This window comes from Phacochoerus africanus, chromosome X, assembly GCF_016906955.1.
Source record: "Phacochoerus africanus isolate WHEZ1 chromosome X, ROS_Pafr_v1, whole genome shotgun sequence".
Lineage (NCBI taxonomy): Eukaryota > Metazoa > Chordata > Mammalia > Artiodactyla > Suidae > Phacochoerus > Phacochoerus africanus.
The window spans coordinates 2,187,250-2,259,338 of record NC_062560.1 but is presented as its reverse complement, the minus strand read 5'-3'; the positions used below and the strand labels follow the sequence as shown (position 1 = coordinate 2,259,338).

The following is a 72,089-nucleotide window of genomic DNA, read 5'->3' as shown; positions in this document are numbered from 1 at the left end:
CAGCTCAGCCCCTGATCCAACCCAACAGGAGCACATCACTGACAGCCCCAGAGAAAGGGAGGCAAGAGTCCTGAGTAGATCTTTCCTAAACCTGGAGAGAGAGAGAGGGCCAACAGCCCCAGACAGAAATGATCACCGGCATGCATGAGGAGTTAGATGCATATTAAAATCCCTTGAGGGACCCTGGCAAACTAGTCTGAATTGCCATTGGTGGGAGGTCTACCAAGCGCAAATCCTGGAGATGGGGTGGAGAGGCGGGTGCCCTCCTACCGTGTGCATGGGTGGGTGGCTCCATGGGGACAACCACGATGGACAGCAGGATTGAGGTACCTCCGAACAATCCATCTCGAACCACCCTGTGGCCCAGCCCAGTCTATATCCCCCAAAAATATGTTCTCTGAAAGTCATTCACTGACCCACTCTGTGCCTCGCAGCACACTTCCCAATAGCCAAGACACGGCAACGAACTCAAAGTCCATTGTCAGGGGAATGGGTGAGGAAGAGGTGTTCCCCATACACAATGGAATACTGTTCAGCCCTAAAAGGGACCCCACCCCCACCCCCAAAGCCCCTGGCAGCCAAAGAGATGGAACTCAAGACTCTCACTCAGAGCCAGACAGATCCAGAATAGAAAGACACATCCCTGGCATACCTGTCTGATCAATCAGTTGTCTACCAACGGGCACCCATGTGGCTTTCTCCACCAAGGAAATGCATGCACTGGAAACCAGGCTGGTGGTTGCCCTATTTGAGTGGGAGGGTGTGCGAAGGCCTAGGACTTGAGGGGTAAGAGATGCAAATGCTTTCACCTGCAGGGGTGGAAGCAGTGAGGTCCTGCTGTCTACCCCCAGGGAACAGGATCTGCTCCCTCGTTGGGCAACAATATGGAGGCAACTGAGAAGAATGGCTTTATTCATGTTCAACCGGATGCCATTGCCGTGAAAGAGAAATGGAGCCCTCTGAATCAGCTCTGGAGGAAAGAAAACACGATTCAGAAACAAAGCAACCCTCAGCACGACCGGCTCAGCGTTCAGCAGGGAAGGCGTCTGGGTTCAGCCTCCTGCCTCTGGAGAAAGTGAGAGGCACAGGCCCTCTGCTGATCCTGACAGGATTTCATGGCCATGGGATGTCTGAGCAGAGGGCATGACCTGGGAGGTGAGAACTCAATTCTAAATTCATGTTTTTCCTTATGTTGGTCGTCCTTCACCTCCTTATTCCTCTGCACCCCTCGGTGACACGCAGAGGCTCGCTGGCCAGGAACTGGCTCCCCACCACTGCTGTCCAACCCTGGGCTCATCCTTCAAACCCTCTGACACCAGAGCATCGTGTCAGGAGAGCCTTGAGGATCACCTCCTCCATCAGTCGAGGCCCTCGGCTACCCTGTGGGAAGGGATCTCTGTGAAGATAGACCTCGTTCTCCATGGCCCCCCTGCTTTTCCATATCCAGGTGGAGGGATGAAGTGGTTAGGGTGCCCCCTGCCCCACTGGGGTGTTGTCTGGTCAGGGTTGGATCCCCCACCGCATCCCTTCCCACGGCCCCAGCTGTGATGGAGAGAGGCTCTTCCACTGGGCAGCCAGCAGGGAACTCCCAGAGAGCGTTCTGGATGATACCCATCAACCCTGCTTAACTCATCAGACCTGGTTTGGGTAGGACTCCTTAGCCAGGTGCCATCCCGAAAAGACAGACTCATCTCCAAAGGCAAAAACAACACTTCCCTAGGTCTCTGTTGCAACAAGAGCCCAGGGAACATCTCAGCTGCCCAGTACGATGCCACCAAAGACCTCCTCCAAACCCCTACCCATTCATCACCACCAGCCACTCTCCCACATCCCTAAAGCCCCGAAGGTGGGGGGCTTGAAAACGCCCAGCACACACCACCCAGATGCTGTGTGTGTCCCACGTCTTGCCTCTGGGGAACCCAAGGCCTTTGCAAACCCAGGGGATCCCTGGAGCCTTCAAAACACGTGGCCACCCAAACAGAAAGCCCCTCCCCATGCCATGCCCAAGCAGTACCTGTGTCCTCTGCCTGCCATGATGCATCTTGGAGCCGAGAGGCCCAGGGGCCCAGCACACAACCCTGACCCACTGGGTGCTTGCTGTGGGGGCCACCCAACACATCCTCAGGCCCCACCCTGTGCCTGCACCTGCAGCCTTGGAGCTACACCTGGGGCCACCAGGTCCTCTGGCGCCCTCCTGTGGACATCTGCTCTAACAGCACCTCCCAGGATTTCCTCTTGGTTCAGCCTAAGCAGCCACCTGGGGCACCACGCACCTTGGCCCATATGCTGCTGGGATTGCCTTCCTCCCCGGGCTTGAAATACCAAGATGTGCCATGCCAGGTGGGCGGTGATTCTCGCAGAGACTTTCAGAGCCCTGAGGCCACCCGACCCCAGGCCACTGTGTTCCAGCCCCCAGGTCGTGTGACCCGCCAGGTCCGGATGGCCTTCCTCCCGTTTGAGATATGCCTGCCCTTAGGTATTTATCCCTGTCGGTGTGCATATATGCACCTATGAACTTTTCCATAATCGCGCAACCGTTATGCCTTTGTTTGTAAACGAAGCCTTGCGTCTTTTCGTTCTGGCTTGATTCTCTTGGTCTCCTTCCCTCCTCTTTGGTACTTCAGGGACCCCACCTGACGTGTGCCTGAGATTTCTGCCCACTCATGGTTTTCAATGCACATAGGAGTCCAAACCCACCACAGTGATAAAGACAGATCTTTTACCAAGGGGGCCAGGAAGGATCTCCCTGGGACTTTCTCTCCATCGGAAACTGACATTATCAGTGGCCTGTACCTAGCCAGAATACAGTCTGTGACTTGAACCCTCATGCCGGGACTCGAACCCAGCCTTAACCCAGATTGGGACTTGAGCCCTAGTTCCAGGATTCAAACCTGGCCTAGTCCAAACTGGGACTCCAACCCATGTTTTAATAAACACTCGCCTGATTCCTGGACTCACCGAGCTTCTGGCTCTTCATGTCTCCGTGCAGAGGGAATTCAGGCAGAGACAGAGCGATGGGCAAGAAATAGATTCATGAGGATAGGATGCTTGTGAGAGATGCAAGCAGGCAGGGAAGGAGGCTCTGCCCCGAGGACCTGGTGGGCTACAGTTTTATCCTCCAGGGGGTGTGGGGGTTGGAAAAGCCCGCCTCTTCCTCTCCAGGAGTAGTGCATCCTCCTCAGTCTCTGGTAAGGTGTGTATTCAGATCAGCTGAAGGCCGGTCCTCAAACTCCTGCCCTTGGTCTGAATCGGAATGCAGGGCTCATCCCATCCCCCACCCAAGGACCTGAGGCAGTTCTTGCACTTCCACTAGTCAAGCAAGGCCACTGGGTTCAAATGACTTTTCTTGAGCAATTTATTAACCTACAGTGGTCTCCCGGAGTCCCCTGGGTTTCCCTCTCTCTCTCTGGTCCTTCACTGGGACTTCTAGAACTACCTGTGCTGACTCCATCCCTATCAAATCTGGCAGCCTTAATTCACCCGACCTGGCTTGAGATCAGTTCTTCATACCAGGTGTACCTAGAGAACAAACGAGGCTCACGGGGAGTGAAAGGATGGCATTGCAGGAGACCTCTTGAGAGAAAAAGGGTGGGGTGAGCACAGCTGCTCACCCCAATGTCACCCTTTTACCACGTTCCATGCACAAGCCACAGGCACTTGAGCCAGATCCCAAAGCCCAGGTGAAGCTGTGATGTCAAAATTACCAGCTCCACAACTGACACAACCCCACAGCACAACAAAACCAACAACCCAGCTGAAAAATGGCCAAAATACCCTCATGGATAGTTCCCTACACCAGATATACAGAGAGCAACAAGCATGGTAAAAAATGATGCCCATCCCTCATTAGGAGAGAGACGCAAATCCAAACGGGTCTGAGGTGCCCCCTCACACCTGTCCGAATGGCCATGATGAGTGAGCCTCGAAATAACAAATCCTGGAGAGGGTGGGGAAAAGAGGGAGGCATCCTACAGTGTGGGTGTGTGTGTATAACTTTGTACAAACCCGATGGACCACAGGATCGAGGGAAATCCGAAAATTAAATATAGAATGACCATGTGACCCTGCAATCCCACTCTTTGGCACATATCCATTAAAAAAAGTTCTTTTAAATTAAAGCCCCCACAATGTTCACTGCAGCACAATTCACAAAAGCAAAGACATGGGAACAAACTGAATGTCCATCAACAGATGAATGGACTAGGAAGAGGTTGGACATATACACAATGGAATACTATTCAGCCCTAAACAAGAACCCCCCAATGAGCCAAAGAGAAGGAACTCAAGACTGCCATACGGAGGGAAACAAGTCTGAAAGCGAAAGACACCTCCCTTGGCAAACCCCTCCCATCTAGAGTCTAACAATGGGCACCCGTGTGGCTTTCTCCACCAAGAAAATGCAGGGACTGGCCACCAGGCTGCTGGTTGCCTGATTGGAGGGGGAGGGTATGGGAAGGCCTGGGACTTGTGGGGTAAGAGATGCAAACACTTGCACCTGCGGGGGTGGGGGGGCAATGAGGTCCTGCTGTCCTACTTCAGGGAACAGGATCTAGTCTTTTTTTTTTTTTTTTGGAACACGATGGAGGCTAATGTGAGGGAAAAAAGTAAGTTTTGCATGTGTGACCGTTCACTTTGCAGTTAAACAGAAATTGAGCATAATAAATCAGCTAGAATGGAAATAAAATGTGATTTTAAAAATTACCAGTTCAGCATTCACCAGAAAAGGTGTTTGGGCCAGACTCCTACCTCTCGTGAAAAAAAAACAGGCAAGCTGAGTTCTCTGAAACTGTCAAGATTTCTTAGCAATGTGACAGAAGTAATTACCTGTGGTGTAGGAACTTATTTCTATATTAACATCATTTATTTTTTTTTTTTACTTACCTGTTCATTATTCTGGACCCACTTGTGGCACACAGATGCTGTCTGCCCAGGAATTAAATCCACGCCGCTACCGTACAACCCCAGGCTCTCACTTAAAATCCTCTGCCAGCAGAGGTATCGTGTCTGGAGATCCGTTATTTTTGCCTTATCCATCAATTCCCTTAGCTACTCTGTAGGAATATATATGTATTTATTGACTTTTTGTGTGTGTGTGTCTTTTCATCTTTTCTAGGGCCACACCCGCAGCATACGGAGGTCCCCAGGCTAGGGGTCTAATCGGAGGTATAGCCACCAGCCTGCACCAGACCCATAGCAACACGGGATCTGAGCCGAGTCTGCAACCTACACTACAGCTCATGGCAATGCCGGGTCCTTCACCCACTGAGCGAGGCCAGGGATTGAACCCCCAACCTCATGGTTTCCAGTCGGATTTGTTAACCACTGAGCCACAACGGGAACTCCTATCGACTTTTTTTTATCAACTGAGCTCATTCTTTTCAATACCTCTTTTAATTGATAAATTTATTTGGGTGCCACCTGGGACCGTGGGATGTTGCCTGGTCAGGGTTGGACCTCCCAGTGCAGCTCTTGGCACAAGCACAGCAGTGACAGGGTGAGACTCTTAAGCCCGACAGCCATGAGGGAACTCCCTGAGAACTTTCTGGATGACACCAATCAACCCTACTTAATTCATCAGACCTGGCTTGGGTCAGGCCTCCACAGCCGGGTGCCGTCCTGAAAAGAGAGGCTCATCTTGAAAGGCAAGAAGGAAATTTCTCTAGGTCTCTTGAGCAAAAATAGCACAGCAATGAGCACAGCTGCCCAGCAGAATGCCACCGAAGTCCCCCCGCCCCATCCATTCATCTGCACCAGCCTCTCTCCCATGTACCTAAAGCCGGGACAGTCAGGGGCTTGCAAGTGTCCAGCCCACGATGCAGCACAGATGCTGTGTGGGTCCCGGCTCCTGCCTGTGGGCCCCGTTCATCTTTCATATATGTGGTAGTGGCAGCGCCCAGCACACGATGACACTAATACCACCCACCCCCCCGGAGACCCCATCCCATCAGACACAGTCAGAGGCTCAACCCCACTTCCTTGGTATGAATCAGATAGTTAAACACACTCACAGGAAACCACACGCACCCAGTTTGGGATTCGCTCATTCGGAACATGGACCACTTCTCGGGCACATCCTTGGACCTTGTGCTGAGTGGCTTTTCTGCAGAGTGGACGTCTTCCTCGGACTGGACACAGGCTATGGGGTTGGGGTGGTGGCTGAGTCCCTTCCTTTGTGCTTGTGTTCCCAGCATTCTGTAGGGAAGTCAACAGGTACATGTGGGCAGGTGGGTGTGTTTTAAGGGACACTGGCAGTCTGAAATCTGTAGAACAGGCCGGAGGCACAGGTAAGGGTTGAGATTGCAGCCTGGCATCAGAATTCTGCAGGACCGCAGGCTGGAAACTCAGGCAGAAATCGCCTTTTCTTTGGGAGAGCCCAGGCTTGGATGGCCTTCACCTGATGAGACGAGGCCCACCCACACAGAGAGCATAGGCTGCTTTATGAACTTACTGGTTGTAGACATTCATCTCATTGACCAGATACATTCACCTGTTGTTGTTTTTTTAATTTTTTAAAATTATAGTTGACTTACAATGTTCTGTCAATTTCTGCTGTACGGCAAAGTGACCCTGGTATTTTGTAGTTATCAAACACCCACACTAAGATTTGACTAAATGACTGGGCATTGTAGCCTGGCCCTAGTCTTCAAAAAAAAAAAAATTTAAGCAGCACACCCTGCACTGACATGGTGGGCTGAGGCAGAGCAGCAGAGGAAAGCTCTGTCATGGTCAACAATCACTACTTTGCTGACCAGAGTACCTTGGGGATGTACCATGGGGTTTGGGGGGGGGGTGTTTTTTATCTTTTGGCATATGGAAGTCCCCAAGCTCAGGGTCAGATTGGAGCTGTACCTGCCAGCCTACACCAGAGCCACAGCAACACCAGATCTGAGCTACATGTGCAACTACACCACAGCTTATAGCAATACCACATCCTTAACCCACTGAGCAAGGCCAGGGATCAAACTCCCTTCCTTATAGATACTAGTCAGATTCATTACCACTGAGCCACAATGGGAACCCCCATACCACGGTTTCTGTTGTTTGCATGAACTTGACAGGTGTCTGGATGCTTGGTCAATACTATTCTGGAAGTGTCTGTAACAGGGTTGGGGATGAGATTAGCATTTGGATCAATGCGCTGAATTGAGCATAAGGACTTCCCCGGGGTGGGTGGGCCTGGTCTAATCAGATGAAGGTTTGACTAGTACAAAGAGCTGACTCCCCCCCCCCCCCCCCGCCAACCCAGGTAAGAGAGAATTCCTCCTGCTCACTGCCTCTGAGTGGGGACCTCATCTTTCTCCTGCCTTTGCAGTCCACTGAAACATGGCTCTTCCTGGCTCTCCAGCCTGCCCCCCTTTGCATGGCAATTGATGCCTAAAGGCTGGGTCTCCAGCTTGACAGCTCAACCTGCGTGTCTTGGGGCTTCTCAGCCTCCATAATTGCATGAGCTCATTCCTGGCAATCAACCAGTCTCTCCCCTCCACCCCCCCTCTCTCTATATATAAAGCCAATGAAATGTGTGTATGTTACATGTGTGTGACCGATACGATGTGTATATATGTATATATATATATAATCAATGGAATGCGATATATAGAGAAGACCAATAAAATATCTCTATCCCTATATATCTATATCTCTAAAACCACAGGAGGGTGTATCTATCTATAGATATATGGAAATAGACATCAATGTTGATATAGAGATAAAGCCAGTAGAAAGATTTCTATCTACCTGTCATCTATCTATCCATGTCTTTCTATCATCTCTGTCATTATCTATCAGCTCTATTTATCTATTTATCATCTATCTATCCAAAATCACTAGGATGCATATATATTTATAAGCATGTAACCAGCAGTATGGAAGGCACACCTATATATATATATCATCTCAGTAGATGCAGAAAAAGCATTTGACAAAGTCCAACATCCATTCATGAGCAAAACTCTCGCCAAAGTGGGTATAGAGAGAACATGCCTGAACATCATCAAAGCCACTGATGACAAACCCACAGCAAACATAATACTCAGTGGGGAAAAGCTGAAAGCCTTCGCACTCAAATCTGGAACAAGACAGGGATGCCCACTCTCACCACTGCATTTCAACATGGTTCTGGAAGTCCCAGCCACAGCAATCAGACAAACAAAAGAAATCAAAGGCATCCATATAGGAAGAGAGGAGATAGAGCTGTCACTGAATGCAGACAACACGACACTATACACAGAAAACCCTAAGGACTCAACCCAAAAGCTACTTGAACTGGCTAACAAATTCAGCAAAGTAGCAGCATATGAGATTAACATTCAGAAATCAGTCGCATTTCTGTATAACAAAAAGGAAATGCTAGAAAAGGAATACAAAAATACAGTACCTTTAAGATTGCCCCTCAAAAATCAAATACCTGGGAATACACCTGACCAAGGAAGTAAAGGACTTATATGCTGAGAACTATACAACATTCATCAAATAAATTAAAGATGATGTAAGAAAATGGAAAGATAGTTCATGTTCCTGGACTGGAAAAATTAATATTGTAAAAATGGCCATACTACCCAAAGCAATCCACAGATTCAAGGCAATCTCTATCAAATGACACAGGACATTCTTCACAGAACTAGAACAAGCCATCCAAAAATGGATATGGAACCACCAAAGACCCAGAATTGCCAAAGCAATCCTGAGAAACAAAAACCAAGTAGGGGGCATAACTCTCTGAGACCTCAAGCAATATTACAAAGCCACAGTCATCAAGACAGTCTGGCACTGGTACCAAAACAGACAGACTGACCAACGGAACAGAAGAGAGAACTGTCGGGAGCCATAAGGCTGCTCCAGTAAAGAAAGCAAAGCCACAGTCGGCACCTGCATGAGGCTTGTCTGGTTAGCAGAGCTACAGACAAGCTGAAGAAAGAGGAAGGATTGCGGATGCGTGAGGCTTGTCTGGTTAGCAGAGCTACAGACAAGCTGAAGAAAGAAGAAGGATTGCAGAGCAATCCCTTGAAAGACATTGGCTCCAGGAAAATAAAAATGATATCCCCTAAAAAATATGTTAATCTATTTCTCTGTGTTTATCCTTCTTTTTCTATCTCCTATTCACAGCTTTCTTACTGCTAAAGATTTGCCCTGGGTACGTAAAACACTTGAACCAAAACAGAGTGAAGTTATTTGAACAATGTAATGGAAAAAGCCTTTGTTTTGGAGTAACAATTTATGGCACCTATTTTGTAAGAGTATACAGGGGAAACTTATGATTTCAGTCCCTTTGCTTAAAAAGAAGTTTGGGGCTGGGAAAAATGTTGTTTGGCCTATAAATTGCTATTTTCTATAATAGATATATTTTTTATCAAATAACAGTGTCACCTGTAACTTTTATCCCTTATGGGAGCATTTGCTAATTTTGGGGTATAATACTCCGTTCTATTGAAATTGGTGGTTTGGAACTTACGTAAATCAGCACAATAGGTTAAATGCTTAGCTTGCTAGCGCCAAATAAATCGTAGTTTTAAGAATGTCATGAGCCCAAGGCTTTCATGCGTTTTGTTAACTACATACACCTTTAGTTAAAGAATGTTAGGTATCATAGTTTATTACTTATTAAAGCTTTGTTCTTAATATAGAATAGAATAGCTACTGTTGTTGACCTTTTAAGAAAAATACGGTGTGAAACTTTAAGTTTGTAATCTTGAAGGAAAATCTAAAGTTGAAAGGAACATGTTTTAACTAACCTTTTTTTTTGTATCTCAGGTGGAGGGAACAAAAAGGGCTTTAAATCAAATGTTAATGTCAAATCTTACACGAAACATGATTGTGATAGGGTATAAAAACTGATGCTTTTCATTTAATAAATTGGGTCATCTGCAGCATGCAGCTGAGGAGTTGGCTCCAATTCGTTCCGCGCCGTTTGTAGCCCATCCTCTCCTTCGACACTCCCTGGCTGCTGGGGCTGGACCTTGGCAGAGAACCCAGAAATAAACCCTGACACCTATGGTCAATTAATCTTGGACACAGGAGGCAAGAGCATAAAATGGGAAAAAGAAAGTCTACTCAGCAAGCATTGCTGGGAAACCTGGGCAGCTGCGTGCAAAGCAATGGAACTAGAACACACCCTCACACCATGCACACAAATAAACTCCAGAGGGCTGAAAGCCTTAAATAAAAGACAAGACACCATCCAACTCCTGGAAGAGAACATAGGCAAAACACTCTCTGACAGCAACCTCATGAATATTTTCTCAGGTCAGTCTCCCAAGGCAACAGAAATAAGTGAAATAATAAACCCATGGGACCTCATCAAACGGACAAGCTTTTGCACAACAAAGGAAACCCAAAAGAAACCAAAAAGACCACTTACAGAATGGGAGAAAGTAGTTTCAAGTGATGCAACGGTCAAGGGCTTAGTCTCTAGCATATACAAGCACCTTATACAACTCAACAGCAAAAAAAGCCAACCACCCAATGGAAAAATGGGCAAGAGACCTGAATAGACATTTCTCCAAGGAAGATGTACAGATGGCCAACAAGCACATGAAAAAATGCTCCACATCCCTGATGAGTAGAGAAACGCAAATCAAAACTACCATGAGCTACCACCTCACACCACTCAGAATGGCCATCATTCATAAGTCCACAAAGAACAAGTGCTGGAGGGGGTGTGGAGAAAAGGGAACCCTCCTGCACTCTTGGTGGGAATGGAAGCTGGTACAGCCACTGTGGAGAACAGTATGGAGGTACCTTAGAAGTCTATACACAGAACTACCATATATATGACCCAGCAGTCCCACTCTTGGGCATTTATCTGGACAAAATTTTCCTAAAAAAATACACATGCACCCACATGTTCATTGCAGTTCTATTCACAGTAGCCAAGACATGGAAACAACCCAAATGCCCATCGACAGGCGATTGGATGAGGAAGATGTGGTATAGATACACAATGGAATACTACTCAGCCATAAACAAGAATGACATAATGCCATTTGCAGCAACATGGATGGAACTAGAGACTCTCATCCTGAGTGAAATAAGTCAGAAAGAGAAAGACAAATACCATATGATATCACTTACAACTGGAAATTAATATACAGCACAAATGAAGCTCTCCACAGAAAAGAAAATCATGGACATGGACAATAGACTTTTGGTTGTCTGGGGGGAGAGGGAGGGAGTGGGAGCGATCGGGAGCTTGGCGTTATTGGATGCAAACTATTGCTCTTGGAATGGATTTACAGTGAGATCCTGCTGTGTAGCAGAGAACTATGTCTAGATACTTAACATTACAACACAACGAGAGGAAAAATGTGTATACATGTATGTATAACTTGGTCCCCATGCTGTACAGAGAAAAAAAAATTTTTTAAGTAAAAGTATATGTTTGTACACACAAAACTTATGTAATGTATACAAAAGGTACCTCATTAAAAAATAAATATTGAAAAATGCAAAAAAAAAAAACATAAAAATCCAACCAAACCAACAAAAAGAACGAAATGTTCCCAGGTCTCTGGAGCGACAACAGCTCAGCTGCCCAGCACAATGCCACCAAAGTTCTCCCCCCAACCCCCCATCCCTTCATCAGCACCAACCTCTCTCCCACATCCCTAAAGCCCCAACAGACGGGGGCTTGAAAAGGCCCAGCCCACAGTGCAACACAGAGGCTGTGTGGGTCCCAGCTCCTACCTCTGGGGGAACCCAAGGCCTTCACAACCCAGGGGAAAACTCAAGCCTTCGAAACACACAGCCACCCAACCAGGCAGCCCAACACCATTTGATGCCAAAGGGACACCTGGGTCCCCTGTCTGCCATGACACATCTTGGAGCCGAGAGGACCAGGGGCCCAGCACACAACCCTGACCCTCTGGGAGTTTGCTGTGGGGTTGCCCAACACACCCTCATGCCCCACCCTGGGCCTGCACCTGCAGCCTTGGAGCTGCACCTGGGGACACCAGGTCCTCTGGTGCCCTCCTGTGGACATCTGCTCTAACAGCACCTCCCAGGCTTTCCTCCTGGCTCAGGCTCAGCAGCCACCTGGGGCTCCAGGGGCCTTGGCCCGTATGCTGGTGGGATTGCCTTGAAATACCCAGAAGTGATATTCCAGGCGTGCTATTGCTTTCACAGAGGCTTTCAGAGCCCTGATGCCAACCAACTCCAGGACACTCTGTTCCAGCCCCCAGCTTGCATGACCCATCAGGTCAGAACAGCCTTCCTCCCATTTGAGATGTGCCTACCCTTAGGTATTTAGCCCTGTGCATTTGCGTATATGCACCTATGGACCTTTCCATAAGTGTCCAACCATCTTGCCCTTGTTTGTGTGATGTAAGATGAAGCCTTGCTTCTTTTCCTTCTGTCTTGTTTCTGGTCCTCTCTTTCCCTCATCTTTCATACTTTAAGGACCCCACCTGAATAATGCCTGACATTTCTGGCCATTGCTATTTCTCAAGCCACAGAGAATACCAAACCTACCCCAGTGAAAAGGACAGATCTTTAACCCAGGGAGCCTGGAAGGGTCTCCCGGAGAGCTTTCTTTAGATCCATGAGTCCTCCTTAATTCACCCGACCCGGCTTTCCATCAAGACTTCTGCCCTGTGTGTCACGAGAAAGGAATGCGGCTCCCATGGACTGAGAGAGACAGAGATGCGGAAGCCCCTCCTCAGAGAGAAAGCACAGGGCTGAGCACCGCTGCTCCCCAACAGAGCAGCATTTGACCACCTCCCAGGCGCAACCCACAGGTACTCGATTCTGACCCCAGAGCCCAGGTCAGCCTGCAGATTCCACATGACCAGCTCAGCCCCTGATCCAACCCAACAGGAGCACATCACTGACAGCCCCAGAGAAAGGGAGGCAAGAGTCCTGAGTAGATCTTTCCTGAACCTGGAGAGAGAGAGAGGGCCATCAGCCCCAGACAGAAATGATCACCGGCATGCATGAGGAGTTAGATGCATATTAAAATCCCTTGAGGGACCCTGGCAAACTAGTCTGAATTGCCATTGGTGGGAGGTCTACCAAGCGCAAATCCTGGAGATGGGGTGGAGAGGCGGGTGCCCTCCTATCGTGTGCATGGGTGGGTGGCTCCATGGGGACAACCACGATGGACAGCAGGATTGAGGTACCTCCGAACAATCCATCTCGAACCACCCTGTGGCCCAGCCCAGTCTATATCCCCAAAAATATGTTCTCTGAAAGTCATTCACTGACCCACTCTGTGCCTCGCAGCACACTTCCCAATAGCCAAGACACGGCAACGAACTCAAAGTCCATTGTCAGGGGAATGGGTGAGGAAGAGGTGTTCCCCATACACAATGGAATACTGTTCAGCCCTAAAAGGGACCCCACCCCCACCCCCAAAGCCCCTGGCAGCCAAAGAGATGGAACTCAAGACTCTCACTCAGAGCCAGACAGGTCCAGAATAGAAAGACACATCCCTGGCATACCTGTCCGATCAATCAGTTGTCTACCAACGGGCACCCATGTGGCTTTCTCCACCAAGGAAATGCATGCACTGGAAACCAGGCTGGGGGTTGCCCTATGTGAGTGGGAGGGTGTGCGAAGGCCTAGGACTTGAGGGGTAAGAGATGCAAATGCTTTCACCTGCAGGGGTGGAAGCAGTGAGGTCCTGCTGTCTGCCCCCAGGGAACAGGATCTGCTCCCTCGTTGGGCAACAACAAGAAGGCAACTGAGAAGAATGGCTTTATTCATGTTCAACCGGATGCCATTGCCGTGAAAGAGAAATGGAGCCCTCTGAATCAGCTCTGGAGGAAAGAAAACACGATTCAGAAACAAAGCAACCCTCAGCACGACCGGCTCAGCATTCAGCAGGGAAGGCGTCTGGGTTCAGCCTCCTGCCTCTGGAGAAAGTGAGAGGCACAGGCCCTCTGCTGATCCTGACAGGATTTCATGGCCATGGGATGTCTGAGCAGAGGGCATGACCTGGGAGGTGAGAACTCAATTCTAAATTCATGTTTTTCCTTATGTTGGTCGTCCTTCACCTCCTTATTCCTCTGCACCCCTCGGTGACACGCAGAGGCTCGCTGGCCAGGAACTGGCTCCCCACCACTGCTGTCCAACCCTGGGCTCATCCTTCAAACCCTCTGACACCAGAGCATCGTGTCAGGAGAGCCTTGAGGATCACCTCCTCCATCAGTCGAGGCCCTCGGCTACCCTGTGGGAAGGGATCTCTGTGAAGATAGACCTCGTTCTCCATGGCCCCCCTGCTTTTCCATATCCAGGTGGAGGGATGAAGTGGTTAGGGTGCCCCCTGCCCCCCTGGGGTGTTGTCTGGTCAGGGTTGGATCCCCCACCGCATCCCTTCCCACGGCCCCAGCTGTGATGGAGAGAGGCTCTTCCACTGGGCAGCCAGCAGGGAACTCCCAGAGAGCGTTCTGGATGATACCCATCAACCCTGCTTAACTCATCAGACCTGGTTTGGGTAGGACTCCTTAGCCAGGTGCCATCCCGAAAAGACAGACTCATCTCCAAAGGCAAAAACAACACTTCCCTAGGTCTCTGTTGCAACAAGAGCCCAGGGAACATCTCAGCTGCCCAGTACGATGCCACCAAAGACCTCCTCCAAACCCCTACCCATTCATCACCACCAGCCACTCTCCCACATCCCTAAAGCCCCGAAGGTGGGGGGCTTGAAAACGCCCAGCACACACCACCCAGATGCTGTGTGTGTCCCACGTCTTGCCTCTGGGGAACCCAAGGCCTTTGCAAACCCAGGGGATCCCTGGAGCCTTCAAAACACGTGGCCACCCAAACAGAAAGCCCCTCCCCATGCCATGCCCAAGCAGTACCTGTGTCCTCTGCCTGCCATGATGCATCTTGGAGCCGAGAGGCCCAGGGGCCCAGAAAACAACCCTGACCCACTGGGTGCTTGCTGTGGGGGCCACCCAACACATCCTCAGGCCCCACCCTGTGCCTGCCCCTGCAGCCTTGGAGCTACACCTGGGGCCACCAGGTCCTCTGGCGCCCTCCTGTGGACATCTGCTCTAACAGCACCTCCCAGGCTTTCCTCCTGGCTCAGCCTAAGCAGCCACCTGGGGCACCACGCACCTTGGCCCATATGCTGCTGGGATTGCCTTCCTCCCCGGGCTTGAAATACCAAGATGTGCCATGCCAGGTGGGCGGTGATTCTCGCAGAGACTTTCAGAGCCCTGAGGCCACCCGACCCCAGGCCACTGTGTTCCAGCCCCCAGGTCGTGTGACCCGCCAGGTCCGGATGGCCTTCCTCCCGTTTGAGATATGCCTGCCCTTAGGTATTTATCCCTGTCGGTGTGCATATATGCACCTATGAACTTTTCCATAATCGCGCAACCGTTATGCCTTTGTTTGTAAACGAAGCCTTGCGTCTTTTCGTTCTGCCTTGATTCTCTTGGTCTCCTTCCCTCCTCTTTGGTACTTCAGGGACCCCACCTGACGTGTGCCTGAGATTTCTGCCCACTCATGGTTTTCAATGCACATAGGAGTCCAAACCCACCACAGTGACAAACACAGATCTTTTACCAAGGGGGCCAGGAAGGATCTCCCTGGAACTTTCTCTCCATCGGAAACTGACATTATCAGTGGCCTGTACCTAGCCAGAATACAGTCTGTGACTTGAACCCTCATGCCGGGACTCGAACCCAGCCTTAACCCAGATTGGGACTTGAGCCCTAGTGCTGGGATGCAAACCTGGCCTAGTCCAAACTGGGACTCCAACCCATGTTTTAATAAACACTCACCCGATTTCTGGACTCACCGAGCTTCTGGCTCTTCATGTCTCCGTGCAGAGGGAATTCAGGCAGAGACAGAGCGATGGGCAAGAAATAGATTCATGAGGATAGGATGCTTGTGAGAGATGCAAGCAGGCAGGGAAGGAGGCTCTGCCCCGAGGACCTGGTGGGCTACAGTTTTATCCTCCAAGGGGGTGTGGGGGTTGGAAAAGCCCGCCTCTTCCTCTCCAGGAGTAGTGCATCCTCCTCAGTCTCTGGTAAGGTGTGTATTCAGATCAGCTGAAGGCCGGTCCTCAAACTCCTGCCCTTGGTCTGAATCGGAATGCAGGGCTCATCCCATCCCCCACCCAAGGACCTGAGGCAGTTCTTGCACTTCCACTAGTCAAGCAAGGCCACCGGGTTCAGATGAATTTTTTGAAAAATTTATTACCCTACGGTGGTCTCCCAGAGTCCCCTGGGTTTCCCTCTCTCTCTCTGGTCCTTCACTGGGACTTCTAGAACTACCTGTGCCGACTCCATCCCTATCAAATCTGGCAGCCTTAATTCACCCGACCTGGCTTGAGATCAGTTCTTCATACCAGGTGTACCTAGAGAACAAACGAGGCTCACGGGGAGTGAAAGGATGGCATTGCAGGAGACCTCTTGAGAGAAAAAGGGTGGGGTGAGCACAGCTGCTCACCCCAATGTCACCCTTTTACCACGTTCCATGCACAAGCCACAGGCACTTGAGCCAGATCCCAAAGCCCAGGTGAAGCTGTGATGTCAAAATTACCAGCTCCACAACTGACACAACCCCACAGCACAACAAAACCAACAACCCAGCTGAAAAGTGGCCAAAATACCCGCATAGCTATTTCCCTACACCAGATATACAGAGAGCAACAAGCATGGTAAAAAATGATGCCCATCCCTCATTAGGAGAGAAACGCAAATCCAAACGGGTCTGAGGTGCCCCCTCACACCTGTCCGAATGGCCATGATGAGTGAGTCTCGAAATAACAAATGCTGGAGAGGGTGGGGAAAAGAGGGAGCCATCCTACAGTGTGGGTGGGTTTGTGGAACTTTGCACAAACCCGATGGACCACAGGATCGAGGGAAATCCGAAAATTAAATATAGAATGACCATATGACCGTGCAATCCCAGTCTCCGGCACATATCCATTTTAAAATTTCTTTTAAATTAAAGCTCCCGTGATATTCATTGCAGCACAATTCACAAAAGCAAAGACATGGGAACAAACTGAATGTCCATCGACAGATGAAGGGACTAGGAAGAGGTTGGACAAATACACAATGGAATACTATTCAGCCCTAAACAAGAACCCCCAAAAGCCAATGGCAGCCAAAGCGATGGAACTCAAACTCTCATACGGAGGGAAACAAGTCCGAAAGCAAAAGACACATCCCTTGGCAAACCCCTCCAACCTGGAGTCTAACAATGGGCACCCGTGTGGCTTTCTCCACCAAGCAAATGCAGGGACTGGCCACCAGGCTGCTGGTTGCCTGATTGTAAGGGGAGGGTGTGGGATGGCCTGGGACTTGTGGGGTAAGAGATGCAAACGCTTGCACGTGCGTGGGAGGGGGGAGAGCAATGAAGTCCTGCTGTCTTCCTCAGGAAACAGGATCTCATCTCTTCTTGGGCAATGACATGGAGGAGACTGTTTGAAAAAGAATATTGCTATTCATGTACAACTGGATGATGTGGCTGCAGAAGACAAATGGAGCCCTCTGAATCAGCTCTGGAGGAAAGAAAACACGATTCAGAAACAAAGTAACCCTCAGCATGACCCGCTCAGCATTCAGCAGGGAAGGCGTCTGGGTTCAGCCTCCTGCCTCTGGAGAAAGTGAGAGGCACAGGCCCTCTGCTGATCCTGACAGGATTTCATGGCCATGGGATGTCTGAGCAGAAGGCATGACCCGGGAGGTGAGAACTCAATTCTAAATGCACACTTTTCCTTATGTTGGTTGTCCTTCACCTCCTTATTCCTCTGCACCCCTCGGTGACACGCAGAGGCTCGCTGGCCAGGAACTGGCTCCCCACCACTGCTGTCCAACCCTGGGCTCATCCTTCAAACCCTCTGACACCAGAGATATCGTGTCAGGAGAGCCTTGAGGATCACCTCCTCCATCGGTCAAGGCCCTCGGCTACCCTGTGGGAAGGGATCTCTGTGAAGATAGACCTCGTTCTCCATGGCGCCCCTGCTTTTCCATATCCAGGTGGAGGGATGAAGTGGTTAGGGTGCCCCCTGCCCCACTGGGGTGTTGTCTGGTCAGGGTTGGATCCCCCACCGCATCCCTTCCCACGGCCCCAGCTGTGATGGAGAGAGGCTCTTCCACTGGGCAGCCAGCGGGGAACTCCCAGAGAGTGTTCTGGATGATACCAATCTACCCTGCTTAACTCATCAGACCTGGTTTGGGTCAGGCCTCCTTAGCCGGGTACCATCCTGAAAAGAGAGGCTCATCTCCAAAGGCAGGAATGACACTTTCCTAGGTCTCTGGAGTGACAACAGCCCAGGGGGCACCACAGCCGCCCAGCACAATGCCACCAAAGTCCTCCCCCAAGCCCCCATACCTTCATCACCACCAGCCACTCTCCCACATCCCTAAAGCTCCGCCAGCTGGGGGCTTAAAAAGGCCCAGCCCACGATGCAACACAGATGCTGTGTGGGTCCCACCTCCGACCCCTGTGGGAACCCAAGGCCTTCACAAACCCAGGGAATCCATCAAGCCTTCAAAACACATGGCCACCCAACCAGGCTGCCCCTCCCCATGCCATGCCCAAGGGGTACCTGGGTCCTCTGCCTGCCATGACCCATCTTGGAGCCGAGAGGCCCAGGGGCCCAGCACACAACTCTGACCCACAGGCTGCTTGCTGTGGGGGCTGCCCAACAAGCCCACCCTCAGGCCCCTCCCTGGGCCTGCACCTGCAGCCTTGCAGCTGCACCTGGGGCCACCAGGTCCTCTGCCGCCCTCCTGTGGACATCTGCTCTGACAGCACCTCCCAGGCTGTCCTCCTGGCTCAGGCTCAGCAGCCGCCTGGGGCTCCAGGGACCTTGGCCCATATGCTGGTGAGATTGCATTCCTCCCCATGCTTGAAACACCAAGAAATGCCATGCCAGGTGGGCTGTGATCCTCACACAGGCTTTCAGAGCCCTGAGGCCACCCGACCCCAGGCCACTGCATTCCTGTTGCCAGCTCGTGAGACCCGTGAGGTCAGGACAGCCTTCCTCCTGGTTGAGATACACTGGCCCTTAGGTATTTAGCCCTGTCGGGGTGAAATATGCACCGATGGGCCTTTCCAAACTTGCCCAACCGGTATTCCCTCCTTCATATGTGAAAGTCCAAGCCTTGCTGCTTTTCTTTCTGGCTTGGTTCCCTTGCTCTCTTTCCCTCATCTTGGGTGCTTTAGGGACCCCACCTGAAGCGTGCCTGAGATGTCTGCCCATCGCTGGTTCTCAAGCCACAGAGGATACCAAACCCAGCACAGTGACAAAGGCAGATCTTTGACCCAGGTAGCCCGATTTCTCATTCAGCAGCAGAGATTCCATTAGCTACAGCTATTAAGCATCCATTCAGAAGGCTGAAAGCCGACTTGAAGTCACAATTTACCCCATCTAACCAAGGCGGTTTCTTCCCCCACTTCCTCATTTTCCCAGTCCTTCCCTGTTGTTTTTTTCTTATCAATGCTCCAGTTGGCATTAAGCACATACACAAACAGTACAGAAAAAAAAAATAGGAAAACATTTAAAAATCAGTTGCAGGTGCCTAGGAATCCATGGCTTTCCTCTCATGGCATTCCTTAGGAGGAAGGTCGAATCACCATGGAAAAGGGATTGACACGAAGGATTCCAGGAAGTCCAAGGACTCCTCCCCCCAGCTCTATTTATTTTTTATCCTCAGAGAAGCATTGGACTGAGAAGCATAAGGGTAAGCCAGTAATTTACAAATCCCTCCTCAAAGAAACCACTCTTTAGTTAATCCTAATTATATTTTGAATCAACATTCTCTTTAAGGAACAGAAACGTTCTGATCATCAGTATCTCTCTCTCTCTCTCACACACACACACACACACACACACACACACACTTTCAAGCACCTCTAAATTCCACAGCAGCCCCTATTTCATCACGGTCAACTGTCCATCTTATCCCCTCATCCGTTCATGTTTTCTTTTGCCCCATTTTCAAGTCTGATTTCTGCTTCAGTTGGCCCCCTCTAAATTTACAAACTGGGTCCCTTTCTCTTTAATTCTCTGCTACTCTTTTTCCTGGCTTTATTCCTTAAAATCCACCCCGCCTCTCCCAACTCACACTGTGGGTCTTTGTTCTAAATGTAACCTGATACCCCGTTCATTCTCTTTGCAAGAACTACTGAAGAAAGAAAGCTTCCAAAAACTTCCCGAGTTTCAAGGCTCTGAATGGATAAACACCCACACCATCCTGACCCCTGGGTTTCATCGAAAGCACGGAAATCATTCAAAAGAGGTCAGTGATTTAAAGAGTTGATTCGTGCCCTGCCTCTTGGTGTCCAACCAAAGAATCATCTGTTTTGCAGCAAATTGAGGTCATGCTTTCTTTTCATTTTTTTTTCCCCTCTGTGAGCAGACGGTTTGCATTAAAAATGATACTTGCTAAGGAAATGCCAGTCTTTGGGGTGATTCCCCAGAATGAATGTTTGCCAGATGCCCCTGACATCTTAGCCAGGGTGTGGGACGGATCTCCACAAAGCAGGGCAGCGGAATCATTTTTTTTTCCTCTCCCATGAATGGGTGACAGCACATCTGAGGGTCCCCAAGAGACAGCTAATGATGGGGCTGGAGGACGATAGTCACACATAGTGTGCAAGTCCCAGTAAGGGGACCACAGACAGAAAGGGAAACCTGGGGGACTTTGGGAGACCACTGTAAGTTCACAGCTCAAGAAAGCCAGCAGCAGGAGGCAGGCTTTGACTAGTGGAGGTGCCAGATAAGCCTCAGGTCATTGGGTGCATTCAGATTCAGACCAAGGGCAGGAGTTTGAGGAGGGCCCTTCAGCTGATTTGAATACACACCTTACTAGATACAAAGGAGGAGCTACTACTCCCAGAAAGGAAGGGGTGGGCTTTTCCAATCCCTCCTCCCCTCAGATGATAAAACTGTAGCCCACCAGGTCCTCGGGGCGGAGTCTCCTTCCCTGCCTGCTGGCATCTCTCACCAGCATCCTATCTCAATAAATCTATTTCTTGCCCATCACTTTCTCTCTCTCTGAATTTCTTCTGCACGGAGACACAAGGAACCTGGACTTCAGTGGGTCCAGATACCAGGTGAGAGAGTCTAATTGAAAATGGTGAGTTTAAGTCCCACTCTGGGCTCTGGCTGTGTTCAAGACGTAAGTGTGACCAGTTTCACCATGATCCTCCAGACTGGGACAGCTCCCCAGGGACCTGCTTGCTAGTGAACTGGACACCAGTGAGCCAGGACAGTCAGCCTGGACCTGGCTGACTTTCTCCACCCCAGACAATGGAAGGGATGCAGGAGAATGATTCAGCCCATGATGGGAGGAAAAGCCACTGGGCAACACATAGGTGATGATCCTGTGTAACAAAAGACACCAGAGCTTTACCACTGAGATGCTGAAGACACAACCAGACAACAACCAGACTCTCTATAAAAGCGTAACTCACACCCACAACCTGCAGCCACCAATAACCTCTGTAGCCAAACCCAGTAACCTCTGCAGCAATAGAAACCCAGCAGGGCCCTGTGAGAATATGCAAACTGGGTTATCTTGGGCTCAGGCAAATGCCACTTTGATTTAAAAGGACTGCGTATGCTGACTGTGTCAGCTGGGTCTGTGCCATGTGCGTGCATCTCTGTGCTATGTATGCATGTGAGTGTGTGAGGGTGTGTGTGTTTTCACCAGCGTGTCCAGCACCTTGGTCTTGGTGGGAGGTGTGGACAAAATCTCTCCCACATCTTTTTCCAGAGGATGTCAGCCTCAAAACTTGGATGGAGGATAGAAAGCCAAGCATCTCTGCAAACAGACTTACCTGTTATTTTTACCAGAGTGACAAAAATAATGCATCATGCTCTCATCTTACAAAGCCTCCCTTGGAGGTGGGAAGTGAGTTACAGAGGTCAAGGCGAATGTGGGGTCCAGGGTTAGCCCAGGATCTAACAAGCTATGTTCCCCTGGCTGAGTTAGGGAACATCTGTTATACGGAGGTAGCGTGTGCTGAACGTTCCCCCATAAATGACAGGTGGGTGCCCATGACCCTGGTACCTGGGAACCAGATATTGTATGGAAATGGGGTTTTGGCAGATGTGATCAAGTGAAGCTGAGGTTCCTCCTGAATTAGAGTGGATTCTAATCCAAGGATGCATGTCTTTCTAAAGAGAAGGAACTTCTGGAGTTCCGTCATAGCTCAGCAGTCACAAACCCGACTACTATCCATGAGGAGGTGGGTTCCATCCCTGGCCTCGCTCAGGGGGTTAAGGATCAAGTGTTGCCGTGAGCTGGGGTGTGGGTCACAGATGCGGCTCAGATCTGGTGTTGCTGTGACTGTGGTGTAGGCTGGCAGCTGCAGCTGCAGCTGCAGCTCTGATTCGGCCCCTATCCTGGGAACCTCCATATACTGCAAGTGCAGCCCTAAAAAGACAAAAAATAAAGAGAAGAAAATTCAGGGACAGACACAGAGAGAGGCAGAGATCCATCCATAAGCCAGTTAACGCCCAGGACTACCAGGAACCCTCAGGAACTGGCAGGATGCAGTGAAGTTTCTACTCAGGGCATCAGATAGACCAGAGCATCTCCTTAATTTCTGGTCTGAAGAAACCTGTGCTGTTTTAAGTGATGTGTTGGGGTGATGTGTCATGGCAGCCTCAGGAAACTGGCACATGGATTATTACATGGTGAGTGAGTGATCCCTGGCCCAGGAACTTCCACATGCCACAGTGTGGCCATAAAAAGAAAACAGTGAGCTTGCAAATTAGATTGACATTGAGCACCAAGAATCAAACAAAAAATTAACAGAAAGCATTACAACCAACAGACAACCACTCATCTGAAAGTTTGGGCATATTGGCTTTCAGAGGGCTGTAAAATGTTTCTTTTTTGCCTTCTAGGTTCAAAAGATGATCTGATATTTAAATTAATATAAAAACAATCAACAGCAGTTCCCACTGTGGCCCAGTGGGTTAAGGAGCCTACATTGTCTCCATGAGGACACAGGTTTGATCCCGGGCCTCACTCAGTGGGTTAAGGATCCAGCATTGCCACAAGCTGTGGGCTAGGTCACAGATGTGGCTTGGATCTCTTGCTGTGGCTGTGGTGTAGACTGGCAGCTGCAGCTCTGATTCGACCCCTAGCCTGGGAAATTCCATATATGCCACAGGTGCCACCATAAAAAGAAAAAAAAAAAAGATTAACAGGAGGAAAAGTAATTTAATTACATACATCCTCAAAAGATGTAAAACTCCAATGCAGTCAGGCAACCGAGGTTTATACTCCTACTTGAGGCAAGGAGAAGAAAATGAAGGTCTGAGACTTCAAATAGGAGGAAGACAATTCAGAGGAAGAAGAGCAGACCAGATTTAGTCAAGCAGCATCTGCCATTGTGGGCAGATATGGCTTCCCAATATGAAAAGTTTATCTCTGGTGAGAGTTCTTGATCTAAATTCTTTTAGGCAGTTAAGGAGTTTTTGGTCTAAACTCTTTTAGGCAGTTAAGGAGTTCCTGGTCTAAATTCTTTTAGGCAGTTAAGGAGTTCCTGGTCTAAATTCTTTTAGGCAGTTAAGGAGTTTTTGGTCTAAATTCTTTTAGGCAGTTAAGGGGGATGTGCAAAGCCTTTCCTGAGTCTGCTGGATCTTAGTTGCCTTCAGTTGAAAACCATCCACCCCAGAGTATTGGAACTGTGTACAAGCCCTTACATCATTGTGTTTTGAAAGAAAAGGCTTTGCCTTTCATCTCCCAGGCCTCCCCTCCCCTCCAATAGGCTGACTCCAGAGTTCATGACGAGGAAATGTGGTGACAGCTAAAACCCAGTGGAAACAAGTCTCCATGAAGTTCAGCCCAGCATTGTCCATGCCCTTGCTCTAACAGGCTTTTCACAAATGATCTCGTCCTGGCTGAATTGCTTTCTTTTATTCATGGTTACTTTCCAGTTAAGAGTTCTATTGCACCAAGTGTTTTATTGCATCTAGTGTTTTCTTCTGTAATTGAACAGCCCTAACACCCCTTCCCTATAAGCAATCTTCTTTCCAGAGAGAAGGCAGAACTGAAGACAACCAGAAACCATCACCAGGCCCCCCAATGCCAGACTTGAAGATTCTGAAATAATATAAGTAGGGAGAATAATATAGACACCTTAATCAATAATGCTATTTTTCAAACTAAACCCATAAAACCCCTTGCTGTCCCCTCTCAAGGGAGGACACACAGTTTGGAAGCATTTGCCTGCTGGTGGCCTCCTCTCCCTGGCAGAGCCATACAGCTATTCTTTTTGCTTCACCCAAAACTCTGCCTCCAAGGCTTCATGGGTGTCAGAGGACTGAGGCAGTGTGTTCAGCTGCAGCAGCTCTTTCTGAGATGGTAGAATTGTTCCCCAGTTCATTCCATCCCTGCCAGAACATGCGCCAGCAGGCAACCCTCACTGCCTGCCCTCAACCACTACCTCTGCCTGACCCCACGGCTTAGGCGTTCCCCTCATTGTCACACAGACAAAACGGGAACACCCCACAGCAGGGCTTCAGCCACACGCTATCACGATTCAGTTCTGAGAGCTGTGACAGCACTGGGAGAATGGATTTCTTGTGTTTGGCCAGGGCATCTGCCACCACCCTGATTACAACGTCGTACAGGGGCTCCGTGTCTGGCGTCAGAGGGGTGGACTCAGAGGGGTCCCTGGACAGGTCGAAGACAAGAGGAGGGTTGTGGTAGGTGACCAGTTCCCCTGAACACCTGCAGTAGATGGTCTTGTAGCAGGCCTGTGCCCCTGGCGGCTGGAATACTGGGGTCACATAGTGCACCTTCCACACAGCCTCGCCTGGATGAGAAAACACATGTCAGAGACATCCAGCCCTGGGAAACTGTCCTATGTTCTTTCTACCTTCTCCAACATCTTTCGCGTCTCTCTGCCTACAGGTTAATGCTAAATATCGTTTCATCCTTAGAGCAATCCTGAACTTCAAAATCCCCTAGTTGACTGGACACTTTATTTTTTTCTTTTTAGGGCCACACCTGCAGCATAGGGAAGCTCCCAGGCCAGGGGTCGAATCAGAGCTATAGCTGCTGGCCCTCACCACAGCCACAGCAAGGTGGGACCTGAGCTGCGTCTGCAACTTACACCACAGTTCACAGCAACGCTGGATCCTTAACCCATTGAGCAAGGCCAGGGACTGAATCCACATCCTTACAGACACTATGTTGGGTTGTTAACCTGCTGAGCCACAACGGGAACTTTTACGTTACTTATCTTTTGCTATTTGCTCTCTTCCTCAAAATTCATATTTCTTTTTCATTTTTTTCAAGTTTTGTTGAAATAGAGTTGATGTACAATGTTGTGTTAGTTTCAGGGGTACAACAAAGGGATTCTGTGATGTATGTCTACCCACACCCATTCTCTCTCAGAATTTTTTCTGACATAGACAATCACAGAACACTGGGTAGAGTTTGCTGTGCTGGACAGCAGGTCCCCGTTGGCCAATCACTCCACAAACCTCAGGGTGCAATGGGCCAACCCCACACCCCCAGTCCATCCCTCCCCGCACCTGTCCCCTTAGGTAACAGTAATTTTGTTCCCTCTGTCTGTGAGACTGTTTCTATTTTGTAAATAAGTTCATTTGTATCCTTTTTTAGATTCCACATATAAAATGATAACATGTGGTCTTTCGCTGTCTCACTAACTTCACTTGGTATGAACCTTTCCAGGTCTATCCAAGTGGCTGCAAATGGTATTATTTCCTTCTTTTTTAAGGCTGAGTAGGATTCCATTGCATATATGTACAGCACGCCCTTGCCTTTCCAAAGACAGTGATTCTCAGAAAATGTCCCAAGGAGATATACTGAGTGGCAGCCCTAAAAAGGACTGGTGTGGGGTGAAGTGGGGAGGTGGGGAGTGGGGAGAAGAAAGTGTTGGGAACTGGCTTGAAGGACCTCCCTCCTGGCGTTCTGGGGAGCAGGGGCTGGAGTACTCACTGTTGTTTGGATGCCAGCGGACGGCGTGCAGGAAAGTGCCGCAGTAGTGAAACAAAAACTCATGCTCTGAGCGCTGGACATCACCCTGCAGCAAGGGCAGGAGGTTTCTTCCATCTATAATCCTGCGGGTGGATGCAGAGATGAGACAAGGGAAGCTGACCACCAGGCTATGTGAAGGAGGGTCGGTGTATTCCATGAGTTTTCATGACCTTCCCTGACCTTCCCATGACTGCCCATGACCTTCCATCGCATGGCCCAAGAGGACCGTGCACTGGATATTTAGGAAAATACACATGCTGTCAGAGAGATTGTACTCCCATGGGAAAGAGAAAATACCCAAATTTTTGCAGCAAAGCGACAAGATGATGGAATATGTTAGTGCTCGGTCCATCAAATGTTGAAGCCATGAGCACACAGATCAGAATTTCATTTGTAGTTGTGTCCCTCTCCTGGCAAAGAGGTATTAGAGAACCTCTAAAGAGCTTATGTTTTTGATCTTACATTAGAAAATGCATCATACCTGAGGTTAAAAAGAATCCTAGTAAAACCTACCTAGAGATAAAAAACAGAATCATGAACTCAGATATTCCTAAACGTGGTCATCAAGGAAATGCAACGGTACTTCCTCTCCGATCAATGCTGGACCACACTGACCGCAAAGCTGTAAAACCTATGGGAGTTACCGCTGCGGCAAGTGGGTGAAGGATCTGGCCTTGTCGCTACAGCAGCTCAGCTTGCTGCTGTGCTGCCCATGTGATACCTGGCTCAGGAAATTCCACATGCCTTAGACACAGCCGAAAAAAAAAAATTATAGTTAGGGTCGCCAAGGATGTGGAGCAACTGGAACCCTCACCCACCTATTGCTGGTGGGAATGCAAAATGGTGCAGCCCGTTTGGAAATCAGTCCCAAATGTTGCACTCCTGGGTGTTCACTCAACAGACTTTTAAAAACTGTATGTCCACACGAAGGCTGTATGCAAAGTTTCATCATAAAATCCAAATCAATAAACCACCCCAATGTCCATCACCTCTTGATGAGGCAGATCCATTATTATCCACATTATTTACAGATTAAAAACAAGGATGGCTATTCCATATCATGCAAAATGCACGGGGGAAATGACTCAAAAGTCCACCAGTGGATGAGTCGATCAACAACCACAGGAAAGGAAACATTTAAAAATCATGGCGAGCGTTCCTGTCATGGCTCAGTGGTAATGAACCTGACTAGGATCCGTGAGGATGTGAGTTCAAGCCCTGACCTCACTCAGTGGGTTAAGGATCCGGTGTTGCCATGAGCTGTGGTGTAGGTTGGCAGGGGCAGTTTCAATTAGAGCCCTAGCCTGGGAACCTCCATATGCATTGCGGGGGGGCAACCCTAAAAAGACAAAAAAAAAATCATTGTGAAGGAGGCAGGATCAAGATGATGAAGGCATTAAACACATGGAATATACCTTCTCCCACATACACATCCAAAAAAAAAAAAAAAGGAACCATCTACACGCAGGACGATGTACACAGAACATCTACTGAACATTGGTGGAAAACTTTAAACCTCCAAAAAGGGCAAGAAACCCTCCACACAATTGGGTAGAACAAAAGGGGAAAAAGAGAGAGAGAGAGAGAAAAAATCATTGTGAAATTTGCAGCCCTCAACACTTCCCTTCTACCAAGTATTATTATCATTATTATTATTATTTTTTTTTTTTGGCTGCACCCACAGCATACGAAAGTTCCCAGACCAGGGATCTGTGTCCATTTTCCTCCGGTCGACAACTGTAAAGTGTCCGACGTGGATCACAGCCACATAAGCCTGGACCCATGAACAAGACTCAACAGTCGTAGCCATAAATGAGGGCAAAATCAGCCCGGGGGGTTGGTGAGAAAGTGCACCTGCTGGGTTGAGTTTACTATTTCCTTTATCCCCGAGTGCTCCAGCTTAAAGCAGAAAAATGAGCTCTGTGCACAAATAATCGTCTAGAGAGATATTCCATCACCTGTCTTGCGGCAGAGTTGCTCCGGACACTGCAGCCAGAGTTGGGAAGATGTCCATTAAGCTGGTGGGCTCCTCAATCACTTTTCCAGCCGGCAACCTTCCAGGCCACCGGATCAGTCCAGGAACACGAATCCCGCCTTCCCAGCCTCCCATTCCTTTGCCACCTGTGTTCAGGACAAGACAACCAAGTCCCAGTTAAAACAGTCCCAGGGGCGACAGTGCACAGCTGTTAACGAAGCGATATTTTTATCATATTTTTTTGCTTTTTTTTTTTTTTTTTGAGGGGGCCACACCCGTGGCATATGGAGATCCAATCGGAGCTACAACTACTGGCCTACACCACAGCCACAGCAATGCGGGATCCGAGCCACCTCTCTGACCTACACCACAGCTCATGGCAAACCTGGATTCTGAACCCACAGAGCGAGGTCAGGGATTAAACCTGCAACCTCATGGTTCCTAGTCAGATTCGTTTCCCCTGCACCACGACGGGAGCTCCTTAACTAAGCGATAAAGGAACCTCTGCTGTAATATCTGCTCAGTGCCTGTGCTGGGGGGAGCCTGATCGGGTCAACAGTACACACTCACGGAATGCTTGATCTTGGGCTGCTGGTTGGTTTTTTATTCTTCTTCTTAAATAAGATTATACTCAATATGGCGCATTTGCACTGGCTATTCTTTCTTTTTTAAATTTATTATAGTTGATTTACAATGGTCTGTCAATTTCTGCTGTACAGCAAAGTGACCCAGGCATATATATATGTGTGTATATATATATACACACATATATATATGTGTGTGTGTATATACATATATTTTATACACACACACACACACACACACATACACACACATACTTTTTCTCTTTTTTTGTCCTTTCTAGGGCTGCACCCGCCACATATGGAGTTCCCAGGCTAGGGGTCTAAGTGGAGCTGCAGCTGGAATCCGAGCCACGTCTGCAACCTACACCACAGCTCATGACAACGCCGGATCCTGAACCCATGGAGCGAGGCCAGGGATCAAACCCACAACCTCATGGTTTCTAGTTGGCTTCATTAACCACTGAGCCACGACGGGAACTCCAGACACCTTCTTTTTCTCATGTTATCCTCCATCCTGCTCCATCACAAGGGACTAGGTACAGCTCCCTGTGCTCTACGCACTGGCTAATCTTTCTGCCTAGAATGTTGCTCTATCAGATTGACAGCTGCTTCTTTCCCAGCTCAAACTTACCTTCTCAGCAGAACCCCCTGAAACGCTGTGGTCGCCAAGGGGGAGGGGGAGGCAGTGGGATGGACGGGGAGTTTGGGGTTCATAGATGCAAACTATGACACTGAGAATGGATAAGCCATGCGGTCCTGCTGTGCAGCACAGGGAACTCTATCCAGTCTCTTGGGATAGACCAGGATGGAAGATAGTATGAGAGAGGGAATGGATATATATGTGTCTGACTGGGTTCCTTTGCTGTTCAGCAGAAATTGGCACAACACTGTATATCAACTCTGATACAAATAAAGGAAAAATGTTACAACAGCAAATACACCTCCCACCTGACTTTTTTTTTTTGCTCGATTGTCCCCCACCTTTGTTTGGCTTCCACCCCTTTTTTTCTATAGTATTCACCGCCTTCTCCGCTATCATAGAATTTACGTATACTTTCTTTTTCGCCTCCCTCCACAACAATTTAAAGTCCATACAGGTGGGGAGGTTCTTTTTTTTTAGGGCTGCACCCTCAGTATACGGAGGATCTCAGGCTAGGGGTCGAATTGGAGCTACAGCTGCCCGCCTACACCACAGCCACAGCCACATGAGATCCAATCCATGTCTCTGACCTACACCACAGCTCACGGCAACGTCAGATCCTTAACCCACTGAGTGAGGCCAGGGATCGAACCCCCATCCTCATGGATCCTAGTTGGGTTCATTAACTGCTGAGCCACAACAGGAGCCCTGGGAACTCTGTGGGGACCTTTTTTTGTTCGTGGCTGAACTCAGAACCCTGAAGACTCACTGAAGTGACATCGTATGGGTATGGGCTCATTTATCATCAGATCAGGGCGTTCCTGAGAATGCAAACAGCAGGCAATGGTAACAACACCGAGATGAGTGGACCTAAACCAAATTCCCTGGACTAAATGAGGTGCAATGGACAGCCTACAGTGTTCACCGAGCTTTATCCTTCCATGAAATGACTCAAAGTGGAGTTTAAAACCCTCACCTGTTGAGAAACAGAGATTTTTTTTTTTAACCTTCTCACAGGCAAAAAAGACAATTTCAACAGGAAAACTTTCCATGATGGATTGGTTTTGCTTCCTAAGTCACACCCTTCGGCCAGGTAGAGGCTTTATCTCATCTATGCCAAAAAATCCATGAATGCAGACCCATTCCTTTCATATGGGATCCAAGACTGGGGTGCATGAAGTATAGGTTATAATAACACGTTTGGAGCTCCTGTTGTGGCTCAGAGGTAACACACTCGACTAGTACCCATGAAGGTATTAGTGGGTTCAATCCCTGGTCCTGCTCAGTGGGTTAAGGATCTCGTGTTGCCGTGAGCTTCGGTGGAGGCTGCCGATGGGGCTCGGATCCGGCGTTGCTGTGGCTGTGGTGTAGGCTGGAAGCTGCAGCTCCGATTCAACCCCTAGCGTGAGAACTTCCATGTATTGCAGGTGCCAGCTTAAAAAGAATATAATAAAAAATAATACGTTTAACATCTGCATGTCTGCATGAACAATAGTATGTTTTCCCCTCTAGAAAATGCTTTAAAACCTCTTCCTTTTTTTTTTTGGTCTTTTTGCTATTTCTTTGGGCCGCTCCCACGGCATATGGAGGTTCCCAGGTGAGGGGGGTCTAATCGGAGCTGTAGCCACTGGCCTACGCCAGAACCACAGCAACGCGGGATCCAAGCTGCGTCTGTGACCTACACCACAGCTCATGGCAATGCCGGATCTCCAACCCACTGAGCAAGGGCAGGGACTGAACCCGCAACCTCATGGTTCCTAGTCGGATTCGTTAACTACTGTGCCACGACAGGAACTCCTAAAACCTCTTTCAATACATATAACAGGTCCTGAACATCTTGCAGATAATTTTCTTGGACCTATCAGGGGATTTGTTATAAACCAGGCCACTGCAGTGGGGGGGGGACAGCTGTCCTCAGCGAAAGGCTGCATTTAGGACTCACAATCAGTATATGTGGATTTAATCATGGAACCTGAGACCAGTTTGGCCAGTTTCTCTGCTGAATCACATCCTGGACGAGAGAAACCAAAACATCCTGAATAAGCAAGGAGCTTTTTCATCCTTAATAACCAAGGAGCTTTTTCTTCCCTCCTCGCAACCCTGGCCATCATACGTGCTCTTGTTGGCTCTTTTCTCAACAGTCTTATAAATTAATCAATATGTACACTTTCTATTCCTTTAAAGACATCCCTGGCATTAATAGTCTGTCATCTTACAGGGTTCCTGGGGATGCCAATTTCTTTTCTTTTCTTTGTTTTTTAATTTCTTTTTTCTTTTTAAGGCCACGCCCGCGGCACATGGAAGGTCCCAGGCGAGGGGTTGCATCGTAGCTGCAGCCGCTGGCCTACGTCACAGCCACAGCAACACCAGATCTGAGCTGCATCTACGAGCTACACCACAGCTCACGGCAATGCAGGATCCTGAACCCAGCGAGCGAGGCCAGGGATCCAACCCGCACTCTCACAGACAGCACATTGGGTTCTGAACCGGCTGAGCCACAATGGGAACTCCGGGAAGCCAGTTTCCAGATGTGTCTTCACTGTCCTGCCAGCCTGAAAGCTACCTTCCTGAGAAATGCTACCAGATCTGAGTCTCGTTTCCTTGGTTACTGGCCTTCGACATCCATCAATATTAATATAAATATTAATAACAATAATAATGTGTGAAATGAAACGAGCAGGTCTGGGAGTTCCCACTGTGGCTCAGCCGTAATGAGCCCGACTAGTATCCATAAGGACACGGGTTTGATCCCCAGCCTTGCTCAGTGGGTTAAGGATCCAGCGTTGCCGTGAGCTGTGGTGTAGGTTGCAGATGCAGCTCAGGTGCCACCTTGCTGTGGCTGTGGCGTAGACTGGCAGCTGCAGCTCCGAGTCAACCTCTAGCCTGGGAATTCCATGTGCTGCAGGTGCAACCCTAAAAAAATTGAGAAAGGAAGGAAGGAAGGAGCTTGTTGGGTGTTCCCTGCCGTCATCTCTTCACTTGGTGGGTTTTCATCAGGAGGACCCCAGGAGAGCTTCGTCCCCAGCAGAGGCAGTGGCTTCCTCTTCTCACCTTTGTATATCCCGTTCCAGCCTCCCAGCTGGGCGTGGCCCAGCCTGGACTCCAGGTGTCCTCCGTGGTCGGACGTGAAGTAGACAAGGGTGCTGTTTGTCAGACCCAAGTCATCGATGGCGCCGAGAAGCTTGCCTGCAGCGAGAAGAAAAGGGGACACGTCAACCCAAGGGTGTCGTCAGACTTGGGTTTTATGACCGGTCCCAAAGGGGGTTCATTGCAAAAATGGTTCCCATCTAAGATGTGCCACTTTCTTTTCTTTTTTACTAGTTTATACATATACATATATGTGTGTTTATATATATAGTTTTTATACACAGTTTTTATGTATATTAAAACCATTATATATATATTAATGTATATATAGTCCATGATACAATACGATGGATTTCCCAGTAAATTTACAAATGTGTACGTTTAGGTTGGTGGTGCTGGAAAACATATAATTATTTCCATGGTTAGTATCTATTTAATAATTTTTAAAAAGTCTTGGCGTTCCTGTTGTGGCTCAGCCGGTTAAGAACCCGACTAGCATCTATGAGGATGCAGGTTCCATCCCCTGGCCTTGCTCAGTGGGTTCAGAATTCAGTGTTGCCATGAGCCATGGTGTCAGCCGGCAGCTGCGGCTCCAATTCAACTCCTGGTCTGGGAACGTCCATATGTGACAGGTGCAGCCATAAATAATAATAACAATAATAATAAATATTTTAAAATTCTCCAAACCTTAAGAATAAAATCAGCTGAAAACACTGGGCTGGCATCGTGCCTATGGGTAAAATATTGAAACTGTTTCATTAACACCGGCTACAAAAGAAGACTTTATTATTATTATAATTTTGACCTATTTTTTTCTGGATCACCTGACCAGTGCAATCAACATAAAACTTAAAGGCATCTGTTCCTGGAATAAGAGCCGAATTTGACATTAGCGGAGATGGACATAACTGGCTATGTTGAGATCCCAGAAAATCTTAAAAAACTGTTATTATGTATGCATATAGCATATCATTTGCAGAGTAAAATAATGTAGAAAATCTATAATTATGGAACATAATATATTAAAATATGTGAGTCATTATGTACTTATATTTTAGTCATATATAGTAATGTTATAATATATGATACACGACATAACATGATTATAATTACATTTTAATAATAGTATACATAACATGACTGACATTTATTTTATTAGATGCCAGGGTTTTCAACATAATTGTATTCTTGACAGATATCAAGGTACTTTGAGATGTTTCCATTCTTAGCATTTAGAGAGATTAAAACAAGAATTAGACACTGGTAACACCTTTCTAGAGATACAAATTTACATTATAAATACAGTATAGATATATTTCTAGTGTCAACTGAAATATATATGTGAATTTATGTATATTAAATTTATATCAAAAGTACAGCATGTATATTTCCAGCATCAACTGAAATATGTGTTGTCTATGTAAATTTATGTATTAAATATATATAACTTTCAATGTACATTGCTAATACAGTATATATATATTTCTAGCATCAGCTGAAACACGTGTCAATTCGTGTGTATCAAATATATATTATGAATGTATATTACCCACATCTAAAGTTATATATTATATTATATATGGAATATATACATGTATATGCTAAGAAGGTATTTCTAACTTTTCCATGGCCACCTGCTAATTATTTTTTTTTTGTTTCTACTGACACACCTGCAGCATATGGAAGTTCCCGGGGTTGGAGTCAAATAGGAGCTGCAGCTGCCAGCCCACACCACAGCCACAGCAATGCCAGATCTGAGTCGCATCTGTGACCTATACCATAGCTCATGGCCACACCAGATCCTTAATACACTGAACGAGGCCAGGGACCGAACCCACATCCTCATAGCTACTAGTCAAGTTCTTAACCTGCTGAGCCATACCAGGAACTCCCTAATTTTTTTTTTTTTCTTTTTGTCATTTGTCTTTTTAGGGCCACATCCGTGGCATATGGAGATTCCCAGGCTAGGGGTCTAATCGGAGCCGTAGCCACCAGCCTACACCACAGCCACAGCAACATAGGATCCAAGCCACATCTGTGACCTACACCACAGCTCACAGCAACACCGGATCCTTAACCCACTGAGCGAGGCCAGGGATCAAACCCACAACCTCATGGTTCCTAGTCGGATTCGTTTCCGCTGTGCCACAATGGGAACTCTCGTCCCTAATTATTTTTTGAAGCTCCCTGAATACTAAGATACTCAAAGTAACTGGGGAGGTGTAAATACATAATTGCCTACATTGAAAAGCTTAGAGACTTCAGTTGACACTAGAAATACATGTTACATATTATATTTTTATATAATATGAGACATATATATTGTAGTATTTATACAATATGCTAGATATATATTGTATTACTTATATAGGACACTGAACACATATTATGTTATTAATATAATATGTTAAAATATATAGTATATTATTTACACAATATACTAGAAATATATATTGTATGCTAAAGTATATATTATTTATATAATGTGCTAGAAATATATATTGTATTATTTATATAATGTTAGACATATATGTTATTTATACAATATGCTAAAATGTATATTTATATAGTATGCTAGAATATGTTATACATTGTATTATTTGTATATTATTTATATAATATGCTAGAGAATACTGTATGATTTATAAAATATGCTAAATATCATCTTATTTATATAACATGCTAAAATATATATTATTTATATAATGTTCTAGAAATGTATATTGTATTATTTATATAATATGCTAGATATATATTGCATTATTTATATAATATGCTAAAATATATATATTATTATTTAATAATATGCTAGACATATATATCATATTATTTGTAGAATATATTATTTACATACTATGCTGGAGAATACTGTATGATTTATATAATATGTTAGACATATAGAGCATATTATATTCCCTATATAATAAAACGTTAGATGTTATGATAAATATGCCAATTTCTCTGCTGCATGTTTATCCATTTGCATTTCTCTCTGTATATCCGTTCGTGTGTTATGCTACACACAACTTTCTAAGACAGCTTTGCACTCTCCCAGGCTTGTCTGCCCTGCCGGTGGTAATTCTGTTGCCCCTGGCACACCCCGCCCACCCACTGCCGCCCAATCCCAAGGCGGGTAACTGTGTGCCAACAGGTCCAACCCTTTCTCCTCCTCCCTTCGGACAGTTAGCCTCTGCTTACCATTCTTGAGAAACACGCTCTTGAGACAAGAGGTGCTGAAAGGGACACGCGACGCATAAGGCACCCAAGGTTATCCCCTGGGTGGGGCCGCGTGTGGCATTTGCCTCTGAAGCCTCTGCCTGGGCTTGAGGAAGCGAGGAAGCCAGGCGCTGAAGTTCCTGGAGTTTGCCTGGTCCCCGTGCGATGGCAGCACCCGAGAGCCTGGTGATCTAGAGGATCTCTCCGGAAGAGCCCACCTCTTTGCGTCACCTCTGTCTATAAGCTCTCTGTTCCACACGGGCACCACCGAGCCAGGCAGCCAGGGGTCCAGGCTCACCTGCAACCTGGAGTCAGTCACCAAGACCGGCTGCTTCTGTTCCCTCACCTGTCCAGGGGGATAATGACATGACAATGCCAGAGGCGGTTTCCATCTCTTAGAGCCTTCATGGGGACCACGCTAGCACACCCCCTCCATGGTTCATGCCCCTGCCTCCAGGCCGAGCATCATCGTGTTGATGCAATCCACAGATTCCACCATCTCCGGGATCGACGGCTGTGTGAAAGTCATTTTAAAGACCGGCTGCCTCAAGGGACGTCCCAGCCTTGAACCGCTGCCAATAAGCCTTTCTGACAAGGAGAATGGCATTTCCTGACTGTAGGGGTATCTGGACAGCTTCCAGGGTAGCTGTGGGGTGAGGGGGGTTAAATGAACGTCTCGGTTTTTCTGAAGTGACCCATCAAAACAGGTGATGGATTATTCCCGCAAAGGCTCCATTCCGCCTACACAAGACAGAACACACACAAAGCCCGTGGGTGTCGTCCCCTGGGTCTCACGCGTTGGATGTGAACACAGCGTCATGCCTTCCTGGTGGGCACTGCAGACCCCAGCTCCCGCTGGCGGGACCCCACCCAAGTCCACAAGCCAAACACACCCGTGGGTGTGAAGGCGGGTACTTTCTAGGTGCTTAGAGGGGCAGGAGGAGAAGGTAACTGCATCCGACCCACGTGATGTGTGCTGAAGACGCAGTGTAGGAACAACGTTATCCGCTCGTCCCTTTCTCAGCGATTTCTTTCATCGAGATACGTATTCAGAACTACTGGCCTCTCCCTTTCGACCCACCTCCGACCACCACAAGAAAGAGTCGTAAAAGCTCCAAAATGAGCAAAGAGTAATCCTGTTCCTGACTTTACCTGCTGTCAAAAAAATCTGAATCAGGGTTACGCAGGGGCAATGGAAAGCAGAAAAGATGAAGTGAAAACAAAAAAGCCTGTGAGTGTCCATGGCAGGCAACTCCCTGTACCATTTTTTTTTTTTTTTTGGTGAAAATATGCCTTTCAAACATCATGGCTTGCTCACCTGCTTTCGACACACCAGTCCATGTGTACTGCTGTCCCAGTGCCACCAAGAAAACCCCACTGAAATCCAACCACCCCCAAAGTAGCTTATTTGGGGGTACCTCCTTGCTGTAGCATTCATTTTATGAACTTGCATATTTTGGAAACTTTCCATTAACTAAAAAATTCAAAGCAAGTGGGAGGTAATTTGTTTTTCTTGGGGGGGGGGTCTTGTTTGTTGGTTGTAGTTCTCACATCCTGGGTTGGAATTAGTCACTTCATTCCCTGTCAAAAAGGGTAAGTGGGACCAAGCTCGGAGATAGAGGAAGATGAGCAAGAGGGCTTTGGAGAGCAGGGTGTTGTGGTCCCGTCCTGATGGAGGGGTGGAAACTGGGAAGGGGACACACACACACACAGACACACTTCCCATCAACACACACACGCTACACACACCACACCACACACACGCCTACATAGATATACATGTGTGCACACATCTGATTAAAATATATATAATAATAATAATTTATAATTTGCAAAGATTTCATATGTATAAGACGGCGCAAAACTGACAGCACTTGAAGGGCTTCCCTTGGTCGGGCCTGACTTCCAAAGCACCTGTCTGTTTCCCGCGATGTGTTTCATACCAACATCCTCCAGCTGGAAAAGCCGAGTCTGCTTTGCTCAGCGTTGCCTGGGTTCCGAGAATAGCCACCGCCCTGTCTCTCACTGTATCAGCCCATGAGGGTTTGGGGTCCAGGCTCCATGCTCCCCATCAACCCCCACCTCAGCTCTGGGCACCCTGTCAGGTGGGCTAAAAGAATGTATGAGACAGGACCCCATGTTGGCACCGACTTTGTCCCGGACCTTCCACTCTTATGTCATGGGTACAAAGGGCAACTCCACCTGGTGGCAGTGACCCTTCTCACACGTGAAAGGTGCATCCCAAATGTCCTTTTGACAGGCTGTTTCTGGGCAACCTGAGCTATCAAGGCACCGCGTGGGTCCTGCCACTCACCCAGCATGGCATCCATCTCCTCCACGTTATCCCCATACAAGCCGTGTTTGCTGACCCCGATGAATGCGTCCGTCGTGGGGAGAGGGATGTGGACGTGCAGGAAGGAGAACAGGAGGAGGAAAGGTCCTTCCTGGTGCCTGAGAAAACATCAACCACATCCGTTGGGGTCTGCAATGCCTGGGGAAAGCAAGCCACGTCGTTTTGGGGCAAACCCCTCAGCCTCCTCCCTCCTCTCCTCTCCACACCCAGCAAGAGAGGATGCAGGCGCGAGACAGCCCCTTGCAAAGACATCCTAGCTGGGGAGGATTTCAGGACCCGCCAGCATCTGGATGGCTCCCCAGTGCACGTGTAGGATGAATGCATATAGAAGGATCCTGTGCCTGACTGTTCACAATGGCCAGGATGTAAAAGTAACCTGTGTCCATTGACAGAGGCTTGGATTAAGAAGATGCGGTAGACATAGGCAACAGAACACTAGTCAGCCATAAAAGAGAACAAAATCGTGCCATTTGCGGCAACACAGATGCAACTAGAGATTCTCATACTAAGTGAAGTCAGACAGACAACAATAAATATCATATGATACTATTTACATGCGGAATCTAAAACAAGGATATACATGCATTTGTGAAATAGAAATAGGCTAATTTGTCCCTCTCAAGCACATGGAAACAACCTCAATATCCAATAACAGAGGAATGGCTAAAAAAGATGTGGTACATATACACGATGGAATACTACTCAGCCATGAAAAAAGAATGACATCATGCCATTTGCAGCCACATGGATGCAACTAGAGATTCTTATGCTAAGTGAAGTCAGACAGAGAAAGACAAATACCACATGATATCACGTATCTGTGGAATCTAAAATAGGACACATTTGAACTTATTTGCAAAATGGAAACAGACTTACAGACGCTGAAAAAAAAGTTATGTTCACCAGAGGGGAAGGGCCAGGAAGGGATAAATTAGGAGTTTGGGATTCACAGATACACACTACTGTATATAAAATAGATAAACAATAAAGTCCTTCCGTGTAGCAGAGGGAACTATATTTTGTATCTTGCCATCACCTAAAATGAAACAGACAAGAAATAAAAGAAGACCCACCTGCAGTCAGGGAATTAAAAATCAAATCCAGCTGCATGCGGCACACTTTCACATGGATCTCAAAGTGCCCAACTAGGGCCACACCCCGAGAGAGGCACAGGAATGGGGGCACAGGCGGGATTTACTAGAAACTCCGCACTTTCACAACCCCAGGGCAAGCAACGACAGACACCACCTGGCAAGCTGTCCTCACACCTCTGGTTTCCGTGTGGAGACGCATGCAAAGCTGTTGATCTACTTCAAGTCCTAACGATTGGCACAAAACACATGCTGTCAGCAAAGCAGGGCAGCACACAAGTGAAGCACCTGCCTTGGGGAAAACTATGCTCTGATGAGATTGCAGAGAGTAAGGAATGGGAGGAAGAGGGCATTTTCTCTAAGACTTGCACCAGAAGGGGCTGGCTTGAGGAGTATCCTTCTAAAACGCACGTCCACCGGCAACCTCAGAATGTGTTCGCAATTGGAAGGAGGATCTTTGGGGGATGTGATTAGGTAGGATGAGGCCAGAGTAGATGAAGGTGGGTCTGGAAATCCCATAACCAGTGTCCTCACAGGAAGACAGAGATCAGGACACACACACACACACACACACACGCACAGGAGAAGAAAATAGCAGGAAGGCAAAGGGAAAAATTGGAGTGACACATAGACAAGCCAAAGAACAGTGATGGCTGACTACCCTCCAAAGCTGGCCAAGGTAAGGAAGCATCTTCTAGACTAGAACACAACACCTTGATTTTGGACTTCTGGTCTCCAGCAGTGTAAGAGGATGAATGCCTATCATTGTAAGCCACTCAGCTCGTGGTGCTTTTTCATGGACGCCCCGAGAAACTAATACTTTAAAGCCAAAAGCATAGGTAACATCGACAGAGGTTATTAGAGACAGATGAGACGGGCTTCTGTAGGATGACTTTCCTCAGTGTCTGCACGAAGAGGACCAGAGAAGACCGTTTTTCACCTTAGGGTTCACTGCCCTGAGATCCGTCTCTTTCCAAAAACATCATTCTTTATAATTCTTTTATAAAATAGAGTGAGTTACAGTGTTGTGTCCATGTCTGCTGGACAGCAAAGTGACCCACTCACACACAGATATACATTCCCTTTCTCATACTATCTTCTATCACGGTCTATTCCAAGAGACTAGATGGAGTTCCCTGTGCTGTGCAGCAGGACCTCATTGCTTACCCATTCTCAATGGCATAGTTTGCATCTACCAATTCCAAACTCCCCATCCATCCCACCCCCTCCCCCTTGGAAATGCCAAGGCTCTTCTCTATGTCTGTGAGTCTGTTTCTGTTCTGTAAGTAGGTTTGTTTGTGTCATAGTTTGGATTCCACATAGAAGTGATATGATATGGTATGTGCCTTTCTCTGTCTGATGTACTTCACTCAGTATGACCATCTCTGGTTGCATCTGTGTGGTGGCAAACAGCCTTTTTCATGACTGTGTAGTATTCCCAAAATGCCACTCTTAACCTAAACTGCAAAGATAAGGGAGGGGGGGTCTCAACACGGAGAGCATGTGTAAGTTTGCAAATCACTTAGCATCCCAAACGAAGCTGCCAGAATAAAGAATGGTGTTCAGGGCAATGGGCTGAACACTGCTCCACCCTAAAGATGCCCACATGCTCATTCCAGCCCCTGTGCATACATTATCTTCCACGGCAGAAGGGACTTTGAGGGTGTGATGAAGTCAATCATACCTTGATGTGGGGAGATGACCCTGGCTTATTTGGGTGGACCCCAATGCAGTCACAAGAGTCCTTCTAAGAATAATAGAATCAGAAATCAGAAGAAATAAGGGGATCCGTGACAACAGAAGCAGAACAGGGAGTGATACAGCCAAGGAAAGCAGGCAGCCTCTAGGAGCCAGAATAGACAAGGAAGAAATTCCTCCCCAGATCCTGCAGAAGAAATCAGTCCTGCCCACTCCCAGATTTTAGCCCTAGAAGATGAATTTCTGATTTTTCTGACCTCAACCACCATAATATAATAATACATTTATGTCACTTTCAGACATGAAGAGGAAACGGGTCACAGCAGCCCTCAGAAAACCACGCACCAAGAATCCACGTGAAAGCTATTTCCGGATTTGTGACCCTGAGCCACCCAGCTTGTGGTCCCAAGGCTGATTCACCAAGCAGCTCGCCTCTTGGAGCTTCCAAGGGCTGGGGGCCACCTCACAATATGCTAATGACCTCTTTGTCCAGCTTTCCAGAACTTGGAGCATTCCTTGCCCTACAGGAATGCAGCCATCCTCTTGCATCTACAATGCAAATAGAGTTCTCGCTCTCCTGGTCTCTAAACGGCAACAGGGTAAAGATGATGCTCATTTTTGGGTTCCACAAGGTCCCTTCAATCCTTAAGAGACTCCAAGTTGAGTCAACCCTCAAATACACAAGACTTCCCCTGATGCTGCCTGGCTGGGTTCATCCTATTCCGAGACGGATCTTTGCAAACACACCATTTTCCTAATGCTTCAGCTTCTGCCAGGAATGCCAGCCTGCTCCTTCCTTTCAGTTGGCTCTGACTCATCTGTGAAGATTCAGGTGAGCTATCATTTTATCAAGGGTGCTTCTTCTGATGTAGCCAAAAGTCTACAGCATGAAAGAACAGCATCCACGCTGATGCCCACACGCCCATATTTCTCACCATGGGCTTGTTCCCATCACTCAGTGAAAATGATTCCTTGAAGTCCAGATCCCAAGATGGTACGGGGTGAAGCTCAAAGCCTCCACCGATGATGAAAGAGCTAACGAAAAATGTGTTTGCGGACTTTTCCTAGAAGGGGCCCCTCTCATTTTCATGAGGGAAAGTTCCCCGTGTGCTGGATGCAGTGGGGCTTCATAAAGGCCATTGTGATGCTCTCAACATAATATTCCTTAGCTGTCACATGCTCACAGATAACCCTTCCAGAGTTCCCTGGTGGCCTGATGGTTAAGGACTTGGCGTTATTGCTGCTGTGGCTCAGGTTTGACCCCTGGCCCTTGCCCAGGGAACTTCTGCATGCCATGGGTGAAGAGAGGGAAAGAGAGAAAGGGAGAGATAGAGAAAGGAAGGAAGGAAGGAAGGAAGGACGGAAGGAAGGAAGGGAGGGAGAGAGAGAGACAAAGGAAGGAAGGAAGGAAGGAAGGAAGGAAGGAAGGAAGGAAGGAAGAGGCAGGAAGGAAGATGTGGGTGGGGGGAAGAAGGAAGGAAGAAAGGAAGGAGGGAAGGAAGGAATGAAGACAGACAATCGTTCTGATTTGAATCTGCCAAGGTTTTTCCTGAACAGGGAGATAATGAAATGGTCAGCATATCCTAGTGTCTCACTCCCAAGCACCTGTATTTCCCACTGTCACATGCACCGTGAATTAATAAGACCAATCTGCGGGTTTGACTCTAGTGTGATCGGACCTTGGTCTGAGAGAATATGAATTTCAGGAACCACAGATCGGCTGTGCTTTTCATAGCAAAGACTTAGCGACACTGCCCTTGGAGGTCCAGTTAGCCTTCCAAACACGCCCTATCGTTGTGTAGCCCGAACCATGGCCATGCACAGGAAATTCCACCCCTTGACTCAGTGTAGCTCGTGTCAGCATCTGCTCTTTTTTTCAACACTCATTCTTTCATCCTTAGCCCATGGATTTTTTTTTTCTTTCTTCTTTCCTTTTTTTTTTTTTTTTTGAATGGGCCTTACCTTTCTAAAAACGAGAGCGCCTCCTTCAGCATGATAGACCCAGCCCGTTCTGCCTTCATCGGCTGCTCGGTGATCTTGTGCTCTCGCAAGAGGAGGCAATCCCAGTAGAGAGAGGAGCGAAAGCTGGAAAACCAGAAGTAGCCCAGGAGAAAGATAAACAGGACCATGGCGAAGATGAGGGACCAGGGGACGGAAATCCAGCCGCTAAGCTTCCCCAAAGCCAAGGTGAGCGCTGCCACGGCGATCAGCTGCACACAGAGCCAGACTCTGCTCTCGATGGCTAATTCTGTCTGACGGGAAGGATCCGGCCAGCAAGGGGTGACCAGAGTGAACGGCATGCCGTAGAAGTAATCAAACCCGTAATTGGAGGGATGGTGGCAGTGGTCATTCCGGGAGTGGCAATTCAAGCCGTGATGCCATTTGCCTGAAATTAGACACACACAAGCAAGGCGTGATACCCTGGCACGTCACAAAGAGCATATGAGACCCTTCTCCCTTTGAAAGAGTCCATCAAAGCACAAAAATGGAGAAGGCAGGCGTTCCCTGGTGTCCTAGTGGTCAAGGATTTGGTGTTGGCACCGATATGGCAGAGGAAACTTTGGCATGCCAACAGCATGGCCAAAAGAAAGAGAAAAGCAGTAATTAATGGAGCAGATATTTTTTCTTTGGCTGAAAAATCTACGTTCGGGACTTCCCATTGTGGCTCAGTGGAGACGAACCCAACTAGTATCCATGAGGATGTGGGTTTGATCCTTAGCCTGCCTGAGTGCGTTCAGGATCTGGCATTGCCGTGGTGTAGGTCACAGATGTGGCTCAGATCTGGCGCTGCTGTGGCTGTGGCATAGCTGCAGCTCTGATTCAACCCCTGGCCTGGGAACTTCCATGTGCTGCACCTGTGGCCCTTAAAAAAAAAAATCCAAGTTCAGCAGAGACTCATGTTTTTTTGTTTGTTTGTTTCCCTAGCTTGTATAAGTTTGTGTTGAGATCTGGTTGTGAGTGACCAGAGAGGATGAAAAATAAATGGAGAGAAATATTATTGTGGGTTTGCAGCAAGGATTTCACCTGGGCGATTTCTCATTCACAGAGAAGACAAAGTCATGGCCACAAAGTAGGAACATGAGAGAGACAAAGATACTGTGGCTGATGGAGAGGTAGGTAGGTCAGCAGGTTGATAGTGAGGTGAATACAACAGAAGACGGATGGATGGGTGGGCTCAGGGGAGGCTACATCGATAGCTCAGTTATAGCCACAAGTTAGAGACAAGTTAGCTGATACACGATGGATGGACAGATAGACACGGGATGGACGGATAGATGAATGGTTGATGGTAGATAGATATGGTCAACGGAGTATTCATCTGCAGGCAGATGGACGGGGAGATAGATAGATAGAAAGACAGACAGATAGATGATAGATAGATGGATAGATAGACAGATGTATGGATGGATAGACAGACAGACAGACGGACAGACGGATGGATGGACAGAAAGATAGATGGATAGATAGACGGACAGATGTATAGATAGACGATAGATAGAGAGATAGAGGGATGGATAGATAGACAGATGGATGGACAGACAGATAGACAGACAGATGGATGAATAGATAGATGGATAGATAGACGGATGGATGGACGGATAGAATGGATGGATAGATAGATGATAGATAGAGGGATGGAGGGATGGATAGATAGACAGATGGATGGACGGATAGAATGGATGGATAGATAGATGATAGATAGAGGGATGGAGGGATGGATAGATAGATGGATGGACAGACAGACAGATAGACAGATGAATAGACAGACGGATGGATGGATAGATAGATGACAGATAGATAGACAGATGAATAGATAGACAGATGGATGGATGGATAGATAGACAGATGAATAGACAGATGAATAGATAGACAGATGGATGGATGGATAGATAGACAGATGAATAGACAGATGAATAGACAGATGAATAGATAGACAGATGGATGGATGAATAGATAGATGACAGATGGATGCTAGATACATAGATACATAGACAGATGGATGAACAGATAGATGAATAGATGGATTAATAGAGGACAGATAGATACATAGATAGATGGAAGAATAGTTAGATAGACAGATAGATGGATGAATAGATAAATGGATAGATAGACAGATGGATGGACGGATAGATAGATGATAGATAGAGGGATGGAGGGATGGATAGATAGACAGTTGGATGGACAGACAGATAGATAGACAGACAGATGGATGAATAGATAGATGGATAGACAGACAGATGGATGGACGGATAGATAGATGATAGAGGGATAGAGGGATGGATAGATAGACAGATGGATGGACAGACAGATAGACAGATAGACAGATGAATAGATAGACAGATGGATGGATGGATAGATAGACAGATGAATAGACAGATGAATAGATAGATGGATGGATGAATAGATAGATGACAGATGGATGCTAGATACATAGATACATAGACAGATGGATGAACAGATAGATGAATAGATGGATTAATAGAGGACAGACAGATACATAGATAGATGGAAGAATAGTTAGATAGATAGATAGATGGATGAATAGATAGATGGACAAACAGACAGATGGATGGGTAGATAGATAGATAGACAATGATTTGATAGGTAGATGACAGATATGTAGGGGTAGATGGTTAGCTGGATAGATAGATAGATAGATGATAGAGGATTTATACATGGCTATCTTTCTGGACAAATCCTAGGGCCTCTGCTGATGTTCTCTGTTGAAGGAAGGGCTTTATGCTGTAAAAATTGCCACACCCTGACCCATAACCAGAAGCTCCCGTGAGTCCTACTGGCGTGTGGACTCTCCGAGACTGTGCTAACGTGTGTCTTCTAAAATGGAGAAATTGTTCGGGCTACCTGGAGGATGCACGTCCACCTCTCTGAGGGCCCGCGGGGGCAGGTGGTTGAGAGGCCATGGTGATGGGGCAGGTTTCTGTCCTACATCTTCTCTGGGATGGGCTTTTCTTGTCCACGTCCAGCTTGTTACCAAATCAAAGAGGTCTGAGAAACAGACTCACAGACACAGAGAATAGCCGTGGGGTTGCCGAGGGGGAGGGGAGGGAGTGGGATGGACAGGGAGTGTGGGCTGAGCAGATGCAAGCTACACCATTGAGAATGCAGAAGCCAGGAGGTCCTGCTGTCCAGCACACGGAACTCCATGCAGTCTCTTGGGTTAAACCATGATGGAATATAGTACGAGAAAAGAACATATACGTATACCCACACACACATGCACACACACATACATGTAACTGGCTGACTTTGCCGTATAGCAGACATTGACACAACATTGTAAATAAACTCTACGTTAATTTTTAAAACACGCACAGAAATCAAAATACCGACTTTCTGGCACTTTACAAAAAAAAGAAAAAATACAAAAATCAAAGGGATTTCCAATGGCGAGCTGGGAGAAGGCCATCCCCCGTGGTCCAGTGTTAATGAAACCGTGAGGTGGGTGAAGGCCCACGCAGCGAGAGAAATGTGCCCAGCTGGGGCAGAAACCTGACCTTCTTGGACAACACTCCTCACGTCAGAACATCCCCTCTGTCCTTCAGCCCTCAGAAGAATCCACGTCCTCATCCCTTAGACTGGCGAGGTGAGGCCGGTTTCTGCCCTCACATCCTTTCACCTACCAGCTTCCACCAAGCCAGGTCACTGGGGTACCATTAACCACAAACTGGGGTCATGACCCCCAAAGAGCACCAGGATTTCACCTCTGAACTGACCCCTAAATCCCGGGATGGGATTGAAAGCCAGTGGGGCTTGTGCCCAGGAGCTCCACAGGAATGGGGAAACAGAGACCCCAGTCTTAAAAGGTGCACACAGACTTTCACATGCACTGAGTCCCAGGGCAGAGCAAGGTCTCCATAAGAATCTGGGTCAAATCTGACTGCAGTTCTTGGAGGACATCCTGGGAAAATAGGGGTGAATGTGGTTTGTCGTGAGGGAAGGACATTGGAGGCAAAGCTCTCAGGAGTATCCAGCAGCTGCCTTTCTCTGGAGGGGGCCATTTTGGGAAAATTGGGTGCCACCCATCAGTCAGTCAGTGCTGAGAAGCCCCAGGGCAAACAACAACCCAGGTGGGATCACAGCCCTGCCCCTCAGTAAACAGGCTACCTAAAGACCCCTCAGGCACACAGCTGCCCCAATCCCATCCAGAGACTAAGTCCCACACTCCAGAGGGATTAGAATCAGCTCCACCTACCAGGGGGCAGGCATCAGCCCCTCCCATCAGGAAGCCTACATCAAGCCCCCATACTGACTTTAGCCACAGGGAGGCACACATCAGAAGAGAGGCTACAACTCTATTATCTATAAAAAGGTCACCACACCAAAAATCTATAAAAATGAAAAGACAGAGAACTATACTTCAGATGAGGGAGAAAGGAAAAAACCCAGAAAAACAGCTAAGCCATGAGGAGATTCTCAGCCTCCAGGAAAAAGACTTTAGACAGTTGATGCTGCAGATAATGCAAGACATTGGAAATAAACTGGAGGCAAAGATGGATAACTTACAGGAAACACTGAGCAAAGAGATAAAAGATATAAAACTTAAACCAGAAGAGATGCAAAATACAATAATTGAAATAAAAAATTCACTGGAGGAAGCTAACAGCAGAATACAGGAGGCAGAAGAACAAATAAGCAAGGTGGAGGACAGATTAGTAGAAATTACAGATGCGGAACAGAAAAGAGAAAAAAGCTTGAAAACAAATGAAGAGAGTCTCAGAGAACTCTGGGACAACAGGAAACGCACCAACATCCGTATTATAGGGGAGCCAGAAGAAGAGAGAGAGAAGGGGACAGAAAAAATATTCCAAGAGACAAGAGCCGAAAACTTCCCTAACATGGGGAAGGAACCACTCACTCAACTCCAGGAAGCACAACGAGTACCATATATTATAAACCCAAGGAAGAACACCCTGAGACACATACTAATCAAACTGACCAAAATTAAAGACAAAGAGAAAATCTTGAAAGCAGCTAGGGAAAAGAAACAAATCACAAGGGAACCCCAATAAGGTTATCAGCAGATTTTTCAGCAGAAATTCTGCAGGCCAGATGGGAGTGGCATGATATACTCAACGTGATGAAAGGAACAAACCTCCAACCAAGATTATTCTACCCAACAAGGCTCTCGTTCAGATTTGAAAGAGAAATCAAAACCTCCACAGATAAGCAAAAGCTGAGAGAATTCAGCGACACTAAACCAGCCTTACAACAAATACTAAAGGAACTTCTCTAGGCAGAAAAGAACAAGAGAAGAAGGAAAGAAAAAAGACCAACATAAACAAATCTAAAGCAACTAATAAAATGGCAATAAGAACATACATATCAATAATTACCTAAATGTTAATGGACTAAATGTGCCAACCAAAAGACATAGACTGGCTGAATGGATACAAAAACAAGACCCATAAGTATGCTGTCTTCAAGAGACCCACTTCTCTTCTAGGGACACATACAAATTGAAAGTGAGAGGATGGAAGAAAATATTTCATGCAAATGGGGATCAAAAGAAAGCTGGAGTAGCAATACTCATATCAGACAAAATAGACTTTAAAATGAAGAATATTTTAAGAGACAAGGAAGGTCATTACATAATGATCAAAGGATGAATCCAAGAAGATGATATAACAATTTTAAATACCTACACACCCAACACAGGTTCACCACAATATATAAGGCAACTGCTAACAACATTAAAAGGAGAAATCGACAATAACACAATCACAGTGTGGGACTTTAACACCCCACTTACAGCAATGGACAGATCAACCAGACAGAAACTCAATAAGGAAACACAGGCCCTGAATGATGCATTCAACTAGATGGACTTAATAGATATTTATAGGACATTCCATCCCAAAGCAGCAGAATACACATTCTTCTCAAGTGCAAATGGAACATTCTCTAAGATGGATCACATCCTGGGCTACAAGTCCAACCTTGGTAGCTCTAAGAAAACTGAAATCATATCAAGCATCTTTTCTGACCACAACACTATAGCTATACAATAGAAATCAACAACAAGAAAAAAACTGCAAAAAACACAAACACATGTTGACGAAACAACATGCTATTCAACATCCAATGCATCACTGAAGAAATCAAAGAGGAAATTAAAAAAGACCTAGGAGCAAATGACAATGAAGATACAACACTCCAAAACCTATGGGATACAGCAAAAGCCGTTCTAAGAGGAAAGTTTATAGCAATACAAGCCCACCTCAGGAACCAAGAAAAAGCTCAAAGAAACAAGCTAACTTTACATCTAAAGCAGCTAGAGAAGAACAGACAAGACCTAAAGTTAGTAAAAGGAAATAAATCATAAAGATCAGAGCAGAAACCAGTGAAATAGAAACAAAGAAAACCACAGAAAAGATCGATAAAACAAAAAGCTGGTTCTTTGAAAAGATCAACGAAATTGATAAACCCTTAGCCAGACTTATCAAGCAAAAAAGAGAGAGGACTCAAATCAATAAAATTAGAAATGAAAAAGGAGAAGTAACAATGGACATCCCAGAAATACAAAGGGTCATAAGAGACTACTATATGCAACTATATGCCAATAAAATGGAAAACCTAGAAGAAATGGACAAATTCTTAGAAAAGTACAATCTTCCAAGACTAAACCAAGATGAAATAGAAAAGATGAATGGACCCATCACAAGAGCTGAAATTGAAACTGTCATTAAAATACTTCCAACAAACAAAAGTCCAGGACCAGATGGCTTCACAGGCAAATTCTATGGAACATTCAGAGAAGATCTAACACCTCTCCTTCTGAAGCTATTTCAAAAAATTGCAGAAGAAGGGATACTCCCAAACTCATTCTATGAGGCCACCTTCACCCTGATACCAAAACCAGACAAAGATACCGCAAAAAAAGAAAACTACAGGCCCATTTCACTGATGAACATCAATGCAAAAATCCTCAACCAAATACTAGCAAACCGCATCCAACAATACATTAAAAGGATTGTACATCATGATCAAGTGGGATTTATTCCAGGGATGCAAGCATTCTTCAATATCCACAAATCCATCAGTGTGATACACCACATTCACAAACTGAAGAATAAAGACCATAGGATCCTCTCCATAGACACAGAAAAAGCCTTTGACAAAATCCAACACCCATTTCTGATGAAAACCCTTCAGAAAGGGGGCATAACGGGAACCTACCTCAACATGATAAAGGCTATATATGACAAACCCACAGCAAACATCATTCTCAATGGTGAAAAGCTGAAAGAATTCCCGCTGAGATCAGGAACAAGACAAGGATGTCCACTCTTGCCACTACTCTTTAACATAGTTTGGGAAGTCCTAGCCACAGCAATCAGAGAAGTAAAAGAGATAAAAGGAATCCAAATTGGAAAGAAAGAAGTCAAACTATCCCTATTTGCAGATGACGTGATACCATACCTAGAGAATCCTAAAGACTCTACCAGAAAACTGTTAGAGCTCATCCACGAATTTGGCAAAGTCGCAGGAGACAAAATCAATACACGGAAATTGACAGCATTTCTATACACTAACAATGAAAGAGCAGAAAGAGAAATTAGGGAAGCAATCCCGTTTACCATCGCATCCAAAAGAATAAAATACCTAGGAGTAAACCTACCTAAAGAGACAAAAGACCTGTACTCTGAAAACCATAAGCCACTGATGAAAGAAATCAAAGAGGACACAAATAGATGGAAAGATATACCATGCTCATGGATTGGAAGAGTCCATATTATCCAAATGACTATACTACCTAAGGCAATCTACTGATTCAATGCAATCCCTATCCAATTACCAAGGACATTTTTCACAGAACTCAAACAAAATAGTTTAAAGTTTGTTTGGAAGCACTTTCGGGGGTGGGGGGATATGCTTGCGTTATGGGATGGAAATCCTGTGAAATCAGATTGTTATGATCATTACACAACTACAGATGTGATAATTTCATCTGAGTAATAAAAAAAAAGGAAAAAAAAGTCAACAATGCATAAAGCCAGTTGTGTGAATGCCATGGCATTTTTTTTTTTTTTTTGTAGAGCCATACCTGTGGCACATAGAGGTTCCCAGGAGAGGGGTTGAGCTAGAGCTGCAGCTGCCAGCCTACACCACAGACACAGCAACTTGGGATCTGAGCTGTGTCTGCAACCTACACCACAGCTCATGGCAACACTGGCTCCTTAACCCACTGAGCAGGGCCAGGGATGGAATCCTCGTCCTCGTGAATACTAGGCAGGTTCCTACCACCGAGCTACAATGGGAATGCCTACATTTCTCACATGATACGTGGCTGTTGAGATGAAGGCTTTCAGAGTCTGCAGAGGATTATGGAGAAAGACCATCCCAGGACAGAGGAGTCTTTGCAAAGATGAGATGCATGGGGTGATACAGAAGCACGAAGCTTGGGGACATCTGGCAAAGCTGGGGGTGGGGGTCAGGTGGGAAAGGGGTCTTGAGCCATGCCTGAGCTATGTCTGAAATGAACACGGTCCTTTTGGGAGAAATGCATGGGAGGGGGCCTGGTGGGTCTCCAGTGACCAACATGCCATGGTGAGAACACATCGTTCCGGAAAGCCAGGGACAGGCGTTAGCCGGTGCAAGACCACAGGAGGTGTATACAGCTTAATCTTGCACCACAAAGACACACAGAGACCAAAATGGCAGATGGCCCAGGCCTGGGTAGGAAGAAGGGTCTTCTCTGCCATAGCCAAGATGCAACCTTATTTTTAAAGAAAGATCTCAGGGAACCAGGACGTCCAGGCAGGAGCACGTCTCCGGGTCCACCCTGCAATGGCATCTTACCTATGATTGCTGTGCGATAGCCCTGCTTCTTGAGTAAGTCTGCGAAGGTGGTTTCATTCAGAGGGAGTCCGGCTGGGACTCCAAGAGATGTGATGACACGGGAAGTTCTATTAGAAGCCATTCCTAAAAGGGAGGTGGGGGAAAAATCATACAGCTAGGATGAGTCAGCGGAAGCGTGGGAGAGCTATGGAGCTTTCTGGAAGGCAGACATGTGCTATCTGATGCTGCTAAGCAGGATATTATAAATCTCACTGGGCATAAAAGCTTCCAGGAGACCGTTAGGCATTGAAGGGACAGCTTCAATGGTTAACTGAAGAAGAGATTGACAATAGCGCCTGTGAATCAGATGCTCTGTGCCCTCTTAAATCACCCATCCATCACCTGTGCCCATCAGCCACAACCATCCTGCTCCCCTTTCAAAGCACAGGCAGACCCGGTTTTATTGCACTCCACAGATTCTTTTTCTTTTTCATTTTTGTCCAGTTGGAGATTTGGGGCAACCCTGCAGCGAGCAAATTTATCGGCACCATTTTTTCCCAACAGCCTTTGCTCCCCTCGTAATTCAGCATCCCCCTTTGAGAGTGCTCAGAGGATTTCAACCTTCTTATTATGACCACAGGTACGTTGCTACCTGTGATGGGAAACATTATGATGTTACTACTGAGACTGGCCAGTAGTAACATCATGTTGGAAAGTCCCCAAGGGCACATGCACACGTGTAGCTCAGTCAGGTTTTTCTAACCTCAAGATGACTCTCTTATTCGGAGAGTCCGGTGATGGGGTACTGGCTTGGCTTGGAAGGTGAGCATTTCTTAGCCATAAAGTATTTTTGTGTTGCTATGTAGGGCTGAACCTATGGCATGTGGAAGTTCCCGGGATAGGGGTTGAATCGGAGCTGCAGCTGCAGGTCTACACCACAGCAACACTGGATCTGAGCTGCATCTGTGACCTACACCACAGCTTGAGGCATCACGGCATCCTTAACCCACTGAAGGAGGCCAGGAATTGAACCCTCGTCCTCCCAGACACTATGTTGGGTTCTCAACCCACAGAGCCACAAGAGGACTCCATAAAGCCTTTTTTCATGAAGGTCTGTACATGATTTTTCTTTCTTTCTTTTTTTTTGTCTTTTTGCCTTTTTGGGGCCACTCCTGCAGCATATGGAGGTTCCCAGGCTAGGGGTCGAATCGGAGCTGTAGCCACTGGCCTACGCCAGAGCCACAGCAACACGGGATCCAAGCCGCATCTGTGACCCACACCACAGCTCACGGCAATGCCGGATCCTTAACCCACTGAGCAAGGCCAGGGATCGAACCCGCAACCTCATGGTTCCCAGTCAGGTTCGTTAACCACTGCACCACGATGGGAACTCCTGTACATGTCTGGACACATAATGCCCTCACTCCCTTAGTAGACTACTGCATAGTGGAAACCTCACGTTTATAGGCACTGGGAAGCCAAAACATTCGTGTCATCACCTTGCTGAGATATTTGCTTGGCAGAGGGGGTCTGGAACCGAGCCCACCATCCCTCTGGGGTCTGCCATATAACCCAGCCAATCCCCCTCCTAGGTCTGTATCCACATCATGGAAACGAGGTGTCTACAGAAACACTTGAAGAGGCAAATTCACCTCGGTGCTATGCCTAACAGCCAAGCAGCAGGACAAAACTGCACCGGTTGTGGGTTGATGAATGGATAAACAAAACGACAGTTCCATCCACACAATGGCTACACTGTTGCCACAGAAGTGTAACACATCCTGACTCATTCTTCCTCACCCTAGCCTGGATCCAGGCAGACACCTTCAGTTCATTATTCCCATCCAGGGCAGCTTCCCTTTTATTGTCCTGGGAGAAAGCCAAGCCAGTACCCCGTCACCGGACTCTCCGAATAAGAGAGTCATCTTGAGGTTAGAAAAACCTGACTGAGCTACACGTGTGCGTGTGCCCTTGGGGACTTTCCAACATGATCCAGCCATACCTCTGTTTCCCCACATGCTGATGGGACTGCAGGCTTCCCCGGGTGACGCACCTGATCGGATGGGGTATCTTCCCGTCAGGAAAGCAGATCGGCTGGGCGTGCACATGGAAGCTGCTGAGATATGCTGAGTCAGCTGCACACCTTCCCTGGCCAAGCGGTCCACGTGAGGGGTCCTGGGAGGAGGGAGTCAGGAAGATAGATGGGAGAACAGGTGATGGAGAGGAGAGAGACAGAGAGACACAGAGAGAGAGAAAGAGAGAGGAGAGAGAGAAAGAGAGAGGAGAGAGAGAAAGAGAGAGGAGAGAGAGACAGAGGAGAGAGAGAGAGAAATAGAGAGAGAGACAGAGGAGAGAGAGAAATAGCGAGAGAGACAGAGAGAGAGAGAAACACAGAGAGAGAGAGACAGGAGAGCAAGAAACAGAGAGAGAGAAACAGAGAGGGGAGAGAGAAAGAGAGAGTGAGAGAGAGACAGAGAGAGAGAGAGAATGAGCAGAGAAATCTGAAAGTAACCAACTTGTCTGTTCACCGCAACTCTCTGAACTCAGAAGGGAAAAAAAAAAGCAGTAACCTGCCCACAATGCTCCTTTTCCTTTTCTTCCTTCCCGCCCCCACCCCCCACGAGGGTGAAAATACCTACGTTTAGGCAGCTGTTGTTTTGGTAGGACGAGTGCAATTTCCTTTTGCACTATGGTATCTACTGAGGATTGTATTACCTTTTCAGAAAGGATACAGTACAGGAGTTCTAGGGGCTGAGTGGGTGAAGGATGGTGGGTTCAATCCCTGGCCTCACGCAGTGAGTTAAGGATCCAGCATTGCCACAAGCTGTGACATAGGTTGCAGATGCGGCTTGGATCCAGTGTTGCTGCAGCTGTGGCGGTGGCTGTGGCCGGCAGCTGCAGCTCGGATGCAACCCCAAGCCTGGGAACCTCCATGTGCCGCAGGTGTGGTCACAAAAAGAAAAAAAATGTGTGTGTGTGTATCTATACATGTATATATAAATTATATATGTATATATAAAGTATATATATAAGTACATATAAACTTTAAAAGTATTTATATGTGATATATTAAATATATATTTAACTACAGTTAATATAATTTTATATAACTGATTATAGTCAATGATAATTAATTATACAAATGATTGTGCATTTAATTATAAATAAATACATTATATATTTAATTTATAATTAATAATATTAGATCTACAATATTTAAGGGTCTCTGGTTAATTAAGGCTAATCGCTTACAGACCTTAGGTGACTTCAGACCTAAGTAGAAATTCAGGCCACACCCTCCACTAACTCTGCTTGAGGAGAAGGTGGAAAAACCCTGCTGGGGATGAACTGTATAGATGTCTGGGGGCTGCAGGGAAGCAAAGGGACACATGAGTGGGACAGACTGGTCGTCTGCTTGGGAGAACGTGAAATATAATGAGTCCTAGAAATCATGGGAGCCTCGGTGCCTCGGTTAAAGGATGCGCATAGCCACAGCTGTGTCACAGGTCAGCACAGAGGTGAGGGTTCCATCCCTGGCTGGGAACTTCCACATGCAGCAGGTGCAGCCAAAAAAGAAAGCAATAATTAATTTTGACATCTACTTTTTCAGGACAGCTCTTTTTTTTTTTTTTTAATCCAAATCAGAGATTTGTAGTGTGGGTACACCAGGAAAGATTTCTTCAAATGTATACAGTTCATAGGTCTAATCATGAAGTTCTTCTAAGCTTTCCCTACGCGTGGCTCATGCAGGAGGTTTCTATAATCCATCAGAAAACTCTGAGTTCCTGTTTGATGTTTTTCTTTCAGAATGCCCACTGTTCAATTACGACACCTCGTGAAACAGTCTGTTGGCTTCCCCCAATGAGGAAGCATTAAATGATGAGTTGTGAAACTATGCCTAATCTAGGACAAAATCACCCCTCCTTACAACAGTCTATATCAAAGAGGGCTTGCTACGTGCCAGGGGATGAGTTTAAGGGCTTTGCATGTATGAAATCACAGATAATGCCCTTTCCCTGAGTACTCAATCCCAAAGAAAAACAAGACATGTACACACCAAAAAAAAAAAAAAAAAAAAAGCAATACAAACCAGACCAAAAACAAAAAACACACAAAAAAAGGACATTGTGCCACAGCAGAAAAGGAATCCGACTGGTAACCATGTGGTTGCGGGTTTGATCCCTGGCCTCACTCAGTGGGTTAAGGATCCAGCGCTGCCATCAGCGGTGGTGTAAGGTCACAGATGCGGCTCGGATCTGGCTTTGCTGTGGCTGTGGCACAGGCTGGCAGCTACAGCTCCCATTCAACCCCTGGCCTGTGAATCTCTATATCCCGAGAGTGCAGCCTTAAAAAAAAAAAAAAGAAGAAGAAGAAAAAGAGAGAAAAATAAAGCACACAAAGGTCAAGTCACTTCCCCAAGCTGTCACAGCTAGTACGCACAGAACTAAGAATCCACCCCAAAAGTCCTGCAGTGAATATTTGCTTCTTTAACAACAAAAACAAATCAATTTCCTTTTGCCTGTAGAGGCAGTCAGACACCATATCAACTTCCAATGCTGAACGAGGGATGAAAAACATAGGATTCAGGGAGTTCCCATTGTGGCTCAGGGGTTTAAGACCTGGAGTCCATGAGGATGAGGGTTCAATCCCTCGCCTCGCTCCGTGGGTTAAGGATCCCCCATTGCTGCAAGCTGCGGCATAGGGCACAGATGCGGTTCAGGTGTTGCTGTGGCTGTGATGTAGACTGGCAGCTGCAGCTCTGATGCCACCCCTAGCCGGGGAACCTCCATATGCTGTGAGTGTGGCCCAAAAAAAAAATAAAATAAAACCAAAACACAAAACAGGATTCAGTAAGAAAGCATACCTCAGGGTATCGTTGCCATAGCAACCCAGGTCTCCAATGCCAAGGTCATCCACCATTACCAGGACAATATTGGGCTTCTCATCCTTTACCACTTGGGACCGGCAGGTGTCTAAATGGAAACACAGCCAAGACAGGCAGAACAAGAGGGTCCTGAAAAGCAAACACGGATGTTACAGGCAGGGGCTTGGGGGAGCCACATTCAACTCCAGTCTCCTGGAGAGCTCACAGGGCTCACTGGAGATGCTCACCCTCCCCAGGCACACACAGACGAGGCTCATGAATTTCTCTTGCCAAGTCCTGGCTGCCGCTGTTGAAGGGTACCAGCTGGGCCCGGAGAGAGGCTTTCCTGGGCTCACAACTCACATACACCGTCTGCCCTTCGAGGAGGGGAGTCTGAAAACGTTTACCCGGAGGCAAAGCGCTCCTCCAACAGGAGACGCGGAAACTCAGGAGGTTCGGTCCCTCCCTGGAAGAGGGAACATGTCCTTAGAACTTTCCCTTGATGACCCGCGTCTAAGCATCCCCCGTCACACCAGAACAGAGACACCTGTGCAAGGAGGAGCTTTGCTGAAAGGACCTTTGCTCGGAGAGAAGAGAAACAAGCAAGGAAAATAAAGATAAAGAGGAGTTCCCACCGAGATGCAGTGGGGTAGGACTCTTGACTGCAGCGGCTCGGGTGGCTGTGGAGGCACAGGTTTGATCCCCGGACCTGCGCAGTGGGTTAAAGGATCTGGCGCAACTGCGGCTGCAACTCTGCAACGTGGGGACCTTTCATATGTGGCGGGTGCAGCCATAAAAATTTAAAGAAGGGGAGGGGGGAGGAAGGAAAGAAGGAAGGGAGGGGGATTCCACAGAAGAAAGGAGCCGTGAAGAAGGGCCCAGGACCTGAATTCTGCAAAGGGGCCAGCCTGGAATCCAGACACCAATTTTTAGTCCACTTCCACCCCTTTGCTCCATCCCAATCGAAGTGTCACATTCTCAGCAAGGCAGTGAATTCGCTTCCCGCTGGATCCCGACCCCCCACCCCCCACCCCCGGGCATGGCTCTGCGACCCCTGAACACTCAGCTCCAGCGCCAGCTCGTGTTTGTATCTATTTCAAACCCCCTCTCGCATCTTTTCCCCCCAGAGGAAGGAAAGAAGGTGTCACAGGCCACCCCGCCCACACCCAGCTGCTCCTTTATCTGACCCCCAACCACAGGACCCACAGGAGATGGTGCCTCTCTCTGCGGAACCCGAACGCGAACCTTTTCCCCAGGGCTTTTCCGAATCACCGGAAGAGCAGAAACGCTTTCTATCTGCCCGGAGTTGGTGGCATGGCTGTTCCCATCTCCTGTTTTTACAATATTGCTACAAAAGATTAAGTGTGTTGGAAATGTGTCTGTTGGGCTCCACTGCCTCCATCGCTCATCTATTTTTTTTTTTTTTTTTGGTATAATTGAAATAGAGTCAATTTACTATGTTGTGTTAGTTTCCGGTGTACAGCGAAGTGATTTGGTGTTGTATGTGTGTATATATATATATATTTGTTTTTCTAGTCTTTTGCCTCGTAGTTTATTCTAAGACAGTGGATGCAATGCCCCGTGCTGTGCCGTAAACCTGTGTTGCTTCCTATGCTTTCTCAGAGACGCGCTGGAATCAGGCCGAGCGCAGAAGGAAAACATGCTGTCGAGGGCCTCTGTCTGGAATACACAAGTCACCGAGGGACCCCAAACTGTCCAGGACACTCAGCAGGCTCAGGACACTCAGCCCCTCAAGCCCGACTCCCTTACCTGAAATTCATCACGTCCGTCCAAGCCGCTTCCTGTTCTTTGGCTGAAGATCAAAGGTCCTGGATTTAAAAAAAAAAAAAAAAAAGGTGTTACGTGCAAGCTTATTAAATTAGGGTGCAGGAGTTGCCGCCGTGGCTCGGCACAAACGAATCTGACTGGTATCCATGCGCACGCAGAATCATCCCTGGCCTTGCTCCGTGGGTTGAGGATCCGGCGTTGCCGTGGGCAGTCGTGTAGGTGGGAGACGTGGCTTGGATCTGGCATTGCTGTGGCTGTGGTGTAGCCTGGCAGCTGCAGCTCTGATTCGACCCCTGGCCTGAGAACCTCCGTATGCTGCAGGGGCGGCCCTAAAAAGTCCAAATATATATATATATATTTTTTTTTTTTTAATTAAAAAAAAAAGTTAGCATCCATTGTGGATTTCTCTCTGGAATTGGGAGCGGCGCTCGGCTAACATTCTGAAACTGGATTTCCAAATCTCATGGCACGCACCCCGCATCCGGGACATGCTGGTTCTGTGAGCCTCTTTTTATAGAACTCCTGCTGTGCCAAATGCTAGGGTTACCTGGCTCCCTTTGGCTCCTGAGTAAATTTTCTGACTCCCAACACCTACCTTAAAACATGCCCAGGTGACATGTGAAGAGTCTCAGGAACTGCTGAACCTAAAGGTTGAAGCTCAGAAAGTCTACGGGGCAGATGCACATGGATCTCCTGAAATGAGAAGCTTACCTGACGGATCTACCTTTTTTTTTTTTTTCTGTATTAACCCCAATCCAAACCAGGATATGGCAGGATGTTAGGAGACCTAATCGTTGTATAAAATCGGGGGTAGGGGGTCAATGAGGACCAAGGAAAATTCATGGCAACCAAAGAAAAGAAAGTCGTGTCTTTCCTCGTACTGGCTATTAAGGGAATGTGTGCTTTAAAAAGATACGAGAACAGGAGTTCCCGTTGTGGCGCCGTGGTTAACAAATCCGACTAGGAACCATGAGGTTGTGGGTTCGGTCCCTGCCCTTGCTCAGTGGGTTAACGATCCAGCGTTGCCGTGAGCTGTGGTGTAGGTCGCAGACGCGGCTCGGATCCCGCGTTGCTGTGGCTCTGGCGTAGGCCGGTGGCTACAGCTCCGATTCGACCCCTAGCCTGGGAACCTCCATATGCCTCGGGAGCGGCCCAAGAAATAGCAACAACAACAACAACAAAAAAGACAAAAAGAGAAAAAATTAAAAAAAAAATTAAAAAGACACGAGAACAGCATGCTAATGGCCTCCCCAAAGCAAGTGACAGAGACCCCCCCCCCAAAAAAAAAGATAGGGTAAGAAAGAGAAAGGAAGGGGGGAACCTCAGTCAAACGCTGACGTGGAATCAAATTCTCCATCTGTGAGCTGATCCACTGAGGTCTAAAAATATAGCCACAGAAGTTTTCAAATCCCAAGGTCATCTACTCTGCCCATCCCCACGGGGGGGGGGGGAAGGAGAGGAACCCTAAGAAGGGATGTCCCTGCAGCCCTTTTGAACCCACCTGCCAGTAGTGCTGTCACCTGAGCTCTCAGATCTTGGCTCCTCGTCTGCCAGGGGTCCACCTGAGCTCTAGCCCTTCTGATTCCTCTCACTGACACGGAGCTTTGCGCCGCGTGGACCACCAGCTCATGCAGCGGGAGGAGGTACGGTGGCTCCCCTCTCTGCTCCGCCAGGTCCTTCACGTCGATATGCAAACGAGGTCACCTGCACCCCTCATTTGCATCTCGTGTTGACAAGTCCAGGGGGAAAAAATGAATTCAGCATAATACCTGCTGCCATCCTTGTCAGAACTGAGTGTTCTGAGCCGTGACTCTCACCACAGTGATTCATTCTGGTGAAATGAAGCCTGGCTTTCCCAAGGAGGAACGTGTTTTCCCAGTGTGAGGAGCTGGTTGGATTCTGCTTCTTGGATGCTGGTCTCCAGCGTGGCCTTAGGGTGGTCTGGGTGCCTCGAGAAGGAGAGAAGGATACAGCGTCTGCCCTGGGGATCCTTTCTGAATCGTGTCCTACAAGACAGGTCATAGGGAGGGACTGTGGCAAAGAGGCAGTATCCCGATTGGCAATGCCATGCCCCCGATAGTGGCTGTCGTGAAGTCAGAGAAGGAATACCCCATAACCCCTAACCCGGCATTATACAGGAGAGGTGGGTATGGAGGAACAAACACGCAGGGATTCCACGCCCAAGGAGAAGTTCATGAGCAGTCAGGCAAAGAAGTCAACGCGGTAGGCAAGTTGCGTCTGCCAATCATCTGCATCTGCTCCCCCTACATGGCCCTCTTTCACCAGAATACTGCTTTGCCAGATGACAGGTTGTATTAAAATTGTCTCTGTGTGGGACTTGTGGTTGCCAAGGAGGAGGGGGAGGGAGTGGGAGGGATGGGGAGTTGGGGGGTTCAGAGATGCAAACGGGGACTCTGAGAAGGGATCAGCCATGAGGTCCTGCTCTCCAGCACAGGGAACTCTATAATAAACCATAATTGGAAGGAATAGTTTAAAAAGACTGTATGTGTGTATATATCATGAGATCACTTTCCTGCACAGCAGAAACTAGCACGACAGCTGTAAAGCAACTGTGCTTTACAAGACACCTTCATAGCAACAGGGCTGCCACTAGAGAGTCTCAGACTGAGTGAAACAAGTCAGAGAAAGACACACACACCACATGGCATCAATTCTATGTGGCATCTAAAATATGGCACCAATGATCTTCTCTGCAGAACAGAAACAGACCCACAGCCACAGAGAACAGACTTGGGGTTGCCAAGGGGAGGGGGAGGGAGTGGGATGGACGGGGAGTTTGGGGTCCATAGATGCAAACTATGTCATTGAGAATGGGTCAGCAATGAGGTCCTGCTGTCCAGCATAGGGCACTCTATCCCGTCTCTTAGGTTAGACCAGGATGGAAGATAAAATGAGAAAAAGAATGTATATCTAGGTGGGACTAGATCCCTTTGCTATATAGCCGAAGTTGACCGAACATTGCAAATCAACTAAAATTAAAAAAAAAAATTTTAAGAAAAGATTGGGACCCGTTCTCTGTCAGGAGAGCCTTAAACGGCAGAGTTTTCATCTGGCACAATACATCACAGAGGATAAAAATGTCTTAAATACCAAATCCTGCAGCAGCCCCCTGACAAGCATGTTTGAAATATCTCAGAGGTGTATTTTCTTTTCTTTTTTCTTTCTTTTTTTTTTTTTTACGAGATACAGATTTTATTGGCATCCTATTTTAAACATACAGGCTGTTTTTAAAAAATGATACAATCAGGGAAATAGGAACATATTTAATACTAAGGAATTCTTCTTAATTACTTAAAAGTACAAAAGGTATTGGTACTATGTTTTTAAAGTCATTGTTTAGGGATGTATACTGAAATATTTACGGATGAAATAATACATCCTATTTGCTTCAAAGGAATCAGAACAGGAGGCAGGATTAGAGATGAAATAAGGTTAACCATAATAAGGCAATAACGTTGAAATGATATGCAAACGAGGTCACCTGCATCCCTGATTTGCTTCTCGACAAGTCCAGGTTCATTTTACTAGCCCACTGCTTTGGAATGTTTGAAAATTTCCATAATAGAGTTTTTTTTAAAAAGCAAATCTTGGAGTTCCCGTCGTGGCTTAGTGGTTTTACAAGTCCGACTAGGAACCATGGGGTTGCAGGTTCGAGCCCTGGCCCTGCTCAGTGGGTTAAGGATCCGGCGTTGCCGTGAGCTGGGGTGTAGGTCACAGATGTGGCTTGGATCCCGCGTTGCTGTGGCTCTGGCATAGGCCGGCGGCTACAGCTGCAATTCCACCCCTAGCCTGAGAACCTCCATATGCCGCGGGAGCAGCCCAAGAAATGACAAAAAGACCAAAAAAAAAATGCAAACCTCAAAAAAAGAAAATGTACGTATTTGAAATATGGCCACGGAAATGAATTTCACATACTCCTCTTTTATTGAAGCCCAGTTCAATTCCTATCAGAGGCATACGTTCGTTCCATGCTTCTTTTTCTTCCACCTGCTAAGCTTCTGACTGTCCCGCCCGTGGGTTTTTTTGCTTGTTTTGTGGGTGAAGTTTTCCCTCTGGGGTTTCCCCAGGACACTTCCTTCCACCCCAGAAAATTTTCTCGCTCCTGTGCATTTGCACGTCGCTGAGGACTTGCTGGGTCCTGTCTTAAGTCCTTTGTTTCAACAGGACTTGGGGCTCTTCGCATGTTCTGCACACCCTGAGCCTGCCAGCTGCCGCTTTCGGTTACAAACGCTGGCAGCGTGGCCAGGCTGGTCCAGTTTCAAAGTCTGATTCACGCTCTCCAACGGAGGGTGTTGACCGAATGCCATTACGGTGTCGGACAGCGGTTGTGCTTTCCTTCTTCATGGAAGAAAGATCGGCAGATGAGACCAAAGAGATGATGAAAAAGGAGCAAGCCTTTCGCCCAAAGGGAGGCAACGGTTCCTTTTTTTTCCCCCCACTGAAACGGAGTTGATTTATAATATTGTATGCATTGCACGGGGACAGCGAAGTCCTGCAATTACTCCTGTAAATGTGTTCTTGGCCTTTCTTTTCCATCAGAGGTCAGGACAAGATACTGGCTGTAGTTCCATGTGCTAGACAGCAAATCCTTGTTGCTGATCTATTTTCTATAGACGGGTTAATCCCAAGCTCTGAAGACTCCTAAATTATTCCTCCCTCCCCTTTCCCCTTTGGTAACCATGAGCTGGTTTTCTGTGTCTGTGAGTCTGTTTCTATTTTGTCACGACATTCATTTGTAGTATTTTTAGATGCCATATAAAGACGTGACATCATATGGTATATTTGCCTTCCTGGGGGTGAGATTTCTTGACTTGTATCATCAGAAACAAAATCCTCATGGATCCTGATTAGAAGTGCCATGTCGACAACTCCGGTGGTCGTGGGGACCTGATTTTCACTCAAACAGTTCCAAATTGGCACTAGGACACGATCCCCGAAGGAGAAGGGCAAGTGATATCACTATACACCTGCAGTGTGGCTTTCTGGGTTCTTTTTTCGTTTTTTCAGGGCCACACCTGCGGCCTATGGAGGTTCCCAGGCTAGGAGTCAGATTGGAGCTGTAGCCGGTGGCCTACACCACAGCCACAGCAACACCAGATCTGAGCTGCATCTGTAATCTACACCACAGCTCACGCCAATACCGGATCCTTAACCCACGGAGCAAGGTCAGGGATGGAACTCGAATCTTCGTGGATGTTAGTTCGGGTCTTAACCCACTGAGACACAATGGGAGCTCTGCTGTGTGGTTTTTTTTATAGGATACTGAGTCCATGCTAGCTAGGGGGAGCCTGAGCACAATCGGGTCTCCCAAGGAAAGTGATACTGAAGTTCCCTTCGTGGCTCAGCGGAAATGAATCCATGAGGATTCGGGTTTGATCCCTGGCCTCGCTCAGTGGGTTAAGGACACAGTGTTACCATGAGCTCGTTGGGTTCCACTGTTGCTGTGGCTGTGGTACAGGCTGGTAGCTGCAGCTCTGATTCCACCCTTAGCCTGGGAACCTCCATATGCTGCAGGTACAGGCCTAAACAGAAAAATAAATAAGTAAATTGATTGATAGGGGGTTCTGCCTTATAAAGCTTGCATTTCTTTGAACGTGTGGATTCTGCACATTCGGGAATGGAGGGGGCATCTCTCACAGGAGTCAGCGTCAGATTATAACAGGTGGGCTGCCTCTCGTGGGTTGCTGTCCTCAGGTCCTTAACCTCCCGCTGCCCCAGAATTCAGGAGCCTGGCAGATGCAATCACGGTTTTGCGGTTCTGTATGTATGCAGACACGAAGCAAAGCAGCTCTCACCAAAGCAGCTCGGAGGGATTGTCCCAGCCACATTCCTCAAGGATCTCAGATGCTCCCGGCGAGGTTGTCCTTACCTGCATGCTTCATGTGATGAGATGCTGCGGGCTCCATAACTCATCCTAAGTGACACGGGTTGGCCCGCTGTGCCTGGAGACAAAGGGAGCAAATGACAGGTGATGAATTGCTCAGGTGAGCAACATCCAAGAACTCGCACTCCCTTTCTTTTTTTTTTTTTGTCTTTTGTCTTTTTGTTGTTGTTGTTGTTGCTATTTCTTGGGCCGCTCCCGTGGTGGCATATAGAGGTTCCCAGGCTAGGGGTCGAATCGGAGCTGTAGCCACCGGCCTACGCCAGAGCCACAGCAACGGGAGATCCAAGCCTCGTTTGCAACCTACACCACAGCTCACGGCAACGCCGGATCGTCAACCCACTGAGCAAGGGCAGGGACCGAACCCGCAACCTCATGGTTCCTAGTCGGATTCGTTAACCACTGCGCCACGACGGGAACTCCCTTTTATTTTTTTTATTTTTTTTATTTTTTATTTTTTTGTCTTTTGTCTTTTGTTGTTGTTGTTGCGCACTCCCTTTCTGATGTGGAATGTAGCTTGTGCCTAACCCTTCTTGCCTCTCAGATATCAAAATTGTCCTTGAATGCTCTCCAGTCTCAGACACGCCTCAGCATCGATCGCTTTGCAAAGAACTGCATGCTGCAAAGTTCGCTAGGAAAAGCACCCAAAAGTGCACTCAACCTGCAGACCTGCCCCTCCCTCAAAGCAACACGCTGTCCCTTCAGACCATTTTTTGTAGACTGCCCATGATACGGGGGACTCCAGGGGTGGACCCCCCAGCTCCAGAGCTGAGGCAGGATCCCAGAGAGTCCTAAAACCCAGACTAGGAGAGAGGTATGGAAATGAAGAAGTGCCAGCAAAGAGCACCAAGGAAAATGGCACACATCCAGGGTGGAAAGGAGGGCATGCTTGGGAACTCTGCAGAAAAAATTCCACCAGGGCCTGAACAGGTGGAATCTCTGAAAAGGGAATTCTTGCACTATGATCCAGGTAAGTCTGGGGTCCAAGGGGGAGGAAGACTGGTCATAGAGGGCAGTGTTCTCTCAGGGCGGGGGGCGGGGAGCCAGGATCATAAACTACAGGCATCCCATGGAAGCTGGGTTTTCGCTCGCAGGCAAGGAGCACTAGGCTATGATTTAGGCCCAGAACAGACATGCCCAGGCTTCTGTTTTGGAGCAAATCCATCTGGGGCACAGCCAGCATGGCGCGGGAAGTCTCTGCAAAGCCAAGTGAGCCTGATGGCCAATTGAGAGATGAGTGAGTCCAGACAGAGGAGGAGGAGGATTCCAGACAAAGGGGCTGCCCTCTCTGCTCACTCACTCAATGCACGCACCAGGCAGGGGCCAGGGGGAGGGGGACGTGGTGGCAGGAACAGGAATAAATCAGGCTTGAGGAAGAAGGTGGAATAGAAGGACTCGAGCTTGGGAGTTCCCATCATGGCTCAGTGGTTAACAAATCCAACTAGGAGCCATGAGGGTGCGAGGTTCAATCCCTGGCATCGCTCAGTGGGTTAAGGATCCGGCACTGCTATGAGCTGTGGTGTAGGTCACAGATACGCCTCGGATCTGGCATTGCTGTGGCTCTGATATAGGCTGGCAGCTACAGCTCTGATTAGACCCCTAGCCTGGGAACCTCCATATACCATGAGTGCAGCCCTAGAAAGCCAAAAAAAAAAAAAAAAAAGGACTGGAGCTCAACTTCTCTCCTAAAAACAACAAAATTTACAAACAAATGATGAGCAATCTTCAACCGAATGTACCGGAAACTTTCAAAAGATGTCCTACTCCTGAAGACAAAGAGGAGGACCCATCAAGAGGCAGGAGGGGTGATTTCACAATATAAACAACCCCATACTTCCCGGGTAGGAAGCCCCACAGACTGGAAAGTAACTGCTTCACAGAGACTCACCTACAGGAGTGAGAGTTCGGAGCCCCACATCAAACTCTCACATGCGGGGATCTGACACTGGGAGAAAGAGCCCCTGGAGCATCTGGCCTTGAAGGCCAGTGGGGCTTGTGCCCAGGAGCTCCACAGGACTGGGGGAAATGGAGACCCCAGTCTTAAAAGGCGCACACAGACTTTTACGAGCACTGGGTCCAAGGGCAAAGCAAAGTCTCCACAGGAATCTGGGTCAAACCTGATTGAAGTTCTTGGAGGACCTCCTGGGCAAACAGGGGTAAACGTGGTTTGTTGTGAGGGAAGGACATTGGAAGCAAAGCTCTCGGGAGTATCCAGCAGCCGTGCCGTTCTCTGGAGGTGGCCATTTTGGGAAAATCAGGCCCCACCCATCAGCACTGAGCAGCTGCAGGCCAAACAACAATCCAGGTGGGATTACAGCCCCACCCATCAGGAAACAGGCTGCCTAAAGACTGCCCCCGCCCAAGCACACAGCCACCTCTAATCTTACCCAGAGACAAAGCCCCACCCACCAGAGGGATTAGAATGGGCTCCACTTAGCAGGGGGCAGGCATCAGCCCCTCCCATTAGGAAGCCTACAGCAAGCCCCCCATACTAACTTCAGCCACAAGGGGGGAAGATATGAGAAGTAAGAGAGGCTACAGCCCTATTATCTGTAAAAAGGTCACAACACCAAAAACCTATAAAAATGAAAAGACAGAGAACTGTAACTCAGATGAGGGAGAAAGGAAAACCCCCAGAAAATCAGCTAAGTGATCAGCAGATTCTCAGCCTCCAGGAAAAAGACTTTAGACAGTTGATGCTGAAGATGATACAAGATATTGGAAATAAACTGGAGGAAAAGATGGATAACTTACAGGAAACTCTGAGCAACGAGATACAAGATATAAAACTTAAACAAGAAGAGATGCAAACTACAATCACGGAAATAGAAAATTCACTAGAAGCAGCCAACATCAGAATACAGGAGGCAGAAGAATGAATAAGCAAGGTGGAGGACAGATTGGTAGAAATTACAGATGCGGAACAGAAAAGAGAAAAAAGCTTGCAAACAAATGAAAAGAGTCTCAGAGAACTCTGGGACAACAGGAAACGCACCAACATCTGTATTACAGGGGCGCCAGAAGGAGAAGAGAGAGAGAAGGAGACAGAAAAAATATTCCAAGAGGTAATAGCCCGAAACATCCCCAACATGGGAAAGGAACCACTCCCTCAACTCCAGGAAGCACAACGAGTACCATATAAAATAAATCCAAGGAGGAACACCCCGAGACACATAGTAATCAAACTGATCAAAATTAAAGACAAAGAGAAAATACTGAAAGCAGCTAAGGAAAAGAAACAAGTAACATACAAGGGAACCCCAATAAGGTTATCAGCAGATTTTTCAGCAGAACCTCTGCAGGCCAGAAGGGAGTGGCATGATACACTAAACGTGATGAAGGGAAAAAACCTACAACCAAGATTACTCCACCCAGCAAGGCTCTCATTCAGATTTGAAGGAGAAATCAAAGCCTTCCCAGATAAGCAAAAGCTAAGAGAATTCAGCACCACTAAACCAAGCTTTACCACAAATACTAAAGGAGCTTCTCTAGGCAGAAAAGAAAAGGCCACAACAGAAAACAAAAATACCACAAATGACAAGGCTCACCAGGAAAGGCATATATACAGTAAAGATACAGAATTATTCACGTGCAATTATGCCACCAAAATCAGAAATTGTGAAAAGAGGTGGGTACAAATGTAGGACACTGGAGATGAACTTGCAATTAAGAGACCAATAACTTAAAACAATTTCAAATATATATAGACCCTTATATCAAAACTTCAGAATAACTGCAAACCAAAAATCTACAATGGATACACAAATTAAAAAAATCAATGCAAATACAATGCTAAAGATAGTCATCAAACCACAAGAGGAGAGAACAAGAGAAGAAGAGGAGAAAAAAGAGCAACAAAAACAAATCCAAAGCCATTAATACAATGGCAATAAGAACATACATATCAATAATTACCTTCAATGTCAATGGACTAAACGCCCCAACCAAAAGACATAGACTGGCTGAATGGATACAAAAACAAGACCCATATATATCCTGTCTTCAAGAGGCCCACTTCACTTCTAGGGACACATACAAATTGAAAGAGAGAGGATGGAAGAAAACATTCTAGGCAAACGGGAATCAAACAAAAGCTGGAGTAGCAATACGTGTAACAGACAAAATAGACTTTAAAATGAGGACTATTTTAAGGGACAAGGAAGGTCATTACATAATGATCAAAGGATCAATCCAAGAAGATGATGTAACAATTTTCAATATCTACGCACCCAACACAGGTTCACCACAATATATGAGGCAACTGCTAACAACCTTAAAAGGACAAATCGACAATAATACAATCATAGTGGGGGACTTTAACACCCCACTTACAGCAATGGACAGATCAACCAGACAGAAAATCAATAAGGAAACACAGGCCCTGAATGACGGATTAGACCAAATGGATTCAATATTTATTGGACATTCCATCCCAAAGCAGCAGAATACACATTCTTCTCAAGTGCACATGGAACATTCTCTAAGATGGATCACATCCTGGGCTACAAATCCAACCTCAGTAACTTTAAGAAAACTGAAGTCATATCAAGCATCTTTTCTGACCACAACGCTATACGACTGGACATCAACAACAAGAAAAAAAAACTGCAAAACACACAAACACGTGGAGACGAAACAACATGCTACCAAACAACCAATGGGTCACTAAAGAAATCAAAGAGGAAATTTAAAAAGACCTAGAAGCAAATGACAATGAAGGTACGACACTCCCAAACCTATGGGATGCATCAAAAGCCGTTCTAAGAGGAAAGTTTATAGCAATACAAGCCCACCTCAGAAAACAAGAAAAAGCTCAAAGAAACAAGCTAACTTTACATCTAAAGCAGCTAGAGAAAAACAGACAAGACCTAAAGGTAGTAGAAGGAAAGAAATCATCAAGATCAGAGCAGAAACCACTGAAATAGAAACGAAGAAAACCACAGAAAAGATCAATGAAACAAAAAGCGGGTTCTTTGAAAAGATCAACGAAATTGATAAACCCTTAGCCAGACGTATCAAGCAAAAAAAGAGAGAGGACTCAAATCAATAAAATTCGAAATGAAAAAGGAGAAGTAACAACAGACACCACAGAAATACAAAGGATCCTAAGAGACTACTATATGCAACTACATGCCGATAAAACGGAAAAGGTGGAAGAAATGGACAAATTCTTCGAAAAGTACAATCTTCCAAGACTAAACCAAGATGAAAGAGAAAAGATGAACAGACCCATCACGAGAAGTGGAATTGAGCAAATGTATCTGAAGCAAGCACAGCATGAAAGGTGAAGGTCTTGGGAGAACAGAGAGAGGACTGGTGGGGGGGGCCACAGGAACGCTGGGGCTCTTTCTTGTGGCACCACCATTGTGCCCAAGATATGAACTGGAGAAAGTGCTGGGAACAGTCTGGAAGGACCACTCTCCAGATGAGAGATGGGGGGACGAAGATCCCTCAGGAGTCCCGTGGGAAACCATTGCAGGCTCTCATCCTTCTCTAGAAGGGAGTACGAGACCTTCCCAAAACACCAGGGGTCTCCTAGGCTGGCTGAATCCCGGAGGAGAAACCGAAACGGGTAAAGCAAGAATGCTGTGGAAGAGGCTGCGTCCTGGCTTCCGTTCCAGCAGCCAGGGGCAAGGAAGTGTGTCGCCCTCTGATAAAGTTATCAGCCCAGCTCTCTCCGTGTGAGGATGCTATAACCCTCCACCCAGCCTGTCTACAGGACCCCTGGGCATCAGCAACAATGTACCCACCTTACAAAGCACATAGGGAGTTCCCGTGGTTGGCTCAGCTGCTTCAAACCTGACTAGTATCCATGAGGATGCAAGTTCCATCCCTGGCCTCGCTCAGTGGTTAAGGACAGGGCACTGCTGTGAGCCACGGGGTGTAGGTCGCAGAGGCAGTGCAGATCTGGCGTTGCTGTGGCTGTGGTGTAGACCTGCAGCTGCAGCGCTGATTCGACCCCTAGCCTGGGAACTTCCCTCTGCTGCAGGCGTGACCCTGAAAAAAAAAATTAAAAAGAATAAAGGTGATGATGCTTATAAAAGCCCCGGGAAAAGTGCCTGATATATATGCATCTATATATTATATATCATCTGTTATACATTTATATCATGTATATAGATATATCACTCATTTATTGTCACATGTCTATCTACCATATACTATGTCTCCTTCATATACAGATGTTATATGTTATATTAGTATATATTACATATCACATCCTGTGTATGATAAATCTATATCCACGTCCATGTATTTATATCTATCCATAATACATTACATGTCTATTGTTTGGAGATATACATCACATATAATCATATACAGCTATCCTATATTTTATGTCATCTCATATATATCATATTATATGCATCCTATGTCTGTTTCTGTACAAACACCTTATACATATGCTTCATATATTTATTCTTCTGTTTTGTTTTATTTTTCACTTTTTAAGGCCACACCCACAGCATATGGAGGTTCCCAGGCTAGGGGTCGAATTGGAGCTGTAGCCACCAGTCTACACCTAAGCCACAGCAATGCAGGATCCGAGTCGTGTCTGCGACCTACACCACAGCTCACAGCAACGCTGTGCCCTTAACCACTGAGCAAGGCCAGGGATCAAACCTGTATCCTCATGGATGCTTGTCAGATTCATTTCCCCTGAGCTACAGCGGGAACTCCTACTTCCTGTATTTATGTATATGAGTACACATGTGTAGGGCATGTGAATATGCTGTTTATATATGGTGAGCACAGGCACACTGTATACAAACACCATATCCCTGCCCTGCACATATATCTCTCTCCACCATGTCCATTAAATACATGTAGTGATTCCACACCATAAATACTGCCAGCCAACTCTGGTTGGGTCCTACATGAGTACTCCTCTAGAAATTCCAGACCACATCTTACTGCTTTTTTAGGGCCACCCCTGCGGCATGTGGAGGTTCCCAGACTAGGGGTCGAATTGGAGCTGCAGCTGCCGCCCACACCACCGCTACAGCAACACCAGATCCAAGCTGCGTCTGCGACCTACACCACAGCTCACGGCAATGCCAGATCCTTAACCCATTGAGCAAGGCCAGGGAACGAACCAGCATCTTTTTTTTTTTTTTACCGTCACATCTTTTAGACATTCTGATGTATATATTTTTGAGATCGGCTTTGAGTTATACAGAGTATGTATATATTCATATATATAAAATATAAAGATCAATTGTACGTATCCTTCATTTCCTGATCCGTGAGGTTAGCGCCTGCCGCTTAGCAAGGAGACAGGGACACAATAAAACACCGTCCTTACGTGGAAATATCTGCAGACTCCACAGACCAGGGGTGTCCCAAGGCAAAAGAGGAAAACCCTTCACGGCTGGCAGGCAGACTCTCCAGAGGTCTATCCATGCTCTTATTGCAATAACTGGTGGCACTTGTAGACATGTGAACGAGAGGTCCACATTAATTTTTTTTATTTTTAACATACAGCTGATGTACAGTGCTGTACCCATGTCTGCTGGACAGCATGGTCACCCAGTCTCTCTCTCACACACACACACACACACACACACACACTCTCTCTCTCTCTTTTTCTCATATTATGCCATTCCAGGGCATCCATCTGTTACTGAAAAAGTGCCAGGAAAACAGTAGATTCCTTGGCCTCTGAAACCAACAACTCCAGACTTAACTGGCTTTAAATAGTGTTCATGTTCTCCTATCCCCAGAAGCCAGCCTTCTAAAATGAACATCACAGGACCCCAACCAAGAGGTAGGCAGGGCTGCCCCAGGGGAGAAGGCTCCCTTTGAAAAGTTAAAACATCAGAAAAGCTCTGATTCCTAGTCAGCAGAGGCAAACGCTGACATGGAGAATGGATGAGCCATGAGGTCCTGCTGGGCAGCACGGGGAACTCTATCCAGTCTCCTGCGATAAACCGTAATAGAAAGAAATATTTTTAAAAAGCATATGTATTGCGTCTCTAACTAAGTCATCTTGCTGTACAACAGACACTAGCACCTCATGGTAAGTCAACTGTAATTTAAAACAAACAAACATCTGTAGCAACATCAATGCAACTAGAGATTCTTGTACCAAGTGATGTAAGTCACACGGAAAGACAAATAGCATAGGATATTAATTCTGTGTGGAATCTAAAATACGGCACAAGTGCA

General features: G+C 47.1%; 1 protein-coding gene across 2 annotated transcripts; it reads right to left on the bottom strand.

The window, feature by feature from the left end:
- Window positions 1–23,816: 23,816 nt before the first annotated feature.
- LOC125118791 (arylsulfatase F-like) lies at window positions 23,817–59,828 on the bottom strand. Of its 2 annotated transcripts, none has more exons than XM_047765624.1 (11): window positions 59,520–59,828; window positions 58,001–58,059; window positions 56,231–56,380; window positions 53,420–53,541; window positions 51,388–51,510; window positions 42,529–42,952; window positions 37,739–37,875; window positions 32,173–32,307; window positions 27,881–28,043; window positions 25,884–26,005; window positions 23,817–24,732 (listed from the first exon to the last, which is right to left on the bottom strand). In XM_047765624.1, the coding sequence occupies exons 2-11, from the start codon at window positions 58,009–58,011 to the stop codon at window positions 24,380–24,382; spliced, it is 1,740 nt and encodes a 579-aa protein (XP_047621580.1). In that variant the 5' UTR covers window positions 58,012–58,059; window positions 59,520–59,828; the 3' UTR covers window positions 23,817–24,379. The 2 variants fall into 2 exon arrangements, with proteins under 2 accessions (XP_047621580.1, XP_047621581.1); XM_047765625.1 differs by lacking the exon at window positions 59,520–59,828 and adding an exon at window positions 58,614–58,692.
- Between the last annotated feature and the right edge of the window lie 12,261 nt (window positions 59,829–72,089).

Excerpts from the sequence above, each read along its gene's own strand:
- LOC125118791 (XM_047765624.1), bottom strand. Across the intron at positions 32,308-37,738 it reads GGAGATGGATGCCATGCTGG|GCAAGCTTCTCGGCGCCATC; the intron begins GTGAGTGGCAGG and ends TTCTCGCTGCAG. Across the intron at positions 24,733-25,883 it reads CCGCTGGCATCCAAACAACA|GCGAGGCTGTGTGGAAGGTG; the intron begins GTGAGTACTCCA and ends TTTCTCATCCAG.